Source organism: Panthera leo, chromosome B3 (assembly GCF_018350215.1).
Source record: "Panthera leo isolate Ple1 chromosome B3, P.leo_Ple1_pat1.1, whole genome shotgun sequence".
In the NCBI taxonomy this organism is placed as follows: domain Eukaryota; kingdom Metazoa; phylum Chordata; class Mammalia; order Carnivora; family Felidae; genus Panthera; species Panthera leo.
This window is the reverse complement of record NC_056684.1, coordinates 65299085-65371173: the sequence shown is the minus strand read 5'-3', so window position 1 is coordinate 65371173 and position 72089 is coordinate 65299085. Positions and strand designations below refer to the sequence as shown.

At 37.5% G+C, this 72089-nt stretch overlaps 1 long non-coding RNA gene across 1 annotated transcript; it reads right to left on the bottom strand.

The window, feature by feature from the left end:
• Positions 1–32630: 32630 nt before the first annotated feature.
• Positions 32631–69677, bottom strand: LOC122221216. Its single transcript, XR_006203131.1, has 4 exons — positions 69552–69677; positions 57953–58031; positions 33566–33692; positions 32631–32841 (listed from the first exon to the last, which is right to left on the bottom strand). It is a non-coding gene; the product is annotated as an uncharacterized LOC122221216 (long non-coding RNA).
• Positions 69678–72089: the final 2412 nt, after the last annotated feature.

Below are 72089 nucleotides of genomic sequence, written 5' to 3'. Positions count from 1 at the left end.
CATTAGAGAACTGAGGGAGAATATACAAATGACAGCATTGTCATTCCACTCCTATTGTTTTATAAAGCTCTGAACTGATTAGTAAGAGTTTATTACAGAGGAATAGGACTGTGAATTTCATGCGTTGTGCTAGGTATTTTCATATCTTCCTCTTACATTTTAGAGCCTCGTGGTTTATTTTAAATGTTTTGTTTTTAAAATTCTGCTTGCAGTGCTGAATAAAGTTTTACAGGATGAATAAAAGTGTTAAGAAAAAAATATGCAGATATATGCAAAGTAGCTGACCAGAGTATTTGTAAGTAAAAAGCCATTTTCCTGCCTATTTGTCTGGGATCCTAGTCCTCCTCACTCATTTGCCCAGCAGGGATGTGACTAAAAAGGACCAGGATGCTGCATCAAGGATGGACAAGACCAAGTTTGGGTGAGAGTTCTCTGTCTTTCATGGTGGGTCTTGTATCACTTTCTGAAGTTGGAGGCCAAGTAGGGTTTAGAATCCTTTGTTGCTCTGTACTTATCTGAGTTTACATTTTGTACATTAGAACAGCTGACCAAGATTTGATTGCCTAATACTCCTCTGCCTCCTTTACCCCGTGTTGACACATGTAGTGGATGTGGTTAACTTACCAGATCCTCACTGAGACAGAAGCACTCATTCATTCCCTAGGGATCAGAGTGTTCCTTGCCACTGTTTACAATCAAGCACTTCCTTTGAAATTGTTGCTGGCCCAAGGAGATTATCTTCCCCAAAGTTTCAACCCTTCCCAGGTCCAGCCTGAATCCAATGACAAAACCATGCCTCAACGGGAGAGATTTCTGATGGACCAGCCCAGCTTCAGAAGCTGAGGCCTCTTGTTGTGACTGTATCACAGTTCAACATCTCTACCAAGTCTTACACATACCATAACTGAGAGCATACCCCAATAAACCACCTGTATACAAACCTCAGGCTTAGAGTTTCTTTTTTATAGGAAATCTAACCTATGACAGTTGATACTGGGATGATCCTAGAAGGCAGGCTCTGACATGGGGTTTTGGAGTTGAATTATCTCCTGGCTGGCTGGTAATTAGGACTCCATCACTGGTGGTAGATACGGTATCAATAGCTCTGGTATGTAGCAATGGTGCAACTGTTAAAACTTTTCCTGATGTTGAATTGTGATGGGAGATCCACAGAAGAGAAGGCGTTGCAAAGTGTAACATCTTAGGTGCTTGAGAGTTTCAGAGTAAATAGTAACTAAGGGACTACAGAATTGGATAGCTTTTACTGCAAGCTATCCATGCACTGGAGAAGACATGAAAGGCTGAGTGTGATTAATCACCAAATTAAGGTGAAGTATAAAAGCCAGAGGGCCCCCTTGGCAGCATATAAAGAGACTCCCATCTCCTGCAGCTGGAAAGTGAAAAAGCTGAGGATCTGACTCAGGACTTAACAATGTAAGTAGATCATCTCCAGAGAAGGTTGAATTTTTAACTCCAAGTTGTCTCTGCCAAGGTATGGGTCCTCACTGGGAAGGAGAGGGACGCTGGGTCAATACCCTTCAAAATATTGAATTCCCCAATTTCCCTGACTATCTGAACCTGTAGAAGTGGCCCACTTTTCCCTGTCCAAAGCCAATGCTCTTCCCTTATTTGAAGAAATGCAGGGGCCCCTGACCAGTAAGACAGCAGGTGCCCCTTCCCTTAGAACCTATTTTCACCTCCCCTCCTGGTTACCAAAACAATCATGAGGATTAAGGCACAGCACATTCCAGCTAATGAAGGGTTGGACCAGAGGTGTTGTGAGATCCAGCCTATATGTATATGAGACCCAGGAAAGTAGGTATGGAAACTGCATCCCAAAGATGTTGAATTAAGGGGGCAGAACATAAAGTTGGAAAGAAGAATTTTTTGATAAGGGAACACTGTTTCGTGATAAAGATGTATCCCTCTGTCAAGACTCCAAGAGAAGAAGCTAATATGCTACTATAATGGTACTTTGAAGTTTAAAGGAAGTGAGGGCCCACAGCAAGTGAAGTAAAAAGTGCCATGGATGATGGTAGAAGGGATCAAAAGATCCAGTGAAGTGGGAGTTCTATAGCAGATATATGTAAGGCCAAAACCCACCACCTGAATGTGTTCCAAGGGAAGGCCTAAATAAGGTGTGAGTTGGTGAAGGGGACAAGAGTAACACTAAAATGCTTCATGGCTATCTACTTTAAACCAGGGCTCATGGTAGGATATTCTGTTATAGACATAGTTTTCTTGATAATAATAGGGATAAGATACAGATATAACAGAGGCCAGATAGTGGCATTTTATCAGCAGCAGCAAAGTATGTGCAATTATCAGCAGCAGCAAGGTATGAAAGACAAGTGTGGTGTAGCAGCCAGAGAACCCTCCCTGGCAGAGAGCTACAGAGATGGTAAGAGAATCCGCATCACTAAGGGCAAGATAGGTAGTTAACAAGGGAATTCTCAGTCTATAAAATCAGAGGGATACAGGAGTGGATAACCATAATGATGAGAACAACTCCAATAGTAAGTCATGAGCTCTTGCCGAGTTTCTGGACTGAGCCAGTTTTCAGACCCCAAATTCCTGAGGGAGGACCCTGCAGTACCATAAAAAGTGCATACAGTAATGATTCTCTTATTCCTTCCCAAAGGGACTCCAGGCTCGTTTATTTGAGTAGCTGTTCACTGGAGAAAGCTAATACCCAGATATTTTGAGGGCTGTTGACCCAGACTCAAAGTATCATTTATGGCCCCCTTACCATGAAGGTATCTAAGGCTAGGAAATACGAAAAGTTCTGGCTCAAATACCAGCTCAAAATTGGTGCACTGTGTCCAATTTTCTCAGTTCAGCATACATACTTGCAATAGATATTTCTTCCTTTTTGGTAGAATTCCCACATCTGTTCCTTGATCTGTGAGATTAGAATCATCATAACAGAGAAGGTCAAGTGGAAGCCTTTCAAATGGCCTTTTCTCCCAGACAAATAAAACCAAATAAATACCAAATAAAACAATTATATACCAGAGTGAATGGCAAAAATCAGTGCCACCATGGAAGACCTAAAGGACAAGGGGTGGTGGGCCCTATCATACCCTTATTTAATTCAGCGTTCTAACCACTACAAATACCAGACTGATCCTGGAGGATGACATCGGACTAATGCAAATTCATCCAACTAGAAGTGATTGCAATGCTGTACCAATTGTGGTATCTTTGCTAGATCAGATTTACCTGGCCTCTAGTACAGGGTATGTATCTATTACTCTGGTGAATGTGTTTTAATTCGTATCTGGAAGATGCAATAGAGCAGTTGCATTCCTATGGGCTGGACAGCAATGTACATTTACAATCTTTCCCCAGAGCCACATCGGTCCCATGTCATAATATAGTCCAAAGGGACCTGCACTGTTAGAGAATGATGCAGAGCAACACATTGGCCTACTACATCAATGACATTATATTAATCTAAACCAGATAAACAAGAAATGGCAAGTATGTTGGAAGACTTGCAAAGACACATGTGCTCCAGAGGATGGAAGATAGACAGTTTGTGAAGATTTTGGGGTCTACCATTTCAGAAAAGATTTTAGGGGTCCAATGGTCTAGAGATGTCAGGACATTTCCTTCAAAGCAAATGGAAAATTATATATTGCATATCTCACAATTCCTAGTAGGTCCTTTTGGGTTCTGGAGGCGACATGCTCCATACATGTGGGTACTGCTCTAACCCACTTACCAGCTTACACTGAAGATGTCCAGGTAGGAGTAAGACTCTGAGCAGGAATGGGCTCCACAGCAGGTCTAGGCTGCAGTGCAACTAGCCCTTCTTTTTGGGCTTTATGATATGGCAGACTTTCTGGTATTAGAATTATCAGTGGTGGAAAAAGTTGTGTGGAGTTTAAAGCAAATCACAACAGGAAAATCATAATATCAAACTCATGAGTTCTGAAAGCACTATATGTTCTGCGGCAGAAAATTTCACACCACTTGAAAAATTGCTTTTTGCATTCTACCAGACCTGATACTGACCCTTGGACACCACATGACTAAGTGGCCAGCAATGCCTGCCCATCATGATCTGAGCCCAAAACAATCCAGTGTAAAATGGAAGTACTACATTTTTGGTCAAGAACTGACAGAGCCAAAGTATGACCAAGGGTCTTGAGCAGATGAATCATTCCCATGAATCCACCCACCACTGTTTTATCAGTGCATCTTCCTTAGCTCACATGGAAGCCTATATAGGAATGACGCTTTTCATTAGCTGATCAAGAAGAAAGAGGACCTGTCTGGTTCAGAGCTCAATATGTGAAGGCATGCTAAAAATAGACGGCTGCTGTACTAGAGCCCACTTGGGGGCTGCCCTTAAAGCCTGTAATAAGAGTAAATGTTCCTAATAGACAGAAATTTAAATGGTGTACCTAGTCATTCACTTTGTGTAGAAAGAAGTCCTAGTTTGGAATATATATGGATTCATGGACAGTGGCAAAATGGTTGAATGTTTGGTCAAGGTCCTAAAAGGGGAAGGATTAGAATGGCGGGCTCAAGAAGTTTGGGAGAGGAGGCATTTTATGAACTTATGAATATGGTCACACAGAGTGAAGGTCTTTATATCGCATGTTGATTCTTACCAGAGAGCATCCCCCACGGAGGATGTACGAACTGGCCAAATGGTTGGCATAACAAAGCCAGTGAACATCCACCAACCTCTTTTATTAGTAACCCAAGTGCTGGCACAATGGTTATGTCAAAAGAATAGCCATGGTGTTGGGAATTGGAACTGTGCATGGGCCCAGCAGCATTGTCCGCATTCATCAAAGCTGATATAGGAACTATACTGCCAAATGTCAAATCTGCAAACAACAGAGACCAAAACTAAACCCTCAAAGTAGAACCATTTCTTGAGATTGAGATCAACTATCCACTTGTTAGCAAGTTGATTACAATGGATCTCTTCTACCCTAGAAGAGCAACAATTCATCCTGACTAGAATAAACAGTGTTTCAGATTTGGATACGCTTTTTTTTTTTTTTTTTTTTTTTTTTTTTGTCCACAGGGCCTGTATTAGTTTTCTAAATTGCACTGCAAATTACCACAAATTTCATGGCTTAAAATAACACACATTTATTATCTCAGTTTCTATAGGTAAGAAGTCTGGGAATACATTACTGGGGTTTCCAGCTTCAATGTCATACCAGCAATGCAAATAACCAGGGCTCTGTTCTTCTTGGTGGCTTAATGAGGGAAAGATCCATTTACAATCAGTGCCACTATCTGAAGCTCTACAGAGTACTTACTGTTCTGACACAGGATTCCACATCACACTGTATCAGATCATAATTATGTGCGGTGGACACATAACCATGGGATTCAGTGGTCCTATTCCATACCATCCAGAAAATGCTGGCCCATAAAGCAATGCAACAGCTTTTGGAAGATATGTCTAAGGCATCAGCTTGTAGATGGTACCCTGAGAAGATGAGTCACCATCCTTCATGACACAGTATAAGGCAATTTCCCTAATCAATGGCCATTTTATGATGCAAGGCCAAACAGTAAAACCTGGGATCATGAGTAACTCGTTCTGTGAGTGTTCCACAAGATGAGCAAACATTTCTAATAAATTTTAACTTGATAAATGAGTAATGTCTTGTGATATAAGTAGTATGTGACACTGAAGTCACATGATCACAACTGAGCCAATGGTTCTCTCTCTCACTTTCTTTCTATCTCTTGCTGTGGGATTTGGCAGAAATAAGTGATTTCTCAGAAGGTTGGAAGGTGCCCCAAACTGGCACTATGTATTTTTTGTCACTTCAAAGCACCTATGGACAGTTCTTTGCTTTTCTATACAAGAATAAGCTTAGGAATGCTTTGCTTCATTCTAGGTCAGGCTGCCTGTAGATATAGACCCTTTCCTGTGCTGCCTTATTGCCAGTTACATTAAATATAGTGTATGACAAGAGTTTATTAATACTGTACTGTAGTCGACATCCATGAGAGCATATTCAATGGCCTCCACGCAGAAAAAGATTCCATGGAGCCAACAGATAGCAGTGATTGCATTAGTGACAGTGAAAGTCGTCCTACACAGTAACCTCCTCTCTCTTGTCTCCCTCACACCAGCCATGAAGGTTTTCAAAGGTAAGTGAAGGCTATTTTTCTTTATATTTTATATTTTCTTTATTATTTTATATAATATTACAGTATTTTAATCATTTTTATATGAATATTTTTGGGTTGTGGAAGGAATCATCTGCGTTTCCATTATTTCTTAAGGGAAAACTCACTTTGACATACAAGTGCTTTGGTTACAGGCATGTTTCCAGAATGAATTATGCTTGCAAACCAAGGTTTACTGTATACTCAAAAGATAGAATACCATAGGCCTGGAAACCAAGAATAGAAGTTGGAGTAGTCTTTATATTTTTACCATCAGTGCAGTGACCCACTTTCAAATTTGTGCTTCCTGTCCCCCAAACCCTGCAAGTTTTGAGGTCCTGATTCACAAAAGGCAAATGGTAAAAGTCCCATTAAACTTTAAATTATAATTCCACCTGGTCATTTCACAATCCTTGTGCCAGGAGAACAGAATCAAAACAAGGAGTCACTATCCTGGCACTACCCCTGGCAGGGGTAAGTGGCCCTTATTATTAGGAGGAGGTAAGGCTGCCATTATACAATTACAGGAAATTCCTGAAATTCTCTTACAGGAAACATGCATTCAGCACTCCCTTTGGTACTCTCCTGTCCAATGTTAATGATAAACCTTGACAAGTGCATCAGCCTGGGAAGGGGATAGTGATCAGTGGCTCAAAGATGGGGATCTGCTGTAGGAAAAGAAAACACGAACTCAAAAAGATATCTGCACCCCCAAGTCCACAGCAGCATTATTTACAGTAGGCAAGTCATGGAAGCAACCTAAGTGTCTAGCCACAGATAATGGCTAAAGAAGTTGTGGTATATACCCACAATGCAATACTATTCAGTCATAAAAATGGGGAAATCCTGCCATTTGCAGCAATGAGGAGGGCAACCTTGAGGGCATTATGCTGAGGTAAGTCAGACAGGGAAAGGCAAATACTGCAGAATCTTACTTATATGTGGAATCTAAAAAAGAAAAGAAAACCCCAAACTCATAGAAAAAAGAGATCAGATGTGTGGTTACCAGAGATGGGGGTGAGGAGAGGGAACAGGAGGAAGGTGGTTAAAAGGCGCAAACTTCCAGTTTTAAGATAAATAAGTACTAGGGATGCAACGTACAACATAATGACTACGGCTAAATCTGTAGGATTTATCCTACAGCTGTAGGATATACAGGAAAGGTGTTAAGAGAGCAAATCCTAAGAGTTCTCATCACAAGGAGAATTCTTTTTTCTTTTTTTCCCCATCTCTTTTTATTGTATCTATATAAGAAGATGGATATTAACTAAACTTATTGTGGTTATCATTTCACAATACAGGTTAAGTCAACCTTTAGGCTATATACCAGAAACTCACATGGTGATGAATGTCTATATCTCAATAAAACTGGAAAAAAATTATACGAGCATTCATATGCTAATAAATATATTCATAATTGACAATCATGAGAAGGAATGAATTTATAGCAATAATTGTAATAAATTCGGGGTGCCTGGGTGAGTCAGTTGCTTAAGTATCTGACCTGGTTTCTGCTCAGGTCATGATCTCACGGTTCGTGAGTTCGAGCCCCACATTGGGCTCTGTGCTGGCAGTGTGGGGCCTGCTTGGGATTCTCTCTCTCTCTCTGCCCCTCCCTGACTCGCTCTCTGTTTCTCAAAATAAATAAATAACACTTCAAAAAAATTTTTAAAAATGATAATAAATTCAACATGCAATTTTTCCTGCTTTCCACTCCCCTGACAAATGGGGATCTAAGCTGGGTCACTCTCTCCCCCATCCCCACTGGTAAACCAGCCACTGGTAGGGATGATAACTGCGGGTGAGGCAAGTCTAGAATGGGTAACAAAGGAAGGAGATGGTGAGTATTAATTGTGACCATGAGACTAGCTGTAGAGTAGGCCGTAGCTCATCTCACAAAACTTCCGGAGAACAGTTTCTTTAGGAAAAAAAATGAACTAGAATCCTAGAGGAACTATTGCCAGAGGTGGTAAGCTTAGTGTCCAAAGCAAGTGAATCTGAGTGGTGGAAGAAGTTGACTGTAGTGGATGCTGGTGCGTGCTGCCCAGATTTCTCCTTTAGGACAAAAGACACGCATTCCCTGTCTTCCAGGTGTGGTGCCTGATGACTCACAGCTGATTTCAATCAAGGATTTGTTTTCTTCCAAAGGCAACCACCTTACCCCAGGTACTACTATCTGTCTGGGGGCAGCTCCCATGCAATGGCAAGTCAGGGCAGGGGTACAAGGGCCTGGACCTTTTGACTCAAGCTGGGACATCTTCGAAGGGCTATCCCAGATTCAGAGCTCTAGTGGACCTCTATGATAGTCTAATCAGAATTCACATCTCCCTCTTCTCCCTTCACTCCCTTACAGGTATTGTACAGGAGAGCGATTCCTAATAGACACCTGCCTCTGTTTTGGGTCTGCGTCCAAGGAATATGATCTGCAAAATCATGGGACTCTTCCCAGAGTGAACATTTCAATAGAGTGAAATGGACTGTTTAGTAAAACACACTGCTTAACCATTCACTTCTCTTCACTGGTTAATGTTCTGGGAGGACACCTCTTGGGCATAAACAACTCTACGAGAATACTGTCATAAGTTACCAAAGATATTTGAAGGACCATTCTAAAATGCAGAATATTATTAAATGTTATTCTTTCATTTTGTTTGAGTGAGACAACATGTCAATGCTAAGAAATGTATTCTCTCTGCATGTTAAGGATAATAAAGGAAGCTGGTTTGATCAATATGGTTTTTTGCAAACATGTGTATCACATATATGCTATAAATTAAATTTATCACCTCTATAAAAGGCAATTGAACCAAATTTTGCATAGTTAGCTGTCCATGAAGATAAAAATATACTAAACCACAAGTGGTTAAACACAATAAAAGGGTGCCATCCTGTGTAACATTCAGTAAGACCAACGCAGACAGAACTAATCTGATTTGACACCACTGAGCCTCACTTCACCATCTTGCTCTTGGCAGAATTCCCACTGAAGTTCCTATGTGCTTTGCTAGAGCAAGGACCATAGGATGGAGTTCACGGATTTCCTCCAGTGGAAACGTATAAGTGAGCCTTTATTCCTTTAGGTTTCTTCACATTCTAGCATAAGATTTTCATATGAAGCTTTAGTTAAAAGTAGGCAGAGGCTGGGAGAAAATGGAAGAGGATGAAAAGTATCACACAGACGTCATTCTCTGCTGGTAATCAGTAGGGTTGCATCACCACATTTTTGACATGGTTCTCCAATGTGATAGAGAGAAAGACTATGCAGAAAATTATCACCCGGATTCAGTCAACCTAAAAACATTAGAGAACTGGCTCTTTAACATTCTGATTTCTTAGTGGAGAATAAAATGAAGTGATTTACTCCTCCTAATATTTCTAAAAATATTTTAAATTGGTCATCATACTTAGAACCCTAACACCCTTGCAAAACTACAAAAAAGTTAAGTGTTCATCATTATTACATCTAAGAGCAAGGCCAGCTTTTTATTTGAATACAAAGCCACTTGCAGGATATTTCATCTTTTTTTAAAGGTTTTATTTCCAGCTATAAAAATTATATATGCCCATGGTGTAGATAATTAGGAAAATACAATGCAGCCACTAAATGGATTTTATGATCTTTGAGTTATGTTGGGAAATTCCTGTGTTATAATAGTAACTTGGAAAAAAGGACAGAAAATTGTATATATTATATATACAACATACACTGTAATTTACCTATTTCCCTACTATGACACATATAGGTGCTTTCTAATTATTCATGAATTAAAACACTACTGTGATGAACATTTTTGTGCATAACATTTCCCCACATTTCGGATTACGTTTGAAGGATGTGATGAACAATCAGGTCTAAGGTAAGGGTACTTTAGTGTTTTACCATTTTGATAATTGTTGTTTCACGTATTGTTTCTAGCTGTGTATGAAAGTATTCATTTCATTTTCTACTTGGAACTGAGAGTCTGAGGGGTAAAATATATATGAGTCTAGCTTTATTGGTACTGATTCAAAAGTTTTTCTGAAATAGCAAACTTATGCTTGACAGAATACATCTCAGGGCACCTGAGTGGCTCAGTGCATTAAACATCCAACTCGTGATTTTGGCTCAGGCCATGATCTCATGGTTCATGTGTTTGAGCCCCATGTCGGGTTCTGTGCTGGCAGTGAGGAGCCTGCTTGTGGTTCTCTCTTTCTCTCCCTCTCCATCTGCCCCTCCCCTGCTCTCTCTCTCTCAAAATACAGAAAAACCTTGGTTTGCAAGCATAATTCATTCTGGAAACATGCTTGTAATCCAAAGCACTTGTATACCGAAGGGAATGTCAAGTACCATTGGTTCAGTTGTGATCATGTGACATTCAGTGTCACATACTACTCATATTGCAAGACATTACTCATTTATCAAGTTAAAATTTATTAGAAATGTTTGCTCATCTTGTGGAACACTCGCAGAACAAGTTACTTGCAATCCAAGTTTTACTGTAAATAAACTTTAAAAAAAGAGAATACATCTCTAAACTTCACCTTTTTAAAAAAAATTTTCTTTTTTTAATATATAATGGACATATATCACTAAGTTAAGATGTACAACATGTTAATCTGATACATTTATGTATTTCAATATGATTATCACCATAGCCTTAGCTAACATCTCTGTCATGTCATATAATTATTGTTTCTTTTTTTGGTGAGAACAATTAAGATCTACTCTCTTGGCAACTTTGAAATTTATACTACAGTATTAATGACTATACTCACTGTGCTGTGGATTAGATCTCTAGGACTTATTTATCTACTAGTTGCAAGTTTGTACCCTTAAACAACATCTCCCCAGTTCCTGCCCCAGCTACCAGTACCTGTTAATCCCCATCTATTCTCTGTTTTCATGAGTTCAGCCTTTTTGGATTCCACATGTTAGTCTTTCTCTGACTCATCTCACTTATCATAAAGTTCTCAAGGTCCATTCATGTTATCACAAATGGCAGGATTTCCCTCTTTCTCATGGATGCATAATATTCCATGATATACCAAATTTCTTTATCCATTCATCTGTTGATGGACATTTAAAATATTTCCATATCTTGACTACTGTAAATAATGATGCAATAAGCATGGGAGTGCAGATGTCTCTTTGATATCCCATTTTTCTTTCCTTTTTTGCCTTCCTTTTTATCAGCAGAAATCTGTCTCAATTTTATAGAATATACCATATATATTTTATACCAGTTTGAGAAGATAATCCTTTGTACTACAAATCATGAAATATAATATATTAAAAAGAATACAATGAGGGGTGCCTGTGGAGCTGTCAGTTGAGCGTCTGACTGACCCCTGATTTCAGCTCAGGTTATGATGTCACAGTTCATGGGACCAAGCTCAGCAGTGACTGGTCTCCGCGCTGAAGGCATGGAGTCTGCTTGGGTATATCTCCCTCTCTGCCCCTACCCTGATTGCATGCTCTCTCTCAAAATAAATAAATAAATAACTTAAAAAAGCTAAAAGAGAATAAAATAATAAAAAATAAGGTCTCAAAAAAACACGGTTTGGTTACAAAATCCTCAATTTCTACAAACCACTTACTTCCCTTTAATCAATCAAAATGTACTTTATTTCTAATGGAGGTAATGTAAGGTGGGTGGGGGAATGAAGATAAGAACTGATGATAGAAAGTATGCTTTTAATTTGATACTTCAATTTCAATTTCATATGCTTCAATATGATGGGGAAAAAATAAAGGGAGGCAGAGGAACAGAAAAATAAAGTTCTTTCAGTACTGATCAAGAAGATGTAATTTGCTGTGCTCTTTTTGGTTTACTGTACACAAGCATTAATTCCTTTCTCCTTTTGTCCCCTTGCAAAATATCCTGCTAATTTCTAGATCTGGACAGTCTTCCTCTTACGGAGTATATATCAAGGGACCAAAGCAATCTAGCAAACAAGGATACATATCTTTCCCTATAGAAAGGTATTTACAAGGTCTTCTCTAATTACAAACTCATTTGAACTACCAATCCTCAAGCAAATCAATGCTTTGCTGTACCCTGGCTGTGCTTTCAGCAGATTGTTGGGTTTATGTGTATTTGATTCACACTATATATTGATCCGATAATTCCAACATTTAAATAATAACATGCTGGAATGAAGTGAATACAGAACTTCCAAATTCTACAGATATGATCTCGGTGCAGCATACATTGTGTCATACTCTGCAGTGATTTTTGATGAGGAATTATATTAGTAGGGTTCTAGGTAAAACTGAACAATTGGTCAACTCTTTTTGGCCCCCATATATACCTACAAACTTCTACTCACAGCTCATTTTCAGTTTATAGTCAGTCATTCACTTTTTTTGATAGTCGATCATATATTTTATTTTATCATCTGAACTAGAAAACATTTCTGGGGTTGAAGGGAAGATAGCATAAAATAACTACCACAGATAATTGGCATAACCATGATTATCCAGAGCAAATGGGGATATATTGTTACCCTATTTATAGGTTACAAGGGGAATTATAACCATGGCTGGATACATAATTTGGGGGGTCCAGTGAAAATGAAAATTCAGGATTCCTTGTTCAATACTTATGAAGAATTTCAAAATGGTGACAGCATAGCATTAAACCAAGCCTGTTCTGCATATGGGATCTTTTGTGACTGCCCAGGTGATGTGCATATGAAGCTGGCTCTGATCATCACCAAAGCTAAAATACTTAGGTTCCCAAACTTTTTTCTCCTCACCAAGTAAATGTCAAAACATATCTTTGTCTTGTTCCATTTTTTTTAAATTAAAGGAATGTATGATCACTTTGCTAATTTAAAGTGTATGATTAAAAAATTTAAATAAACTTTATGACATGTAAAGAAAAATGTAGTAGTCTGGGGCTCTCTGTCTAAAATCCTGTCATTCTAACATGACCATAAAGAGTGGAGGACTAAAGAAGAATGAAATTCCAGGAAGTTTATATTTAAGGAACTGAAGGGTTTTAGTGTTTGTGTTCCTCGCTAGCAAGTGTTAACGTTACTGATGTAATTTTTTACTCTATATAAGAGAATCCTCTCTATGTAGACAGAAGGTGTCAGTTTAAGAAAGAAACATAAATATCTGAGTTAAATACCAACTAGGAAAACATACAGTAAAGAATGTTGCACAACCATCTGGAAAATGCAAAGAAAATCACAATTAATGTGCAGAGAAAAGGAGAGGGTAAAAGGGATGAAATAAACCTAGTATTTATCAAGAAGCAGCCATAAACATGGAATTTTGATAAAGTATCTGAGTGACAAGTAGCCATCATCAGGTGCTACTTCTTATGAGAAGGTCACAGAAATTAGGAGAAATCCCCCAGCATCTGAAACCCTGCCTATAAGTAGAATGGCTCCAAACAGGGCACCTGAACTAAAGTCAATAAAAGGGGGGTGCCTGGGTGGCTCAGTCGGTTGGGCGTCCGACTTCGGCTCAGGTCACGATCTCACGGTCCATGAGTTCGAGCCCCGCGTCGGGCTCTGGGCTGATGGCTCAGAGCCTGGAGCATGCTTCCGATTCTGTGTCTCCCTCTCTCTCTGCCCCTCCCCTGTTCATGCTCTGTCTCTCTCTGTCTCAAAAATAAATAAACGTTAAAAAAAATTTTTTTTTTAAAAATAAAGTCAGTAAAAGGAATCTGTATTTACAAACTAGCTCTAAAACAAACAAACATGAAGCCTAGGGAGCATGGATGAAGGAAGACAGAATCATGGCATCTATGATACATTCATGGCTCATATCTCTCAGATTGATATTGATTTTCACACTAGATTATTTCTCACAATGCTATACGCTGGAAGAGAAGCTTTATTCAGAGGTACACAGTTTGCCACCCTCATATAGTATGATTTCTGTGACAGTGGGTAGGCTTGTCAACATCCAAAATTTTAATTCCTACTGTTGGTTAAATCTGGAATTCTGCAATAAAACTAGCTTCCTTAGAGCTAGTCATGTTCTAGACTTGCAGGTGCTGCAGTATTAATATCCAGCTCCAGGAAAGGGAATATCTGTCTTGTTTATCCTTTCTACTAGTCTGATTAAAATCTATTTTTTTATGTTTATTCGCTTAGAGAGCGAGAGAGAGTGAGAGAGAATGAGGGAGAGTGACAGAGAGCGCAAGAGAGAGCACAAGAAAGAAAGCAAGGCAGAGAGCAAGAGCAAGAGAGAGAGCAAGAGAGACAGCGCACACAAGTGGGGGAGTGGCAGAGAGGGAGAGGGAGAGAGAATACCAAGCAGGCTTTGCATCGTCAGCTCAAAGCCCGATCGATGTAGGGCTCAGATTCACGAACCGTGAGATCATGACCTGAGCCAAAGCTGCACGCTTAACTGAGCCACCGAGGCTCTCCAAAATCTAACTTTTTAGTTCAGAACTATAGTTGATTCTTTCTCTAACTTCAGATGTGTGGACACAGAGACACAGGGTATAGATAAAGCTATGCATCCTTAAGGCCTGACAAAAAAGAAAAAGGAGGCTCCTGATCAGAGGTGGATAACCACTTTTTCCACCACTACAGGAAGATTTTGGAGAAAGGGAAGAGGGCTGTCATCCCACAATCCTCAAAAAGATGGATCAGTTTTTGTTAAGCCAGAGAAAGGAGAGCACTTCCTTCAGGAGGGTCAAAGCAGATCATCAGGGACTGCACAGGTTGGGTGTGAGTCCTGTTTCCATGGAGCTTCCTTTATACGGAGTGGCCACATGGGGCAACAGTCAGCAACCCAATCATAACAGCCCACTGGAATATATCAAAGGTTAGTCAGGGATTCAGAAGAAGGGCCAAACCTTATAAAATATATTGCTAATAACCAAACACACACTCATATTTCAAATACTGTTTTGGTACCTACATTCAAACTGCTACATTTAATCAAGTTGTGCCAACCACCTCTGTATCTATAGCCTGCAGATTTCAAACACTTTATGAAGCAGTATGATACCAAAACAACTGGGGTGACAAAGTGATATTTGCTTAGACAGTCCTAGATTCCAGCAAAGGAAGCTTCTGTGGATCGAATTTGAGACTTGCCTAGTGAAAATCCTTTAGACTGCTTCATTTCTTCCTCTCTCTCTCTTTTTTTTTTTATAGTTTACTTACTTTGAGAGACAGAGTGCGCACGTGCACACATGCATGCAAGTGGGGGAGGGACACAGAGAGAGAGCAGAGAGAGAGAATCCTAAGCAGGCTCTTCACTGTCAGCACAGAGCCCCCACATGGGGCTTGATCTCATGAATGGTGAGATCATGACCTGAGCCAAAATCAAGAGTCAGAGGCTCAGGGGAGGCCCAGGCGGCAGAGCCTCCGGGACAGAGAACAATAATCCAGTGAAGAAATAGGCAGAAGACATGAATAGCTACTTCTCTAAAGAAGACATCCAGATGGCCAACAGGCACATGAAAAGATGCTCAACATCACTCCTCATCAGGGAAATACAAATCAAAACCACACTCAGATATCACCTCACGCCAGTCAGAGTGGCTAAAATGAAGAAATCAGGAGACTATAGATGCTGGCGAGGATGTGGAGAAACGGGAACCCTCTTGCACTGTTGGTGGGAATGCAAACTGTTGTAGCTGCTCTGGAAAACAGTGTGGAGGTTCCTCAAAAAATTAAAAATGACCCAGCAATAGCACTGCTGGGAATTTACCCAAGGGATACAGGAGTGCTGATGCATAGGGGCACTTGTACCCCAATGTTTATTGCAGCACTTTCAACAATAGCCAAATTATGGAAAGAGCCTAAAAGTCCATCAACTGATGAATGCATAAAGAAGTTGTGGTTTATATATACAATGGAATACTACCTGGCAATGAGAAGGAATGAAGTATGGCCTTTTGTAGCAACGTGGATGGAATTGGAGGGTATTATGCTAAGTGAAATAAGTCATACAAAGAAAGACAGATACCATATGTTTTCACTCTTATGTGGATCCTGAGAAACTTGACAGAAGACCATGGGAGAGGGGAAGGGGAAAAAAAAGTTAGAGAGGGAGGGAGGCAAACCATAAGAGACTCTTAGACACTGAGAATAAACTGAGGGTTTATGGGGTGTGGGAGGGAGGGGAAAGTGGGTGATGGGCATAGAGGAGGGCACCTATTGGGATGAGCACTGGGTGTTGTATGGAAACCAATTTGACAATAAATTTCATATTAAAAAAAAAGGGTCAGAGACTCAACCAACTGAGCCACCCAGGCACCCTTAGACTATTTCACTTCTGACTTGATCATAGGAGCTCCTTGGAGAAGGTGGGACTTCACAGAGCAAAGCAAGGACAGAGATCCACGTATGGATGTGACCAGGAGCCTTGGAGTCCCATGCAGATAAAGTATGTGTAGATTTCTAAGCTGTTGAGGTTGGAAATTGTGCCATAAATTTTAACTTCTATAAAATAGTTTGCACAGTTTTAAATTGCGTTAATCTCAATAATAAAGATCTGATTTTAAAACATATTCCTGTGAAAAGATCCCCACTCTGCCTTCCTGGTAAGAATCTTTTAAGTTAAGATTCTGTCTCTTATAGAAACATATCGACAAACCTATTGTCAATAAAGATGCAACAATTCACTGATTAAAGGATAAAGTTGTTACCACTGCTTACTCCAATCTTTTGAGCAGTGAGTTACTTCAACTTCAATTCTGGTACTCTTTAACACAAAAATGAAATAAAAACTAAAGGGATGTTAAGTATTTTTTAAAGAGGAATTCACCACAGTAAACCTCATGTGTTACTATTCTAGCATATTATGGCTACTAAATAAATCTTAAATCAACGGAATGCTAAGGATTTGGACATCACTTAGAAACACAGTTTACAGACTTAACACTAAAGCCAAATACAATTTTAAATTGGAATTATTTTTACATATTGAAATGTTCATACAAATAGAGTGTCCTGCTTAAAGATAAGGATTTTTTTTTCTTTTTTGACAGAAGGTCCTATATAAGAAGTTTAATTTATCATAAATTTTCAAGGAAACTTTATCCAGCTAAGAAACTTATATTTGTTAGTGGGAAGGCATCATTCTTTAGATTTCTACTATAGTCCATATATATGAGGTGTTTTTTTGCTTATTTTGTCAGAGGCATTTTAACTTGTAAAAAAAAATACATTATCCTATATCTAAAAAGTAAACACACATTCCAAGCATGTTGGGGCAAGCCACTAACCACTGATTTAAAACAAATCTTCCCATTTGATTTTCAGAGCAAAAATGAAAACTGTCTGTTTTGATTTAAATCTGTCCCAGAGCAGTTTCCATGAGTTAACACAGCTGAATTGTAAACCTAGGAACAAATAAACAAATGAATACTCAAGTGGCTTTGAACAACTGCACCAGTGCTTGGTCTCCAGTGGGTGCATCCCATCCTTCTCCTCAAGCCTGCATTCTAATTAAGAGGTTACAATGGGAAGAAACCTGGGACAATGGCATGGGGAGAGAATGCTAAAATCCTAATGAGAGGAAAAACCCAGGACAATCTGTTTAATAACCTCATAGCCATTGTTCACATCAGAGTGACAAACAGTATAATATGGCAGAGCTCTTGTGTCCTCTGGCTGTTCAGCACTGCCTCCACACTTCTTTACTGTGCCAGAACTACTTAGCTTCTTTTTACAGCCCTCACACACATCAAGTCGACAAGGGACGGAGAAAGCCTGCCATGGCAGCATAGGAAAAAGAGGAGAGTGAGGAGGAATTGGGTCAGACCGGTCAGGGGATGAACATACATCCTGATTGAATGTATAAGGGGTAAGATGCATAAGTGATATAAAGCCAAGATATTTCAGTGTTTAGCAACAATCAATGTCCTGAATTCTCACCAACCACCCCCCTCCCCCCGGCAAAGCCATGCCCTGGCTACAATTATTACTTTTTTAATCTCCTAATTGAATTCAAAGGCTCATTACAATAGTAAGGGCATTTGAATCAATAGGAATATAATGAAAATACATTTTGCTGGAAAGGGACTTCGAGAGATTTTAGGATACATCTTTTGGTGGATGTGAAAGTTTTACTGAGGAATGTTAAAAGGTCCAAAGAGCAGAGTGCTTGGCACTGTCTTATGGAGAGATACATAATGCCAACTCAGCACTCATTCACCACATGGCTCCAAAAGACCAGTGATCAACAATCTACATGCCTTTAGGGTACAGGGGTAATACATAAATGCATATATTTGGCCAGGAATGTGTGAAAGGAATGGTAGGGATTTTTGCTTGTGTCCATGATATTCTAGCTCTTCCACAGAATATAAAAAGTAAATTTAAAAAACATAACACAAACAGAGAACAACCCTTCGAAGGCATCAAAGCATCCAGAAAAAAGGGAAACATTAGATAAGCCATGCCATACCTGCTTTTATTCTATTTCTAAAGATTAGTGTTCAAGTTGTTTAGGGTTAGGGAGTCTAATTCCAAGCATAATGCATAAAGGCTGAACTGAAACTTGCATCAGTTTCAGTGGCCTGGGCAGTTGAAAGTTGGGAGTTTAGGGTTACCAGGGTAGCCAGGATTTGGGGCCAAGATCCTGGATAAAAGGAACTGCAAAGAAGGAAGCCAAATGAACTACATGGAATTTCCCTTTGAGACATATGTAACTCCTAAACTGTACTGAGTGAAGCTAAAGATAAGAGATTAGGAAACTAAGTAGAAAGCCACTGCTAAGAGCTAAATCACCAAGCAAAGACTTAGCAGTCTAAGGATTCTGGAGAGACATAATCTGGTTTCAGGCCAACTATGGAGGACGAGCTGGGACATCCTCAGGGCTTCAGTTGAGACCTCCTGAAGGCCTATGCCATAATGAAAGTAAACAGAAATTATACAGCCTTGAGTGGGTCAGAGTAATCTTTCCATATTCTATCTGCCAGAAGAAAATTAAATTTTTTGTAGAGGATAATAGTATCCAGATTCTTTGTAACTTTTCCCAGATAATGTTTGATATTCAATCAAAATTATCGGGGGGCACCTGGGTGGCTCAGTCAGTTGAGCATCTGACTTTGGCTCAAGTCATGATCTTGCGGTTCATGGGTTTGAGCTCCACGTCGGGCTCTGTGCTGACAGCTCGGAGCCTGGAGCCTGCTTTGGAGTCTGTGTCTCCCTCTCTCTCTGCCCCTCCCTGGCTTATACTCTGTCTCTCTCTCTGTCAAAAATAAATAAACATTAAAAAAATTTTTTTTAAATTATCAGGCATCCTAGGAAATAAGGTCACATGATGAAAAATAAAAAATAAAGACAGACAACAGAACCAGAGAAATAGAACATAAAGAAATTGGAGTTGTCAGATCGAAATTAAAGTAACCATGATTTACATGTTCATGAAAATAAATGAAAGCTGGTAAATTTACCAGAGAATTTGAATTAAAAACAAAAGAGAGAGAGAGAGGTGGGGGTGGGGGGAATCAAGAGGAAATTCTAGTACTGAAAAATACAATAATTAAGATTAGAAACTCAATCCTTGGGTTTAACAGATTATAGCGAGGGAAGAGGAAATTTCAAATAGTAGAAAATACCCAGACTGAAGCATGAAATGCAAGAGGGATAAAAAAATAGAAAAAGTAAGAGACATATGAGATATAGTGAAGAAAGCCCTAATGCATATGTAATTGGAGTCTCAAAATGAGATAAAATATGGAGCAAGATATTTGAACATATATTTGCTCAAATTTTCCAGAAGTGCTGGATCTACTGAGCTATAAATTTAAGAAGTTCTGCAACCCCCCAATAGGATAATACAAAGAAAGTTATATATAGATGCATGATAGTAAAAATGCTGAAAACTAGGAACAAAAATATAATTTTAAAAGCAGGTCCCTCCTCCCAAAGACTCATAACCTTCAAAGAAGCAACAGCTAACTTTTGAAGAGAAATCAAGAAAACCAGAAAAGAAAGTATCTTCAAGGTGCTGAAAGAAAATAATTACCAATCTCAAATGCTATAGCCAGAGAAAAAAATTTTTTTTAATTTTTTAAATGTTTATTTTTGAGAGAGAGACAGATTATGAGCGGGGAGGGGGAAAGAGAGAAGCAGACACAGAATCTGAAGCAGCCTCCAGGCTCTGAGCTGTCAGTACAGAACCTGATGCAGGGTTCAAACCCACTAATGGTGAGATCATGACATGAGCCGAAGTCGGACAATCAACCGAATGAACTACCCAGGCACCCCCAGAGAAAATATTCTTCAAAAATTAAAGCAAAATAAAGATGTTTTCACATAAACAAGAATGGAAATAATTCATAGCCAGGAAGTCTGCACTTAAAAGACATGCTATAGGGGCTTTCTGGGTAAGGAAAAGGATAAGAGACAAATGAATGGAAATGCAAGAAGAAATGAAGATCACCAGAAAAGATAAACAACTGTGTGTATATATATATATATATATATATATATATATATATATATATATATATATATATATATTGACTTTTATAAGCAATAATAATGATGTCTTTAAAATAGTCTTTAAAATCTAGGTAGAGTCATGATAAACAATAGCATAAAAAGGACGGAGAGTCAGTAGAGTTACAGTGTTAATGCAGAATAATGAGAATACTTGAATAACTGAAAGACAGTAAGAAAAAAAAAGATGAGATAATGGAAAATGGATTTGGTAACTTAGTATCAGTAATTACATTAAAAAAACCCAGACTACATACCTTTAATTAGACTACATTAGCTTAAAAAAAGACTATGATTGCCAGGCTAGATCAAACAAATAAAAAACAACTACAACCTGCTACAGAAGGCATATATTAAACCTAAGACCAGAGAAAGGCTAAAAGTAGAAGGAGGGTACCTGGGTGGCTCAGTCGGTTAAGTGTTCGGCTTCGGATCAGGTCATGATCTCACAGTGGCTCAAGTCATGATCTCATGGTCTGTAATCTTGAGCCCTGCATTGGGCTCTGTGCTGACAGCTCAGAGCTTGGAGCCTGCTTTGGATTCTGTTGCTTCTCTCTCTGCCCTGCCCCTGCTCTCTCTCTCTCTCTCTCTCTCTCTCAAAAATAAACATTAAAAAAAATTTTTTTAAAGTAGAAAATGGATTTACCAAGTACTAACCCAAACAAAGTTGATATAGTAGTTCTTCCAAGATCAGATAAAGTAGACCTAGTTAATTTGTGTTATTAATTTCTAGATTTATTGCACTCTAGTCAGAACACATAGTATATAATCCCTGTCCTTTGAAATATATTGAGAATTGCTTTATGATCCAGTATGTTTTTTATGTATATGTGTTTGATAATCTTGTTCAATTCTTCTTTCTTTACAGAGAGATCTATTAAAAGTCCAGCTATAATTATGGATCTTCTGTTTCTCCTTTTGGCTCTATCACACATTTTGCTTTATGTATTTTTGAACTACATTTTAAGCTGCATATACATTTAGGACTATTATATCTTCCAGTTGAATTGACCATTCTATATTATAAAATGTTCTTTATTTCTGGTAAATGTGCTTGCCTTCCACAGAGAAAATTATAAATTATTACTGGGAGAAATTTTCTTTGGATGGGGGATAAATTTTTAAAAAATAAACAAATACATATATTCATAGGTTGGAAAACTACCGAAAAGTTGTCAATCCTTTCCAATGTGTGTGTATGGTTGTGTGTCGTGTGTTTAAAAAAATGCAATCTCAATAAAAATTCTAGGGGTGTGTGAGTTAGCAAAGAAAAAGGCTGATGTTAAAATTTATATAGAAATGCAAAGGGCCAAGGAGAGCAAATAATATTTGAAAAAGAAGATCAAAATTGTTAACTTTACCTACACATATAATCACTTGATAATGACAAGGATATTTCTCTAACACATTAGAAAAAGAGTGTCTTGGGGCGCCTGGGTGGCTTGGTCGGTTAAGCGTCCGACTTCGGCTCAGGTCATGATCTCATGGTCCATGAGTTCAAGCCCCACGTCGGGTTCTGTGCTGAAAGCTCAGAGCCTGGAGCCTGTTTCAGATTTTGTGTCTTCCTCTCTCTCTGCTCCTCCCTTGTTCATGCTCTGTCTCTCTCTGTCTCAAAAATAAATAAACGTTAAAAAAAAAAAAAGAGTGTCTTTACAATTAGTGATACAGGTCTACTGAATGCGCATATCTAAAAAATAACTGTTTCCTTATTTCATATCACACACACACACACACACACACACACACACACACACACACAAAACAATTCCGACAGATTGTGAATGCAACTGTGCAAAGTTAAACAATAAAACTTCTAGAGGATAACATAGAACATGGGTCAGCACATCTAGCCTGCCACCTATTTTTGTAAATAAACTTTTATTTGAATACAGCCATACCCATTCATTTACATATGGTCTCTGACTGCTTTTGTGCTACAACAGAAATATTTACTATTTGGTCCTTTACAGAAATAATGTCAGTCCCGGACATGGAAGAATACAGTCATGTCCTTGCGAGAGATAAAATTTCTTAAATAAAAAAGTACAAATCAAAGAAAATTATTAAATTGTACTTCATTATTACTAAGAATTTTTGTTTACTGGAAGACATTATTAAGGAAGAGTGGGAAGTTTTTGTGACATACTTCCAACTGTGGTACACTGTATTATTTGTTCCCTGTTTCTATCTCTGTTTTCCCTGGTCTCCTTAATCCTCCCTTTTAGGGAGAGGGTACTTCCTTGCCCCAGTGACTTTGGGCTTGATCTTGTGACTTGTTTTGGTCAATGGTGTATAAACGAACATGTTTTTCCTGACTGAATAGTTGCTTTCAGAGGCATTAATAGCTTCTGCCAGCCCCACCTCTTGATCTAACCTTCAATCATAAGAACAGGATATCTCACATAGTAGGTCCAATCACCACTCATTTTTTAGAATGAAAATACAGATGAAGGCAAGCCAAGCTAAGAAAAGTTGAGCCCAGCCTAACCTAGCACAGTCCAGAAGAACTGAAAAAATCTGCAATCAATAGGTAAAGTAAATATGAAATATATATTTGTTGTTCTAAGCCACTGAGATTTTGAGGATGTTTACTGACATAACCTCATGAAAGCTAATCCATGGACAAAGGATATGTATTCAGAAAAAAATCCTGCAAATCAGTGAGAAAAATAAACATCCAATTAAAAAGGTGCAAGGAGAGGGGCGCCTGGGTAACTCAACCAGTTGGACATCCAACTTCAACTCAGGTCATGATCTCACGGTTCATGGGTTCGAGCCCCACATTGGGCTCTGTGCTGACAGCTCAGAGCCTGAAGACTGCTTCAGATTCTCTGTCTCCCTCTCTCTCTGCCCCTCCTCTGCTTGCACTGTCTCTCTCTCTCTCAAAAATAAATAAACATTAAAAAAATTAAAAATGTGCAAGGAGGATGACCAAAATGGCCAATAAGCATATAACAAGTTGCTCAAAATGCAACAAATTCAAATTAAAACTAAGAAGAGATCTCAGTACCTTTCTATTGGAATGCTAAAATGAAAGAACAAAACACCCACAATATTAGGTGTTGACAATGATGTGGAACAAGTCTAACATATGATGCTGGCTGGAGAGTAGTTTGGCATAATCATTTTCAAAAATAACTTAGTAGTATCTACATGAATATATGCACAACCCTACAATCCAACAAATATACTCCTTGATATATACCCAATAGAAATGAGTATAGATGTTTAACAAAAAACATTTATAAGAATATTAATGGTAGCATTATTTGTAATAACCCCAAACTGGAAACAACCCAAATACCCAATCAACAGGAGAATGGATGCTGTGGTATGTTTATTCAAGGAAATAGTACACAGCAAAAAAAAAAAAAAAAAAAAAAAAAAAGAAGAAGAAGAAGAAGAAGAGACCACTGTCAAGCACAGCACATCAACATAGATGGATCTCAGAAATGTAATTCTCAGCAAGACAAGTCAGACGCAAATGAGTATATCCTGTATTTCACATTCTATAATTTGCAACAATAGGCAAACTGAGTTTTGGGGATGGAAGTCAGATTAGTTCTTACCTTTGGAGGCAGTAAGCCCTGGGAGGGAACGTAAAAGAGTTTTCTAGGGTGCTTGTAATATTCTAGATCTTAATCTAGATGATGGTTAGTTACATGGATGTGTTTACCTTGTAAAAATTCCATAAGCTGTACACTTAACATTTGTGCACTTTACTATATGTTATACTTTGATAACATGTTTACTAAAAAGGAACAGTACAGCCTATTAACTGAAAGTTAATGCTCACATTATGCTCACAAAATGTTCACACTCTCTCTCTCTCTCTCTCTCTCTCTCTCTCTCTCTCTCACACACACACACACACTCACACACACACACAAACACTTGAAGGAATTCAATGAAGCAAAACAAAACAAACATATTTTGAGGGATAAAGTCAGCTTACATGTCTTCTGCTTAAGGAAATTTATTTCATCTGTACCAACTAAAACTTGATGATTTTTTTCTTCATGTAAAAACTGTATTAGGCATAAAAGTAAGATAATATATAAATAATTTATAATGCCTTCTATTTTACTTTCAAATCTTACAGTCTAAGAAAAATATTCCATAGTAATAGGTCCCTGGTGATACAACAATTGAGTGTGAACAATTATTCTTGAACTGTGTTTCTATTAAATGCAGAGTTAGAAGATAAAATCCACTCTTAAATATAGAGGGCTAGAAGATTGTCGAGGGCAGGTATCTAATGGCATACACTGCTCTATACCACATTCCTAGAAAATTTGCCTTGTTTGTGGTAATAGTCAATAAATACTTACTGAATTAACATAAAATTAGATAATTTCTGTATTCAACATTAATAATCTAAATAATATAGTTTCACCGTGTCTTTATATCCCTTGCTCAAGGCTCCGGTTCAAGATGGCTACATAAAAGGATTCTAATCTCATCTCCTCCCACAAATGCACTGAACTACAGGTACATATGGAACAATTTCATCTGAAAAAAAAAACAAAAACTGAAAACTGGCATCAGGACCAATGAGCGAAGGCACACACTGAAGCAATTAGGCGAGGCTGGGACACAGTTTCACCATGAACCCCCACCCCCACCCCGTGCAGCGACCCACAGTTGAGAGGGAACCCAAAACCTGAGCTTCTCTTGGAGGAGCAAGGGAGTTGAACCTCAAGAAGTCGCCACAACTTTAAGACCTGCACCTGAGAGACAAGCCCCCAAAACATGTAGTTTGGAAAACCAACGCGGCTCGCTTCCACGAGACCCACAGGCTCTCAGCGTCTGAAAAAGAGCTCTCACTCTCGGACTTACCCGCCTCAGGGCCCAGCACGAAGGGACTCGGGGCTTTGCGTGGGAAAGGCTCACGTTTCTGCTTGTCCTGGAGCCTCGGCCTCAGGGGCAGGCTTCTGAATCCAAACGCCTTTGCGGGCCTGCCAGTTGTCTTCCGTGATGGAGACTGGCGGGCGCCGTCTTCACGCTCTCCCTCTGCCTGGCTCCTAGGGGCCAGTAGGCCCTGAGGGGAAGCTTCTGCACGCCCAAGGGATGCCCGTGATCTGCCGGCTCTGGTGGCCAGGGGCGCTTGTGTTCCTGGGACCCACGGAACTGTAACATTTGGAGAAACCGTTCTCGGCAGACTGCCACCTCCAGGGCGCGCACGGACAACCAAATGACGCGGCCCAGTGTTTCTGTGGAAAAGCCGTATTTGCTTGTCCTGGAGCCTGGGCCCGAAGGCAGGCATCCGATTCGATACACCTCTGGGGGCCGGCCAGGGCGCTCTCCTGGAAGCACACTGGCAGGCGCCATCTTGACACGCTCTCTCTGCCGCGCTTGGGCGGATAGGTGCCGCCATCACGCTCTCCGTCTGCCAGGCTCCTGAGCGCCGGTGTGTCCCGAAGGGGAGCTTTTATACGCGTCACAAGCCCAGTCTTGGTGCGTGCTGCCAAGCGGATGGCCTCTTCATCTGGCGCTGGTGGCCTGGGGGGCTTGCGTTTCTGGGTTCCACAGGACTAACATCCGTAGGAATAGTTTGTGGCAGGCTGCCACCCCCAGACCACTGCTCAAGCGGCCCACTGACATCCCTCCCTCCCGTCTTCCTGTGAAGAAGGTCTATTTGCTTGCCTTGAGCTTGAGCCTGAGGGGCGGGCTTCAGGCCTTCTGATGGAGGAGCTCTCCTGCTCTTGTGTGCTCAGGCAATGTGGACAGGTGCTTAGGGTCTTGGCACCCTCCTCACTAGAGCTCTCTAGTATCTCACACACAGGCACTTACTCATTTGTCTGGAGCCCTGGTATTTGTGACTGCTGCCCAAGGGATACCTGTAAGTCACCTGGTGCTGGTGGCCATGGGAGTTTTTGCTTGCCCATAGGACTGTATATTTTTACACTCTTTAAAAGCTGCTGTCTGAGGGTCTAGCTTCCAATCAGCCTAAATCTAGGTACTGACTGAGATTCTCCCCTTGGCACACTCTCAACTCCTGGGAGTCATTAAAAATAAAATAGGTTACCTGGACAATCACACAATTTTGAGAGATAACCAAGAACCAAGGCAGGATTGAATGAAAAGGTTCATCTCTTACAGGAGGCCCCTCCTTCAAGACTAGGAGAGACAGTTGTTTTATCAAACCCATAGAAAGGAACACAGAGTTAAGCAAATGAAGAAATAGAGGAATAAGTTCTAAACAAAATAAACTAAAACCTTAGAAGAAGGCCCTCACGAAACACAGATAAGTAATTTACCTGATAAAGAGTTCAAAGCAATGGTCATAACAATGATCACTGAACTCAGCAGAAGAATGGATGAAGAGTGAGGACGTCAAAGAAGAGATCGAAAATATAAGAAGTACCAAAGAGCTGAAGAATACAATAAATGAATTGAAAAATATCCCATGCTCTTTAAGTTTCCAGTTACAAGAATGACTTACAAGGTCATTTGCTAGTGAAAAATTGTAATGTTTCTAAACATACTGCCATTTTTTTGGATCTCACATTTTCATTATTGTTTGGTGTCTGAAAAACTTAGCTTAAATCAATCCAACAATATTTTTCTAAGTACCAAAAGTAAGAGTAATTCTGAATAGGGACTGTATGAGACAGGTTTTGTTTTTGTTTTTGTTGTGTGTGTGTGTGTGTGTGTGTGTGTGTGTGTGAACACAACTATTTCATGAAACTAGTAGATATGAAACAGAGAGTCTGTAATAATATGGTATATGAGTACGTGCCAGTATGTCTGGTAAAGGCAGTGAGTGCTGAAGTCAGGCCACAGAATAAAGTCAATGTTTTTGAATTCTTCATCACAGAAAAAGTTGACCTAGAGATGGGCCCTGTGGGTACATGCAACCTGATGTTTATAGCAGCATTACCAACAATAGCCAAACTATGAAAAGAGCCCAAATGTCCATTGACTGAAAAATAGATAAAGATGTAGTACATATATACAATGGAATATTCCTCGTTCACCAAAAAGAATGAAATCTTGCCATTTGCAATGATGTGCATGGAGCTAGAATGTATTATGCCAAGTGAAATAAGTCCATTAGAGAAAGGCAAATACCATATTATTTCGCTCATATGTGGAATTTAAGACAAAAAACAGATGAACTTGGGAAAAAAGAGAGAGAGAGAGAGAAACCATAGGAGATTCTTAATGATAGAGAACAAACTGAAGGTTGATGGAGGGAGGTGGGTGGGGAGATGGGCTAGATGAGTGATGGTTATTAAGGAGGGCACTTGTTATGATGAGCACTGGGTATTGTATGTAAGTGATGAGCCACTGAATTCTACTCCTGAAATCAATATTGCACTGTATGTTAACTACCTAGAATTTAAACAAATTAAAAAAAAAATGAGACGGGTCTTGAATAAATAGTAAAATCTGGACATTCATAGAAAAGGAGCAAAAATGCTGATTTTATTAAGCAATGTCAGACAGCATGTGGAAAAAGTACAAAATGGGAAAGCCTACCGAGATGAGTTTGCTGGTATTAGAAGCATAGTGAAGATTAGAGGGAAAGTGGAACAAGCAAAATGGCACTAGCAAAACGTGCTCCAGCTCCGTGCTTTTCTAGTACAGAGGGCTCATGCACCATCTCATTAAAATTTGGATTGTGATTTAGCAGGCTTGGTGTGGGCCTGAGATACTGCATTTCCAGCAAGCTCCTGGGTGACATCAGTGCTGCTGGTTTGCAGGTTCACTTTGAGTAGCAAGGGTCTAGAATGCATAAAAAGATTTCAAATTTGATATGATGGACAACAAAGTTTGGAAGACCAGAGAGGGGAAAATGCAGGCAGATTATGAAACTAACGAAAACAACAACAACCATAATCACCACTTATCAAATTTTTACATAAATCATCTCCAATTCATTTACTAGTCAGTTAACAGAAGCAACCACAAAGGAGTCAAGAATATCAATGTAAAAAACAGGGTTGAAGAGAGAGAGACAAGGACTTTATTAAGGCAAGATAAGTCAGAGAGGACCAAGAAAGTAATGAAGACGCAACACACAGTGGCATGCTCTGGGGTTTGCTTTGGAATACCGTATCAATATTAAAGTGTGGATGGCACGAGGTTGCCTTGATGGTCTGGAGCGGCTTTCAAGCAATCAAACAGACCTCCACCTGAGTTTGCAATGTCTTCCTTTATATACATTTTTTTTAAAAAACAAAAACATGTTGGATTCATAAAGAAAAGTGCTGAGGTTATGTTCTTCTCTTTTGGTTGTTTGCCTGTCTTAGCCTCCCTTCCCTAGTAACTCGTTTGCTGCTGGTTTGTAATTACCTGGTATAGCAGTCTGAGTTCACATAGGGACCAGAGACTGTAAAGAATATCGTGGGATGTACATTTGTTACCTGCAGACTGAGCACTGGAATTTCAGGCTCTTGCTTTAAAAGGCAGAATACTTTGGAGTTTGTAGATAGTATAAGAAATGTGTAGAAATTTGAATCGTAAAAATGAGGAAAAACCTCTCCTAGGTCTGGTTTTGATGAGTAACTTAGCAGCTCCTAGAAGGTTAAGAGGGTGGAGCTGGCCACCCTACTCTTTATGAAGTCAAGGGAAATGCCGGTAGTAGAGCCATCTCAGGACAGATGGATGACCTCGCTGTCAACGCTATTCAGGGGTCAGTATCCTTGGGGAAGAGGCCCTAAGGCCAGATGCCTGTAGAATATGCTCTCTGCCTCTGCTTAGCTTTCTATTGCCAAAGTATGAATTTTCAATATGTGTTTATACAGCTGCTCAAATCAAGCTTCTAGAAAATAGACACTCTAGGTAGGAAAACTCGCCTTTCAAAATTAGGAAAATATTCAGAAGTTAGCCACAGCATGTATGTTCTGCTTATCTTTAAACACTGTCCATGTCAGATGCCTGAAACTTTCAGATAAAGAGGTATGCAGGACAATGAGAAACGTATTTATCTTTTTATTTGTGTTTAAACAATTAGAAATAATTTTTACCCATTTTTATCACAAAGTTATATTATCACCTTAGAAACTATAAAATACCAATAAGTAGAAGAGGAAGTTACCACCCATAGTACCACAACTTAGTTGACGGTTTGGTGTGTGTTTTTTCCAATCTCTCTTCTGTGCATATTTTATTTGTTGTTTGACATAGTCCATATTAGTTGGAATCCTGCTTTTGAAAGTTAACATTATACCAATTCTTCACGTAACAGAAGAAGCCTTCTAGGGGCTTTTCTGATGTTGAAATTATCAAGCAGTTCATCCTTGGAAGGTTAAGAGGATTAAAATAAATGGATAGTTCTATTAAGTAGAATGCACATCTAGAAAACAGCTTTTTCTTTATTGTTAAGAGTGTGTAAATGTAGTTTAAAAACTTTATAGCATTAATCTCTACTACTAGAAGACCTTTAAAAAGGGGTTGTATTGTGAGGAGGTAAGATTTTTTTTTTCTTACCAATTTTTTTTCTTACAAATTCTGAATATCAGAATTTGTTTAGGAATCCAGCTACAAAATTCCAGTTAATAAAGTTAAGTCCAGGGTTTGGTGCAGATAAAAGGACCTGGGGTGATTTCTTTTTCCTCACTGACTGCCACCATGACCTTAAATTTTCTTTTTTAATTTGAACTATGCCTTATTAAAGTGAACTTTACATAAAATAAAATGCACTCACTTTATACATACAGCTTGATGAATTTTGACAAATTTCTACACTCACATAACCACTACCACAATCAAGATTTAGAACAGAACCATCCCTCCAAAAAGATCTCTTGTGCTGCTTTCCAGCCCTTCTCTTCCCACCCCCAGCCCTAAGGCACCCCCCAGTCTATTTGCTAATCTGTAGATTAGATTTGCCTGTTCCAGAATTTTATATCAATGGAATCATATAGTAAATGTTCCATTGCATTTCATTTCTTTTGCTCAGTAAAATATTTTCGAGATCCATTTGTGTTGCTGTATGTATCAATGTATTCTCTTCTATTTCTAAGTAGTGTTCCCTTGTTTATGGGTGTTTCACAGTTTGTTTATCCATTCACGGGTTTGGGGACATTTAGATTGTTTCCAGAAACATTCATGTATAGCTTTTTGTAAGAATGCAAGCTTCCGTTTCTCTTGGATTTCTCTTAGGAACAGAACTGCTGTGTCTTATGATAAGTATGTTTAGCTTTGTAGGAAACTGCCAAACTATTTTCCAAAGCAGCTGTATTATTTTGCATTTCCAGCAACAATGTATCAGAGTTCCAGTTGTTCTGATTTTTCATCACCACTCAGTGCTGTCAGACACCTTAAGGGAGTGAAGTGACATCTCAATGTAGTTTTAACTTGCATTTCCCTAATGACTGATGATGTTGAGCACCTTCTCATCTTTTGTTTGACCATTTATATATTTTCATTGGGGAAATGTCTTTTCAAATATTTTGCTCATTTTTTAAAAAATAGGCTGTTTGCTCGCCAGAGTTTCTTAAAAATAGCTTTACTGAGGTATAATTCACCTAAATAACTGCCCATATTTAAGTGTATAAATTGGTAAGTTTTGAAATATGTATACAAATGAAACAATCACTACCGTCAAAATAGTGAAAATACCCATCACTCTATTACTTCATGCTTTCTTGCTTCAACTCCATGACCCCACCTCTGCCCCTTAACCACTGGCATCCCCAACCAACCACTGATATGCTTTCTAAATTTCAAGAACTTTTCTTTTTGTTATTTTTGTGGTTGCTTTTGTTTATAATATGTATCTTTAATCACAGCCTACCTTCAAGTGGTATCCTACTACATAGTAGATGAGCTTTTTGATAGTGTACTTCTATTTCTTCTCTCCCTCGACATTATGCTATAACCACAAGTTTTACCTGTATGATGGGTTATAAACTCCACAATATAACGTTATGATTTTTGTTTAAAAATCAATTATATTTTATTTATACCCCTTTGAATTTTTAGTGGGTTTTAAATATTCATCTTTAATTAGTAACTGTCTACCTTCAAATATTCTATTACTTCCTGTGTAGTAAAAGAAACTTACAACTGTATACTCCAAATGCTTCTCGCTCCTATCTTCTGTTCTAATTTTTCATCTCTCATATTTTTGATTTGATGCGTCTTATCATTTTTGGAAAATTCTTGGCCATTGTATGTTCAAATATGTCGTCTAACTTTTTCTTTCTTCTCTAGGATTCAATAATACAAACTTTAGACTGGTCATTCTTGGATACTCTTTCTGTTCTGTTTTGATTTCACTCCTTTTTGTTTGTGTGCTTTGATTTATGAAATTTCTATTGTCCTGTTTTATTTTTTTTTAATGTTTATTTATTTTGAGAGGGAGAGCGTGTGCATGGGTAGGGGAGGGACAGAGAGTGAGGGAGAGGGAGAATCCCAAACAGATTCCACACTGCGAGGCCAGAGCCCAATGCGAGGCCCCATCTCACAAAACATGAGATTATTGATATAAATAACTGCACACCTTTATGGGTATAATTGGTAAGTTTTGAAATATGTATACAAATGAAACTATCACTGCAAAATAGCGAACATATCCATCCCTCTAGTACTTCATGATTTTTTGCCTGAACTCCATGCCCTGAACTAAAATCCAGAGTTAGATGCTTAAATGACTGAGCCACCCAGGCACCCCTCTATTATCCTCTTTTCAAGTTTACTGATTCTTTCCTTAGTTGTGTTGAGTCTACTTATGATCCTGTCAAAGGTATTCATCTTGTTACCATGCTTTTTATTTCTAGTATTTCATATATTTTTCCATCTATTGGCTAAAATTCTCCTAATACATTTTGTCCATCTTTTAAACTAGACCTACTGACATATTAAGAGCACTTATTTTTAATTCCCTTTCTGATAGTTTTGATATCTGCTTCATCTTGGGTCTGGTTATGCTTATTCCTTAGTCTTTTAACAGGAGATTTTTTTTTCTTCTAAATGTTCACATTTATGTACAACAGTAAAGACTGAAGTAAACAGAAGTTATGTCCAGAAATGGGCAAGGTTTTTCTACTAGGTCATAAATGTTGGAGTGTGTATCCAAGTAGTCAGGAGTAAGCGTTTTGTATTTGTGTGTTGTTGCTATGATCACCCTCTGTGCACAACCCATTGCAAATCTTTCTAGAATTACTTTATGTATATGCTATGGCTGGGTTACTGGAGAGTTTTCATAACATCTCTTCTCCATCTTCTGCTCTTGTCCTTCTTTGTGCCTAAGAGGCAGTTTTGTCTCCATTTTCTTGGCTTTCTTACAATGGAAAACTGAGTGCTTCCAACTCAGTGTTTCTTGGCCTAGAGGTCAGAGCAAAAGTGATTCTGTGCATCCTAGCCCAGCTTTAGTTTTAGGCATGCCATCTGTGTTTGGATCTCAGTGGGGAGCTTTCTCAGTGACCCTGCTTCTTCTCCATATGGCAGCCAAATTTTGCCATGGTGGGTGTTATGTGTGAGAATTTCCAGCCTCTCCCCAGCAATCGGGGATCACTCATGGTCTGGGTTTTCTCTCCCTTCTCCAGGAATATAGGAATTTTTCTATGCATCTGTGCCCTAAAAGCAAGAGGTGTTTTTTTTTTCCTTTGTTCTTTTTTTTTTTTTTAAAGCAGTCTCCATTCCCACTGCATGGCCCAACATGAATCTTGAATTCACGACCCTGAGATCAAGACCTGAGCTGAGATCAAGAGTCAGACAGATGCTTAACCAAATGAGCCACCCAGGTTCCCCTGGAAGCACCAGGCTTTCTGCCCTTTGCCCATTGGACTAAGAGTTTTATTCCACAGGGGAGAAGGCTCTGGTGGGGCTTTGGGATTTTTCCATAGCAGTGCCTATACTACTGAGGAAGGATTTCTCTGGTCTCTTGTCCTGCCCAGTCTTTTTCCTTGGTGAGCTGTGAATGTTGGTAGAAAAGAACCTGCAAGAGGAATCCCCTTGAGTCAGCAGTTCTTAGGGATTTTATGTGCTCTTGCTACTTTACAGTGAGCCCTTAAAATTTGTTAAAAATTTTAGATGAAATCTTACTTACATGGTGCTCAGCATCTCTTCCCCACATATTCTCTTAGAACTGAGCCAGAGATCACTTCCTTTCTCTTTGGAGGGGCCTGTCTCTTCTTATATTTCAGGTTACTTGGTTGCTTTGTGATGTTAGCTCTCTGCTGGATACAAGAAAAGTGATTATTTTTTGGCTTATATGGCTTTGTTATTATTGCTGGGTGTGAACGACACTTTCAAAACCCTCTTAATACACTCCCATAGATATATGACTTTAAAATATTAATAAAATATTTTGTGTTTGGGATACACTTGATATATTTTTCCTTTTCCTTTAGAAATAAAATATTTGATATGCGTAGATAGTCCCTGGTTTTATCCTCTGAGCTGCTCTGAAGCTTCTTTTTGAAAAAAAAAAAAAAAAAAAAAGGCTATGACATTCTAAAATATTTACTGTATGCATGATTTGGAAATGAGGAGACTTTTACTAGCCGGTATTCAACTAGCTATGGCAAGCTGGAAACATCTGGGAAATTACTAGAAGAGTAATTTATAGGCACAGAAACAATAGACTTTTGAGCCTACTAGTATTTTTTGCCTGCAAAAGTCTGAGCATTGTAATCCTGCTTTAAAATATAATACAAATTGTGTCTTTGTGAATGCAGTGGCAATGTTATACACACACACACACACACACACACACACACACACATATATATCTTAAGCTACCCTTGAAAACAAAGATGTTTACCAATGACTTTAGTGAGGTAAATCCTATGTAAATAGTTCAAGAAATAAAATTACTATGATGAATGACTTACACTTAAGAAGTAGCCATGGTAGATATGCTATATATTAACTTTTTAGTAAGTGGGATTGCTCTGAACAGTTTAAATTTGTTAGTCCTCTGATGGTGATGTGCTTGGAAAACGATTTTCTCTAATATTAGCAATTTATTCTGTTACATTATATAAGAAGTATTTTTATTATTTTTAACTACAGTAGGCCAACAGGATGTTGTATAAATTATTTAATAAGATTATCTGGCAGATCTTTAGCATAATATGACCAATGTACATTTATCCTCCCTTTGCAGAAAAATAATGGGTTGATTAGTTTTGACAGTTTGACTTCTCATGTGAAGTTTTGAAGATGAAGCATTACATACATTATTTTAATCCTTTTCTAGAAGTTTATCATTGATGTAGAATAATACAATATGATGCAAATCACAGGGGAAATAAGATATGAGTTAATATAAATACATGTGTGATGGAAATATTAACTTCCAGGAATTGAAAGTGTATTCTTATTGGCATGAGAACACTTCATTTTTCCATTTTGTGGCTTTTAAACCATGAGGAACTCATAGTAAGGGAATTACCAATTTAAAAATTGGTTTGTAAAAAATAAAAAATAAAAATTGGTTTGTAGATTTTATTAATCTTGCTCTTTTTGAGGCTGCCATTAATTATTGTTAAATAGTTGAATAAATTGTATTTATCATAAATTAGACTCAAGGCCTAATTATGCATTCCCATGAAGGATGCAATTAAAAATGTGAAAGGAAACAAAAACAACAGCTTAATAAAATCAGCAGAACTAATTTGCATTTCTGAGTGGATAAATAGACATTAGAAAAGGAAAAATTTTCTTTGTGATCAGATCAAAGTGAAAAAAATCAAAATTCCCTTTACAAGTGCAAAAAAATATAATTTTCACTTAGGGCATTTCTGCAGAATTCAGAGTCTATATATCAGAAATGTGTCTATAGCCACAATTCTTCTCTGGGAGTGGGACTGTGATATGATTCAATGGGCAAAATATTTATAGAATAACAAAAATGAAGTTGTCTCCTGTGTATCAAATGTCAGCAGTATCCCCTATCCCCTAATCATTGTGATAACCAAAAACAAGCAAACAAACAAAAAAACCATTCCACAAATTTGCAACGTACCCCTTGGAAGCAATACTGCTCGCTGAGATCCATAGGCTTACCATCACGAGGCCAAAGAACTGGCAATGGCCAATATCTTCACATTTTTGAACTTGAAAAATAGATATACTAGTAGTGACTGACTTAGCAGAACTTGGAAAGCTGACCTGAAGCTGGCAGGCAGGAAAACTGATAAATCATTATATAAACAATAAATATAAAGACACAAGAATTTGTGACCATATGTCAATGTAGGGCTGAAAGCAAGATGATACACACATCTGTTTTAAGACTGGAGGCGCTGACTGAAAAACATAAGTGAGTATCTCCACCTGAACAAGACATCTCATTTCTAACTCTTGATTCCATTTGGTTTCCAAAATCCTAGCAGCCGGTACTGTACCCTCTGGTCAATGACTTACAGGATTCTTCTTAGGGACTCTCAATAGCCTACAAAGAGCTAAAGCTAATGAGGTTTACCTGATAAAGCAAATCAGTCAGATGATGATTCAGTAAAACTCTGCTTCAGTCTTACAAGCAAACCCTATTCTGAAGCTCAGATCTTCAAATCAATTTATACAGCCCCATGCTTCGGGATGAGTGTGAAATCAAGCACCACGAGACATTTGAGGAAAGCCTTCCATGCCAAAGCTGGAGACTCAAATAAACAAACTAAAAAAGCAACCTGGGGGGGGGGGGAAGAGAACTAAACTGGGGTAAGAAGACTCTAAAGAATGATCACTTGTATCCCTTACAAAATAAAATACTTCATTCCTCAAGTACATAACAGGTTGCTATAGAAAGGAAGACCAGAGACAAAAAGAGTTAATGAAAAGTAATAAAGTAAGAAGATAAGTTAAAAAGTTAGAAGGGTTTTTTAGGAAGAGGGAAGATGGCGGCATAGGAGGATGCTGGGCTCACCGCTTCCTGCTGACCACTTAGATTCCACCCACATCTGCCTAAATAACCCAGAAAACCACCACAAGACTAACAGAATGGACTCTCCAGAGCCAAGCGTAGACAAGAGGCCCACGGAAGAGGGTAGGAAGGGCGGAGAGGCGGTGCGCGCTACACGGACTGGCGGGAGGGAGCCAGGGTGTTGGAGGGGCAGCCTGCCCGGCAAGGCAGAGCCCCCGAGTCTGGCTTGCAAAAGTGGAGGGGCCGGTTGGAGTGAGTTCTGACTTAACATCTGGAATATTATAAGTCAACAGCTCTGCTCGGAGAGCAGGGGGGCTAGAGGACAATGGAAGGGAGAGGTGTTGAGCCCCGGAGGACAGAGCTCAGCTCAGCGGGGAACAAAGGTGCTGGGAAGCGCCATCTCCCTCGCTCATCCCCCAGCCAAAATCCCAAAGGGACCCATTTCCCTTCACAGAACTTGCTTGCACAACGCAAAGCTGTGCTTCTGTGGATCCATCCCTGTGACGGGTCTGCCTCCCCCCTGGTGCCAGTGCCGCAGGGCCCCTCCTGAAGCAGACCACCAAAGGCAAAGCGAACTGAGTCTGCCCCTCCCGCCCCTGTGCACCTTGCAGATCCACCCCGGCAAATATGCCAGATCTCATTGAAGCGGCACCACAAGCCTGGCAGTGTGCAAGTAGCCCAGACAGGGGCCACACCACTCCACAGTGAGTCCTGCCCCTGGGAGAGGGGAAGATAAGACACACACCAGTCTGACTGTGGCCCCAGCGGTGGGCTGGGGGCAGACATCCGGTCTGACTGCGGCCGTGCCCACCAATGCAAGTTACTCCAGACAGCACAAAGGAAGAGCCCTGCAGTTCTGCGCCACTCCAGGGACTATCCAAAATGACAAAACGGAAGAATTCTCCTCAAAAGAAACTCCAAGAAGTAGTGACAGCTAATAAATTGATCAAAAACGATTTAAGCAATATAAAAGAAAATGAATTTAAAATAATAGTCATAAAATTAATTGCTGGGCTTGAAAAAAGTATACAGAACAGAGAATCTATTGCTACAGTGATCAAGGGACTAAGAAACAGAGAAGGAGCTAAAAAATGCTGTAAATGAGCTGCAAAATAAAATGGAGGCGATCAAAGCTCAGATTGATGAGGCAGAGGAGAGAATAGGTGAATTAGAAGATAAAATTATGGAAAAAGGAAGCTGAGAAAAAGAGAGATAAAAAAAATCCAGGAGTATGAGGGGAGAATTAGAGAACTAAGTGACACAATTAAATGTAATAATATATGCATAATTGGGATTCCAGAGGAGGAAGAGAGAGAGAAAGGTGCTGAAGTTGTACTTGAAGAAATCATAGCTGAGAACTTCCCTGATCTGGGGAAGGAAAAAGGCATTGAAATCCAAGAGGCACAGAGAACTTCCTTCAGACGTAACTTGAATCAATCTGCACGACATATCATAGTGAAGCAAAGTACAAGGATAAAGAGAAAATTCTGAAAGCAGCTAGGGATAAACATGATATAACATATAAAGGGAGACCGATAAGACTGGTGACAGATCTCTCTACTGAAACTTGGCAGGCCAGAAAGGAATGGCAGGAAATCTTCAATGTGATGAACAGAAAAAAAATATGCAGCCGAGAATCCTTTATCCAGCAAGTCTGTCATTTAGAATAGAAGGAGAGATAAAGGTCTTCCCAAACAAACAAAAACTGAAGGAATTTGTCACCACTAAACCAGCCCTACAAGAGATCCTAAGGGGGATCCCGTGAGACAAAGTACCAGAGACATCACTACAAGCATGAAACCTACAGACATCACAATGACTCTAAACCCATATCTTTCTATAATAACACTGAATGTAAATGAATTAAATGCTCCAACAAAAAGACATAGGGTATCAGAATGGGTAAAAAACCAAGACCCATCTATTTGCTGTCTACAAGAGACTCATTTTAGACCTGAGGACACCTTCAGATTGAAAGTGAGGGGATGGAGAGCTATCTATCATGCTACTGGAAGTCAAAAGAAAGCTGGAGTAGCCATACCTGTATCAGACAAACTAGACTTTAAATTAAAGGCTGTAACAAGAGATGAAGAAGAGCATTATATAATAATTACAGGGTCTATCCATCAGGAAGAGCTAACAATTATAAATGTCTATGCGCCCAATACGGGAGCCCCCAAATATATAAAACAATCACAAACATAAGCAACCTTATTGATAAGAATGTGGTCATTGCAGGGGACTTCAATACTCCACTTACAACATTGGATAGATCATCTAGACACAGGATCAATAAAGAAAAAAAGGCCCTGAATGATACATTGGATCAGATGGACTTGACAGATATATTTAGAACTCTGCATCCCAAAGCAACAGAATATACTTTCTTCTCGAGTGCACATGGAACCTTCTCCAAGATAGATCACCTACTGGGTCACAAAACAGCCCTTCATAAGTGTCCAAGAATTGAGATCATACCATGCATACTTTCGGACCACAATGGTACGAAGCTTGAAATCAACCACAGGAAAAAGTCTGGAAAACCTCCAAAAGCATGGAGGTTAAATAACACCCTACTAAAGAATGAATGGGTCAACCAGGCAATTAGAGAAGAAATTTAAAAATATATGGAAACAAATGAAAATGAAAATACAACAATCCAAATGCTTTGGGATGCAGCGAAGGCAGTCCTGAGAGGAAAATACATTGCAATCCAGGCCTATCTCAAGAAACAAGAAAAATCCCAAATACAAAATCTAACAGCACCTAAAGGAAACAGAAGCAGAACAGCAAAGACACCCCAAACCCAGCAGAAGAAGAGAAATAATAAAGATCAGAGCAGAAATAAACAATATAGAATCTAAAAAAACTATAGACCACATCAATGAAACCAAGAGCTGGTTTTTTGAAAAAATAAACAAAATTGATAAACCTCTAGCCAGGCTTCTCAAAAAGGAAAGGGAGATGACCCAAATAGATAAAATCATGAATGAAAATGGAATTATTACAACCAATCCCTCAGAAATATAAGCAATTATCAGGGAACACTATGCAAAATTATATGCCAACAAACTGGACAACCTGGAAGAAATGGACAAATTCCTAAACACCCACACACTTCCCAAACTCAAACAGGAAGAAACAGAAAGCTTGAAAAGACCCATAACCAGCAAAGAAATTGAATCACTTATCAAAAATCTCCCAACAAATAAGAGTTTCATCCAGGACCAGATGGCTTCCCAGGGGTATTCTACCAGACATTTAAAGCAAAGATAACACCTATCCTTCTCAAGCTATTCCAAAAAATAGAAAGGGAAGGAAAACTTCCAGACTCATTCTATGAAGCCAGCATTACTTTGATTCCCAAACCAGACAGAGACCCAGTAAAAAAAAAACTACAGGCCAATATCCCTGATGAATATGGATGCAAAAATTCTCAAGAAGATACTAGCAAATCGAATTCAACAGCATATAAAAAGAACTATTCACCATGATCAAGTGGGATTCATTCCTGGGCTGCAGGGCTGGTTCAACATTCGCAAATCAATCAATATAATACATCACATTAATAAAAGAAAAGATAAGAACCATATGATCCTGTCAATCGATGCAGAAAAAGCATTTGACAAAATTCAGCATCCTTTCTTAATAAAAACCCTCGAGAAAGTCAGGATAGAAGGAACATACTTAAACATCATAAAAGCCATTTATGAAAAGCTCACAGCTAATATCATCCTCAATGGGGAAAAACTGAGCGCTTTCTCCCTGAGATCAGGAACATGACAGGGATGTCTACTCTTACCGCTGTTGTTTCACATAGTGTTGGAAGAGCTAGCATCAGCAATAAGACAACAAAAGGAAATCAAAGGCATCAAAATTGGCAAAGATGAAGTTAAGCTTTCACTTTTTGCAGATGACATGATATTATACATGGAAAATCCGATAGACTCCACCAAAAGTCTGCTAGAACTGATACATGAACTCAGCAAAGTCGCAGGATACAAAATCAATGTGCAGAAATCAGTTGCATTCTTATACACTAATAATGAAGCAACAGAAAGACAAATAAAGAAACTGATGCCATTCACAATTGCACCAAGAAGCATAAAATGCCTAGGAATAAACCTAACCAAAGATGTAAAAGATCTGTATATTGAAACCTATAGAAAGCTTATGAAGGAAATTGAAAAAGATATAAAGAAATGGAAAAACATTCCGTGCTCATGGATTGGAAGAATAAATATTGTCAAAATGTCAACACTACCCAGAGCTATCTACACATTCAATGCAATCCCAATCAAAATTGCACCAGCATTCTTCTGGAAGCTAGAACAAGCAATCCTAAAATTTGTATGGAACCACAAAAGGCCCCGAATAGCCAAAGTAATTTTGAAGAAGACCAAAGCAGGAGGCATCACAATCCCAGACTTTAGCCTCTACTACAAAGCTGTAATCATGAAGACAGCATGATATTGGCACAAAAACAGACACATAGACCAATGGAATAGAATAGAAACCCCAGAACTAGACCCAAAAAAGTATGGCCAACTCATCTTTGACAAAGCAGAAAAGAATATCCAATGGAAAAAAGACAGTCTCTTTAACAAATGGTGCTGGGAGAACTGGACAGCAATATGCAAAAGGATGAAACTAGACCACTTTCTTACACCATTCACAAAAACAAACTCAAAATGGATAAAGGACCTGAATATGAGACAGGAAACAATCAAAACCCTAGAGGAGAAAGCAGGAAAAAACCTCTCTGACCTCAGCTGCAGCAATTTCTTATTTGACACATCCCCAAAGGCAAGGGAATTAAAAGCAAAAATGAACTGTTGGGACCTCATGAAGATAAAAACCTTCTGCACAGCAAAGGAAACAATCAACAAAACTAAAAGGCAACCAACAGAATGGGAAAAGATATTTGAAAATGACATATCAGACAAAGGGCTAGTATCCAAAATCTATAAAGAGCTCACCAAACTCCACACCCGAAAAACAAATAATCCAGTGAAGAAATGGGCAGAAAACATGAATAGACATTTCTCTAAAGAAGACATCCAGATGGCCAACAGGCACATGAAAAGATGCTCAACGTCGGTCCTCATCTGGGAAATACAAATCAAAACCACACTCAGAATTCACCTTACGCCAGTCAGAGTGGCTAAAATGAACAAATTAGGAGACTATAGATGCTGGCGAGGATGTGGAGAAACCTCAAAAAATTAAAAATAGACCTACCCTATGACCCAGCAATAGCACTGCTGGGTATTTACCCAAGGGATACAGGAGTGCTGATGCATATGGGCACTTGTACCCTAATGTTTATAGCAGCACTTTCAACAATAGCCAAATTATGGAAAGAGTCTAAATGTCCATCAACTGACGAATGTTTAAAGAAATTGTGGTTTATATACACAATGGAATACTACGTGGCAATGAGAAAGAATGAAGTATGGCCTTTTGTAGCAACGTGGATGGAACTGGAGAGTGTGATGCTAAGTGAAATAAGTCATACAGAGAAAGACAGATACCATATGTTTTCACTCTTATGTGGATCCTGAGAAACTTAACAGAAGTTCATGGGGAGGGGAAGAAAAAAAAAAGAGGTTAGAGAGGGAGAGAGCAAAAGCATAAGAGACTCTTAAAAACTGAGAACAAACTGAGGGTTTATGGGGGGTGGGTGATGGGCATTGAGGAGGGTACCTTTTGGGATGAGCACTGGTGTTGTATGGAAACCAATTTGACAATAAATTTCATTAAAAAAAAGTTAGAAGATAAAGTGAAGAAGTCACCAAAAAAGAGACCTAAAATGCAAAGGGAAAAACAATCTCCCTGAAAAGATGAGAGACTTCCATCTCTTCAGCAGTTTCAGGAAGTAAGAAAGAAATGGAGAAACGAAAACAATCCAGTAAACCGTTCAAGAAGACTAGCCTGGGAGCACTGGGGTGGCTTAGCCAGTTAAGTGTCCAACTCTTGGGTTTGGCTCAGGTCATTATCTCACGGTTCGTGAGTTCAAACCCTGCATCGGACTCCGTGCTGACAGTGCAGAGCATGCTTGGGATTCTCTCCCTTTCCTTCTCTCTCTACCCCTTTCTCTCTCTCTCTTTCTTTCAATCTCTCTCTCAAAATAAATAAATAAACTTAAAAATAAAAAAGGAGACTAGCCTGAAAATCCTTTCCTGGATTATTCTGTTGCTCTCCAGGGGAGAGCTGGGTGTCCATGGTTCCCTTTGGGCGCCTTTATTCCAGTGATGTTGCCAAGAACAAGTTAGAGGAAGTCAGTGCAACATCCAGTCCCCATTTACTGGAGAGTTTGACAAAGAGAAGATTGTCCCTTTGAAGCCTGAAGGACCAACCCAGAAGGTTTGCGGCCATTCTGATCTCCTCAGAATCAAGCTCGGTGTGTAACAACCTTCAGGAAACAGTTAGTAAATGGCTACTGACTTGAACTATTCCATGTTAATCCTACACTGTGTCTGCCTGAGAGTGGGTCTCAAGGGGTTGTTGTCTCTGCATAGTCCTTTCTGAGACTATATTGTAAACAGAAAGAGATTTAGATTTAACATACATTTTAGGCATGGTGATAGTATTTTTCTAAATAAAAAAAGAAATTCTTCTACTTGCGGATAATTTTGTTTTCTGAATTGTAAATTTATTGTATGAAAAGTTTTACAAAGGTATACAAATTAAGTGACATTTAATTTGTTAAAAAGAATAAAATTATATTGAATTGGATATGCTCCAGAAATTGTAGGGTACCTGCAGTAGCCTTAGGTTACAAATGCAAATACATTTCATTATAATTTTGTTCTACAATCAGTGCAGCGTACATAAATAAACCGAGTAAAGCTAGATTGTGTGATAAATATCACTTTCAATCAGTGGCACCTGAGGTCCTGTATCCTTTTGGAATCTTTTAGATGGTTGAACTTTTTAGAGATGGCTTCATCGTTTGGCATCCGCCTGTGAAGATTTAGGTCTTAAGTATAAACTTCCATAACATTGGACAAGGACAGTCTACACAGTCTCTTTCAGACACACTGAGAAAGGACCATTTGTAATCATGAATAATGGGGAAAATGATTTCTTTTGGGGGAAATCTGAAAATTGAATACTTGTAAGACTATTGCTCAGAATAAAAGGTTTTCATTTTCTAATCTAATTACAAAAATGTGAATAAATTGGATAACTACAAGGCCACAATCTGTCAATTTAGAGCACTCTGACAGGACTGTATCTCAACTTGGTTTCTGACTTTCCTTTTTCTATTTGAATGTATACATCACAATTAGCCTGGGTCTTTCCCCACATTTATTTATTTATTTTTTTAATATTTAAAATATTTTTTTAACGTTTATTTATTTTTGAGAAGAGAGAGACAGAGCATGAGTGGGGGAGGAGAGAGAAAGAGGGAGACACAGAATCCAAAACGGGTTCCAGGCTCCGAGCTGTCAGCACAGAGCCCGACGCGGGGCTCGAACTCACGGGCCACGAGATCATGACCTGAGCCGAAGCCTGATGCTTAACCGACTGAGCCACCCAGGTGCCCCTCCCCACATTTATTTCATGTGGCAGTGTTTATTTGCGTTCTTGGATGTGAACTAGACTTGGGAAATTGAATCCAGTTTGGGCTATGGAGCCAAGCAGACCATATCTGCCTTGATTTTTGAGATTGTAACTTTTGCCATTTCAGATGATTCTGTAGCTCAGAACACTCGGCAATTTTTCATTCATATGGCATCTTGGAGCTTTGGAAAGGAATCAAATGTTAGTATTTTCCCAATGAAATAGGATTTACTCCATTTTTCCTGCTCTACTTGTAGGTATAACTATAGTTGATTAGGCATGCCAATGCTGTTGTGAATGCAGAATTAGGTACACATTTTTTCAGCAAAAATTTGAGTTTCTGATTGCCATCCAGGTAGCTTTAAGTTTCTTAAAGTGACCCAGACTTCTGGCCTATCATCTCTTCCAAATCTCTCTACTTGTTTCCTGGCTTACCCTTTCATTTTACATTCATTCTCTGTTTCTTTGGTGCTTGGGGAATCCTCCAACAATGGTAGCACCAACTGCTGAAGAGTGAAATGTTCAGTTTAACCATGGGATTTTATTTTGTTTAATACCAAATTACGTACTGAAGATGGTGTGGTAAGTGAAATGTAGTAAGGGTAGAAGAAACTACTATCTTCGCTAATAAACACAACTCATATTTAGGGGCGCCTGGGTGGCTCAGTCATTAAAGTGTCAGACTTCAGCTCAGGTCATGATCTCGTGGTTCATGAGTTCTAGCCCTGCATCAGGCTCTGTGCTGACAGCTCAGAGCCTGGAGCCTGCTTCAGATTCTGTCTCCCTCTCTCCCTGCCCCTCTTCCACTCGTGCTCTGTCTCTCTGTCTCTGTCAAAAATAAATAAAAACATTAAAAAAATTTTTAAACACAACTCGTATTTAAAATTACTTTTAAAACACATGCTTTTCTGCAATCTTATACTGGCTTGCATTCTCTGAAGAGAATCTAATCATCCAATATGATGTATTTCCCTGATTTCTGTGGTAAATAAATACATTTTATTTAAAATGCTACCTAATGTTTCTTATCCACTTAAAATGCCATTTTTTCCCTTTATTTCTCCTCCTGAACTATTTTAAGACCTTACTATATGTAAACAACTAACTGGCACAATTTTTATCCTTGAGGAACTTACAAGGGAGTGTGGGAAAGAGAGATGAATGAAAATAACTACATGACAATACAAATTGCTAACATTTATGGAGATCTTACTATGTCCTGGACATTATATGAGGATCGCAGGGAATTTCATTTAATTCTCTGAATAACATTGCAGGCTAGGTTAATGTTGCTTTCACTATAACAGATGAGGAAATAGGTCCAGAGACTTTGGATTTTTGGCCTAGGTTGAAGAAACTACGTTTTCTGATTTCAAAGCGGAGGGATTTTTACACGATGACTCACAATCTCTCCAAAGACAGAAATGTGGACCCAAGATAATATAAATCCTAAAAGTGATGCAGATCAAATGCACTGGGATGCAGAGAAGGGATATGGCAGGTGGGGAATGTGGGATCAGAATGGATTTGTGGAGTACCTTGGAATTAAACTGAGTCTTGAATGACATCAGGGTGTTGGGATAGGGTGTGTGTGTGTGGGGTGTGTGCGTGTGTGTGTGTGTGTGTGTGTGCGTCTGTGTCTGTGTGCATCTTGATTTATAATTAACCTTCCTTAAAAATGGAAACACATAAGCAATGTGTGACTAACATTTCCAAAGAAAGTATTAACCACCAAATATTTCAGTGTAAAAACAATTCAGTATATTTCACAAACATTTTTTAAAAAGACTTGGAAAAGAGGTCCTTTGAGGTAATAATGAAAGATCTGAAGAGGGAGTCTTTACCTTGGTGAAAAAAGGTTAAGATTTAACATGTCAAGTTTAAATTGTCATCGTAATGGGAAAAGACAGTCTACCTCTCTACTTTTAGCTCTGTACACGTTCAGTAATAAATTTAAAAATGCATACTGGAGCTCAGAAGTTGATGTTAGCAAAAATCAATTTCATTCACTTTATGCAATTTTTTGAAAAATCAAAAAATTTTGGAAAAAAGATCCAGTTTATTTAAGTCCATAAGGCTTCATAAAGATTGGGTTTACTGTTTTGCTTTTGGAGGAAGAAAAGGGAAAGTATCCGGTTATAAGATACATATATAAAATATAATATATATATATAGTGTTAATTATAATAATTATAACAGTATAATAATTTTAATAATAGAAAATTATATAACATAATTATAATATAATGTTAATTATAATAATATAAAATATACCTGAAAATTCATTTAATGATGTACTATAGAAAATAATAAAAAGGTTAATTTACTAACTAGGATATTTGCTTTAAGTAACTCATTAGTGTTGTTTAATGACTTAAAAAGATCAGTACAACACAAAAGTCAAAAAACAGTGAATGATTTATATGTAATTTGGAAGCTTATGAATAATAAGAACTTGAGTAATAACCAGCTGTATCTTTTGCCAGAAGAGTAACCTGTGGTAAATTTTTAGTGTTGTATATTACCAGTATACACGAAATATAATACAATAAAATAGTATAAAGAATTATATGTCCCCATCACCCAGTAATTGTTAACCTCGTTGCCAACCTTGTTTCATTTACCCCACCCCTTTCATTTTTATTTTTGATAGAATCTTTTACAAGAAATTTCAGACATCATGTTATTTCTCTCTAAATACTTAAACATCAGGTTATTTCTCTCTAAATGCTAACAACTGAGACCTTTTATGTAGTCATAATACCATTATATACTTAACAAAGTTAGTTAACTTTTTATCACCTAATACCTAGTCCATATACAAAATTTTCAACTGTTTTAAAAATGTCTTTTTTACAGTTGGTTCATTCAATGAGAGATTCAAACAAGGCCCAAGTAGCACAGTTTATTTGGTTTTGTCTTTTAGTCTATAACAGATCCTCCTCCCTTTTTGATGATATTTCTTTAGAAGAAATAAGGTTATTTGTCCTTTGGAATAGTCCATATTTTGGATGTGGCTGTTTAATCAAATAACTTTTTTTTTTAATGTTCATTTATTTTTGAGAGAAAGAGAGAGAGAGAGAGAGAGAGAGAGAGAGAGAGAGAGAGACCCCTAGTGGGGGAGGGGCACCGAGAGGGAGACAGAGAATCCAAAGTAGGCTCTGCATTGCATTCTCAGTGCAAAGCCTGATGTGGGGCTTGAACTCATGAATCATGAGATCATGACCTAGCTGAAGTGAGATGCTCAACCAACTGAGCCACCCAGGCACCCCTCAAATAACTTCTTTACCTTCTACTTTCCACAAATGGTAGTAATATGTTTAGTTTATATTCAGGATAAGATGACTCATTTTAAAATTTCTTAGAAATGGCTTGCAATTGTCAGTATGTTATAGAATTATTTAGTGTCTCAGGTAAGTGAGTCTATAATTTTTACATACAGTAAAAATGAGGTATGTTTTAATATATAATAAAGTGGACAGATCCCAAGTATTCAAATTGGATGAGTTTTGACAATTCTACACTCTCATTTACCCATTATCCAAAACAAGACGTAGCACATTTTTGCCACCCCAGAAGGTTCCTTTATGCCCTTACCCAGTCATCTTCCCTTCCAGAGGCAACCATTCTCTGATTTTATTCAGCACACATTAGTTTTGCCTGTTCTTGGATTTTATATAAATGGCTTCTTTTTCTCAAGAAAACATTTTTAGGACTCATCCATATTTTCGCAGTAATTCTTACCTTTTTTTTTTTTTTTTTCTGAATAGCATTCAGTTCTATAACTGTGCCTCAATTTTTTATCAATTCTGCTGAGGAACACCTGGATTGTGTACAGTTTTTGGCTACTATGAATATAGCTTCTCTAAAAATTCTTTTCTTTCAGCCTCATTGAAGGATAATTAACAAATGAAATTGTAATATATTTAAAGTGTACAAATGTGATGATTTGATATACATTTATTTACATTGTGAAAGAATGTCCACTGTTGCATTAATTAGCACATTCATCACCTTATTCATTCATTCATTTATTCATTCATTCATTCATTCAGTGAGAACACTTAAGTTCTAGTCTCTTAGCTAATTTTAATTATACAATATAGTAAACATTCTTTTTGTGGGTATGTACTTTCATCTCTCTTGAGTTAAAACCAACGTATGATCTCTAAGATATCCTTCTGGAACTTAATAAAATTTTGCCTACTCTAAGATTGCAAAGATATTCTTCCGGAAAGTTTAAAGTTCTAGCTTTTATGTTTAGGTCGAAAGCCATTTTGAATTAATTTTGGGATATGATGTGAAGGGTCCAGGGTCTTTTTTCTTCCAGATACTTGTACAGTCTTTCCAGCACCATTTGTTGAAAAAATACTGCTTTCCCCAAAGAATCTTGTGCTTTTGTTGAAAAATCAATTCTTGTTTTCATGTAAATCTATTTATATCTCCTTCTAATAATAAACTGTCATGATTAGGTTAGGTTTAGAGCAAGTCTTGAATTCAGAAGGTGGAAATTCTTCAACTTAGTCTTTTCAAGGTTGTTTTAACTAATTTGCATTCCCAAATAAGTTTTAGAATCACTGTGTCAATTCCTTCAAAAAGTGTTGCTGGTACTATGTTACCCTTGTGGGACTATAGATCAATTTGGGGATAATGAATATTTAATAATATGAAGTCTCCCAATCAAGAATATAGTGTCTCTTTCCACTTATTAAGATCTTTAAATTTATTAGCAATGCTTTACAGTTTTTAAGACAGAAATAATACATATATTTGGATAAATTTATTCCAAGGAATTTGATTTTTATGCCTTTATAAATGGTGTATATTTTTTAAAATTTTGGTTTTCATTTTTTTTGGCTAGTATAGAGAAATAAAATTGCTTTTTATATTTCAACCTTATGTCTTGCAATGCATTAAATTTACTCATTAGTTCTAATAGGATCCCCCTCCCTGCCATGAATTTCTTAGGGTTTTCTATGTATTTAACCATATCATCTTGGGGGGAAAAGTATTGTTTTCTTTTTATTATCTTTCTAATATCTATGCCTTTTGTTTATTTTTCCTGTTTTATTGCACTGACTAGAACTTTCAGTAAGAACAATGTTAAAATAGTGAGAATAGACATTGGGGAGAAAGTGGTCAATCTATTGCCATTAAATTTGATGATAAGTATATGTTTTTAATAGATGTCCTTTATTATATTGAGAAAATTCTCTTATTTTTAGTTTTCTGAGAATTTCATCATAAATAAGCATTAAATTTTGTTAAATGCTTTTTATGCACCTAAATGATTTCCCATCTTATTATGTTAATGTGATAAATTCTATTGGTTTTTGAGTATTAAATCAACTTTGCATTCCTGGTATATATGCCATTAATTATGGAATATATCACCCATTTTATATATCACTGGGTTTGGTTTATTAATGTTTCGTTGAGGATTTTTACGTACATCCAAAAGTGATTTTTATCTGCAATTTTATTTCCTTAAATTTTTTTTTTTGTAATTTCCTGGTCAAGTTTGTAATTTGAGCTATTATGGCCCCATAAAATGAGTTGGGAAATGTTTCTTTCCTTCTCCTCTATTTTGTGAATAGTTTTGTGTAAGTTTGGTATTATTTCTTCTGAAATGTTTAGTAGAATTCGCCAGTTAGACCATATAGCCCTCAAATTTGTGTATGTGTGTGTGTGTGTGGTATGTATAAAATTTTAATTCAGATTACTTCTCCTGTTTTATATAGGGCTTTTCAGATTTTCTATTTTTGTGTGTGTCAGTTTTCATAAGTTGTATTTCTCAATGTATTTCCATTTCATCAATATTCAAAATATTGGCATATAATTGCTTAAGTATCCTCTTCTTTTTCTTTTAATGACTATAGACCATGTAGCACTATTGCCTCTTTCATTCTGGACACTAGCAATTTGCGTTTTTACTCTCTCTTTTTTTCTTGGCCAATCTTGCTAGGATTTTATAAAATGTATTAATCTCTTCAAAGAACTGACATTTAAGTTGTTTAGTTGGTGTGTTGTTTTATGTGTCCTATTTCATTAATTTCTGCTTTCTATTTTTTTTTAAATAGAGGGAAGAAAATAAAAGCAGAGATTAATGAAATAGAAAACATAAAACAACACACCAACTAAACAACTTAAATGTTAGTTCAAATTAATTTGCTGTACTTTGCCCACCTTTCTGAAATAAAAGCTGAGATCATTTATTTTAAAGATTTCTTCTTCTTTTTAACATTTCGTCTTTAATCAGGAGTTCAAATCAATAAATTTCTCCCAAGCACTGACTTAGCTGCATCTTACAAATTTTTATCTATTTTATTTTCATAATTATTCAGTTTGAAATACTTTAAATTTTTTTCTAGTGGTTTATTCTTTATCTCATGGGTTATTTAGACATGCGTACATTATTTTCCAAATAAGTTAAGATTTCCTACATATGATTTCTAATTTAATAATGTTGTAGTCAGAGAAATATTCTGTGTGATTTCATTTTCTTGACAGTTTTTAGATTTCTTTTATGACCCTGCATATGATATGTTTTGGTTATCTCATGTGCATTTCCAACAAATTAGTTTCTCAGAGTTGTTGGATGGAATGTTCTATAAATGTTAATTTGTTCAGTTTTGTTGGTCGTATTGTTCAGAATTTCTATATTTTTACTTACTTTTCAATGTAGTTGTTTCTATTGGCCTAGCAATTATTGATAGATGGGTGTTAAAATCTCTAATTATCATTGTGGATTTGTGTACTTATCTTTTTGGTACTGCTCAATTTTTGGTCGATGTATTTTGAAGCTTTATCATTAAGTGCATATGTATCTAAAATTCTTATAGCTTTTTAATGAATTGGCCCTTTTATCATTTGAAAATATTTCTAAACTTGTCAATGTCTATTTTTTCTGATAGCTACAACAGCTTTTTCCACTATTTCAGTGTATATCTGTGCCTTTATTTATTTCCTCATTATATTTAAACTGTGTATCTTAATGATAAGTAGTTGGGCCTTACTTTTTTTTTTTTAATAAAGTTCGTTCTGTTTCTTTTGTTTTTGTTTTTTGAGTTTTTAAATTAATTTTGAGGGAGAGAGAAAGAGAGCACACTTGTGTGTGGATGAGAGCAGAGGAAAAACAGAGAGAGAGAGGGAGGAAGACAATACCAAGCAGCAGAATTCTATTTAATCTCCCTCCTATTCTCTGTGATTTTATGTTTTCTTATGTCTTATCTTAAATACATGGTTATTATTTTTGCTTTAAATTTTCAATAGTCTTAGGTTAAATATAAACACATATGTATATGCACATATTATATTTAAGTATACCGCATATTATAAATATAAGAGAATTTTATATATAAAATATATTTAAATATATACTATATAAAAATATAATATGCATTATATAATGTATTTATATGAAATAATATATAGTAATGGATATAATTAATTATAGATAATAGAGCAATAGATACAAGATTCATTTCCCCTTCTAATATATATTATATATAATAATATATAATATATATTTACACATATATGTAAAAATCTCTTAGATTTACCCACATAGTTACCCTTTTTGGTGATTTTTATTTTTTTTCCTTGTAGGTATAGGCTTCTATTTTGTATCATGTTCTTTAATGCTAAAAGTTTTCCTTTAGCATTTTGCATAGATTGCATTTATCAATATAAAACCTCTTGACCTTGTCTATTTGAAATATCTATTTTGCTTTTATTTCTGAGGAATGTATTTGCTATATACAGCATTCTATTTCGACTTTCAGGACTTCAAAGATGTTATTCCATTGCCTTCTGCCTTTTTTTCCTGATGAGAAGTCAGCCATTATTCTTATTATCTGTTCTCTTGCATATAAGTTGTCTTTTTTTTTTCTGGCTATTTTTAAGATTTTCTCCTTTTAGAGTAGTTTGACTATGTTATGCAGAGAATATATGGGTTGATATATTTCATTAATTTCAAAAAACTAGCAGCCATTATCTCTTTGAAATAATTCTTTGCCCCATTCTCTCTCTCTCTCTCTCTCTCTCTCTCTCTCTGTTCTGTTTCTGGAACTTAAATGACACATACATTAGATGATTTGAAATCATTCAATAAATCTGTGACTCCCTCTTCAGTTTAGATTTTTTTTTATTTTTCTATTTCTGTTTTATTTCTGTTGCTGTTTTCCAATTCAGTGATCTTTTCTTCTGCTGTGTCCGGTATGCTCTTATGTCTAGTAAGTGAATTTTAAACTTCTTATATTGTTCTAGCATTTCTAATTAGATTTTAAAGATAGTTTTATATATCTTCTGAAAATTTCAATCTCTTCCTTCATCAACTTTCACTAGATATTATAACACATTTACCAGAATTATTTTAAAGTTCAGGATAGCTAAAGTCAATATCTGGGTTATCTGTCAGCTTGTTTCTGTCTTTTTCTTATTGGTCTCATTTTTCTACTTCTTCACATTTAAAAATTTTTATCCTATTTTAATCTATGCCAGTCTTTTGTGTCAATAACATTAGAAACTACCAGCAAAGGGCTTTCCCCTTCTTCTGTCAGGTTGCTACGATCAGTGCTGAGTCAGTCTAATCTGCAGTTGAGCTGAACACAGGCTTTGTGATAGATTTAGTTAGATCCAATTTGCCACTGGCTTCAAATACTTAGAAGTAAGGATCAGCGTTTTATTTTCAGTAGGGCTTGCGATATGAGCACTGGTAATTGTCTAGAGATACTTCTGAGTTTAAAAACTCAATTCCTAACTTTTTGAGTTACTGGGAGTCATTTTTGGTCACTGATCAGGGACGTGGTTGTTGAGGTTTGGGGTGGCTGTGGCAATTTCTTAAAGTAACACAACAATGAATTTGCTGCATCAATTGACCCTTTCGTGAATGATTTTCCTGTGATGCTGTTTGATAGCATTTTACACACAGTAGAACTTCTTTCAAAATTAAACTCAATCCTTTCAAAACTTGCCACTCCTTCATAAACAAAGTTTATGTAATATTCTAAGCCTTTTGCTGTCATTTCAATAATCTTCACAGCATCTCCACCAGAAATAGACTTATCTCAAGAAACCACTTTCTTTGCTCATCCATAAGAAGCAACTCCTCATCCATTACAATTTTATCATGAGATTGCAGCCATTCAGTCACATCTTCAGGTTCCACTTCTGATTTTGGTTCTCTTGCTCTTTCCACCATATTTACATGTATTTCCTTCACCAAAGTCTTGAACTCCCCAAAGTCATCCATGACAGTTGGGAATCAACCTCTAAACTCTTGTTCACATTGATATTTTGCCCTCTTCTCATGAATCACAAATGTTCTTAATGGCATCTAGAATGGTGAATACTTTCCAGGAGGTTTTCAATTTACTTTGCCCAATCCATCAGAGGAATCACTATCTATGGCAGATAGATATATGTATGTAGATAAATATATTTCTTAAATAACAAGACTTGAAGATAAAACTTGCTCCTTGATCCATGGGCTGCAGAATGGATATTGTGTTACCAGGCACGAGAACAACATTAATCTCACTGTGCATCTCCATCAGACCTCTTGAATGATCAGGTGCAGTGTCAATGAACAGTGATATTTTGAAAGCAATTTTTTTTTCTTCTGAGCAATTATGCTCAACAGTGGGCTTAAAATATTCAGTAAACCATGTTGTAAACAGATGTGCTGTCATCCAGGCTTTGTTGTTGCATTTATAGAGCACAGGCAGAATAGACATGACATAATCCTTAAGGATTATGAGTTTTGGAATAGTAAATGAACATTGGCTTCAATTTAAAGTCACCAGCTGCATTAGCCTCTAAAGAGAGTCAGCCTGTCCTCTGAAGCTTTGAGGCCAAAATAAGGCTGTTTTGTCTCTATTGAAAAGCTGTTGTTTAGGGTAGCTACTTCCATTAGTGACCTTAGCTAGCTGGCTCTTCTGGATAACTTGCTGCAGCTTCTACATCAGCACTTGCTTCTCTACCTTGCACTTTATGTTACAGAGGTGGCTAACTCAACCTGTGAACCAACCTCTGCTTCCAACTTTTGTTCTGCCACTTCCCTACCTCTCTCAGCCTTCACAGACCTGAAGAGAGTTAGGTCCTTGCTCACGATTAGGCTTTGGCTTAAGGGAATGGCTTGATCTTCTATCCAGACCACTAAAACTCAAGTGAAAATCTGGCCATTTGGAGTACCCAGGCCCACTACAAGCCTGTATTGTTAACTTATCTTTGATTTTATGATGGCTCCAATGGTGATGGTTATCTTTCACAGATTTATTGTGATTATTGGGTTCAACGCCATAGAGAAGTCCTGATTAAGAATAACATGGCGGGGGGGAATGTGGGTGGCTCATCGGTTAAGTGACCAATTTCAGCTCAGGTCATGATTTCATGGTTTGTGGGTTCGAGCCCTGCGCTGGGCTCTGTGCTGACAGCTTGGAGTCCGGAACCTGCTTCAGAGTCTGTGTCTCCCTGTCTGCCCCTTCTCCACTCGTGCTCTCTACCTCTCTCAAAAATAAATAAATGTTAAAAAAATTTTTTTAAAAGAATAGCATGGCAGGAACTCAATAAATAAATTGTTCATTCAACTTCATTTTTTCTTCATTGTATCAAATTAGAAGAATGAGATCAGAAAATTAGAACTGTAAACGTACAATGTCAACAGTGTCAAAGTTGAGAGTTTCCTTTTGAAGCACTTGCCAACTATTGTTTGTGGCCTTTACCTTGATGGAACTGAGGTTTATCTTACAGATGCTCAACCATGTGAAAGTTCCCAGAGTTATATGCTGTATGATCAGCTTCCTGTTGTTTTGTCTACTCTCCTGAAAATTCTTGCATCCTGGTTCAGACCTAACATCCCTACATGGTGGAACTATGTCTAAGGCTACATTTCTCTAACCTCTACTTTTTTCCATGGTAATTGGCCCCAGAAGAAATAAGACCTTGTGTTATCGTCAGAGTAACTTTGCAATGGCTGACAGAGTGATATCAGAACTCCGTAGACAAATCTTCCCTTCGTGGGCAGTTTTACCCCTAATGAGTATCTACTCAGTACAATTAGTCATTTCAGTACCCTATATTTTAGAACTATTCATATGTTGGTTTATAAATAGCTGGCATAGAAAAGTGGTTTTGGTTTAATAATGCCCTCTATTTTTGATGACACTAAGTACCCTGTTATTCCTAGGAAAATAAATAATAATATACCTCTTACAAAATGCTAATCCCAGTCCATTATTATTAGTTCATTCAATGGGATAGGGTTGAGACAATGTGACACTTAAGTAAAAGCATGAGTGGTAATTATACTTTAAGATGTCCCATAATTAAAATAAAACCTTTATAAAAGAGAACATTTTCCATAGTTAGTTTACAACGTCTCTTGCAAGTTTTTCACTATGTCCATTTTTGCATCTCAAGTAATAAAAGCTATGGGACAATACTGTGTATCATCAATGCCTAACCACAATTACTATTGACATGTTGCTTTTACTTTCCTTCTTTATAAAAAAAAGTCCATGTACGGGAGCACAGCACTTGGGGCTACTGATACATCGTGATGGGCGGGCTGCAGAACACAGATATGGCAATCTGCTTGGCTGACTTTTGCTACACACTGGGGATCATGGACTAGGTCTCAGCAGGTTGAGAGCTGTGCATCCATGCACTGCAGAGTGCTCTGATTACAGCAGGTAGGTGGCTTGAGTGACGGAGAACTTCAGAGAGGTGGGAGTCCAACATAAAGTGATGTGTGATTTACTGGAGTTTGTGGGGACACACGCTATAATTGTATGCTTGGTATAATGTCTGATTGTTGTGTCTTTCATACCCTTGGGAGGCCAGTCCCCCATGTAAGTGATAACCCACTGGAGCTTTTGTTGTGAGCGCAATTGAAACATCTAAAATGAATAGCAACTGATTAATTGAAGCCGGTTACATTTTTGGAAAACAAATCAAAGTGATTTGCATGAATCACAATTTGTTACATAATACATTTTGAGGGCACAAATTACCTTTTTAAAGCCTAAGACACATATATACCCACTGGCACGAACAGAAATATAATAAACTGGGCTATAACCACATAATTCACATTGAATACTGGATGCCAAACCTTATGTGAAACAAATGATTTTCCAATAAACTACTCAGGCAGAGCCATATCTGTTCTAAAATTTCAATTGACTATTATTTATACTACCAATAATTCTTCACAATTGTTAACCATGGGACGATGGAACAATTTGTTTTACATATTAGTTTGGGGGGTTTGTGTATTCCCAAGTTGGGAACTGATTTGTAGTCATGTCCCAGAAGATATGGTAAATAAATAGGAAGTCGGAGAGAAGTACTTGGATGGAGGAAACTTCTAGAGTGAAATCATTTCCTTTTTCTAGTTTCGAATAAAAACTGTAGTAAAAATAGTGTTGTCAGCATTAAAGGCAAATATCATCATAATATGTTTTCCTGAATTTAATATTTGCAGTATATTGTAAGAACAGTTGTCTTTAATATCTTTCTTAGACTTATCTGTGTCATTCACATTATTAAAAGCTAGACTATGCAAATATTAATAAAAATAAAAACTGAATTTCAACCCTTATCGGTAACCACTTTTATTTAGCATATATGTGTATGTGTGTATATATGTACACACAGCACACACATATATACACACATACACATATATATGAAATATTCTTAGGAAAATATATAAAATACACAAAAACATATACAAAATGGGACTGTACCATATATGTCACTTTATAATGTGCTTTAAAATTTTTTTTTATTTTAGAGAGAGAGAGAGAGCACACGGAGCAGGGAGAAAGGCAGAGGCAGAGACAGAATCTTAAGTAGTCTCCACACTCAGCACAGAGCTCAACACAGGGCTTGATCCCATGACCCTGGGATCAAGACCTAAGCTGAAATCAAGAGTTAGACACTCAACTGACTGAGCGACCCAGGCACCCCAATCTGCCTTTTTTATACAATAAAGACACCAAACATTTTTCTGTCAATAAATCTATATCTATACCATCATGGAATATAATTTACTTAACCAAACACTTAACATCATAAATTCATTTTACTATAATAAGCAAAATATCAAAGAACATCCAGATACATAAATCTAAATATACTTGTTTGATGATTTTGTTGACATCAATTCCTAGATGTGGAATTATGGAATCAGAATGTTATGTAGATTTTGAATGCTTTGGCTCATATTGTAAAATCACCTCTCAATAAACTTGTATTAGAAGTTGCGGTATACACACACACACACACACACACACACACACACACACACACTGGTATAGTATTCAGCCATAAAAAACAATAAAGTTTTGCCATTTGCAACAACAACATGGATGGAACGAGAGAGTATAATGCTAAGTGAAATAAACCAGAGAAAGACCTATACCATATGATTTCACTCATATGTGGAATTTAAGAAACAAAACAGATGAACATAGAGGGAAAAAAGAGAGAGGCCAACCAAGAAACAGACTCTTAACTATAGAGAACAAACCGAGGGCTGCTGGAGGGGAAATGGGTGAGGGGATGAGTTAAATGGCTGATGGGTATTAAGGAGGGCACTTGTGGTAAGCACTGGGTGTTGTATGTCAGTGATTAATCACTAAACCCTACACCTGGAACTAATATTACACTGTATGTTAACTAACTCAATTTTAAATAAAAACTTGGAAGAAAAAAAAGAAATGATTCTTCGGTTTTCTTGTCTAATGACTCCTAACTACAAATGTAAATATCCTTTAACATACGTAGGTCCCTTTCTTACTTTTCTCCCCCCACCTCTTTTTTTCCTTTCATTTATCCATTTCTGTAGAAAAATGAAGAGCAAAGCATCTTTTTGTTTTTCTTAAGTGCAAAAGCTTCCTTCATTTAACAGAAATTTACTAAATTTAATGATAAATTTAAATAATTTCTAACCTTTGCATTAATCCACCTCCAGAAGAAAGGACCACTCACCTTCAGAATTTTGGGATTCCATGTTGTCATTTCTATGCCTGTCATTTTTCTCCTGTTAGTGTCCATTAAGAACATTTTCCTAGGGAAAGTCAATGGATAGGCTGTAAATGATATTTCATTTTTTTCAGAAGGAAATGCATTTACTGTAAACATCCCAAATCTAGTTTTTGTCTACAGAGGCCACCAATTACTAATAAGTTGAGAATAGAATGATCCATAGTCTTGTCCTCAATTCACTAGTTCTTATTAATTATAGGTGCATCACCAGAACAGCAGCATGTATTCCAAAAGATATTTGTTTGACCATCACTCAAACTTTTAATCTCTATTTTTAAATGCATTTGATCCATTTTTGACAAAGATATATATTTTTAAATTTACTGAATTAAGAGATTTGAAAGGAAACCAAAATATTCCAACAAAAATACTTTTCTTAAGTGAAAGTTAGAATTTGGGGAATTTCTGACTAATAAAAATATTAGAAAGTCAGAGATATCCCCCCTCAAAAGTGGCTACATAATATGAGCTAGAAAAAGCACATTGATAAGTTCCTGTCTTTTTCCTTCTTTCTTGATTATTTTTTAATTTTAATTTTAGTTTCTATACATTATTATAGTTTCAGGTGTACAATATAGTGATTCAAAATTTCCATACAACACTCAGTGCTCATCGCAACAAGTACACTCTTTAATCCCCATCACCTCTTTCATCCATTCCCCCCACCCACCTCTCCTCTGGTAATCATTAGTTTGTCCTGTATAATTAAGAGTCTGTTTCTTGGTTTCTCTCTCTCTCTCTTTTCCCCTTAGCTCATTTGTTTTGTTTCTTAAATTCCACATATTAGTGAAATCATATGGTATTTGCCTTTCTCTGACTGACTTATTTCACTATTATACTCTAGCTCCATCTATGTTGTTGCAAATGACAAGACTTCATTCTTTTTTTTATGGCTGAATACTCTTCCATTGTATATACATACTACATCTTCTTTATCCATTCACCAATCTATGGAGACTTGGGCTGCTTTCATATCCTGGCTAGTGTAAATAACGATGCTATAAATATAAGTGTGCATGTATCCTTTTGAATTAGTGTTTTTGTGTTTTCTTTAGTGATTTTAATACCATGATATTTCATGATAGGCATAGTAGCATCAATGATTTTTTTTGGCATTGATGCTTTTTAATGAGGATCTAAAGGTTTTTATGCATGTAATTCTAATATATAATCATTATCATTGGTAATATTTTTTCTAGCCAAATGTCTTTCCAATGTAATGATGTAAACACCATTAGGTATATGTAATGTGTAAACACATTAGGAAAATAAGTTTCATTGAATTAGGGTAACTCAAGGCAAAATTGTGAACTAAGTGGGATTTATCCTAAGTATTTTCTTTCTTTCTTTAGCTCTTTCTTCTTTCTTTCTTTCTTTTTCTTTCTTTTTCTTTCTTTCTTTCTTTCTTTCTTTCTTTCTTTCCCTCTTTATTTCCTTTTTTTTTTTAAAAAAAAGAGAGAAAGAGAAAGAGAGAATGAGCAGGGGAGGGGCAGAGAAAGAGGGAGAGAGAGAATCTTAAGCAAACTCCATGCCCAGTGTGGATGCTGCCACAGGGCTTGATCTCACCACTGTGAGATCATGAACTGAGCTGAAATCAAGAGTTGGATGCTTAACCAACTGAGCCACCCAGGTGCCCCTATCCTAGGTATTTTCTTAACTCCAATTTTTCTCATTTGAAAAATTGTTGAACGTACATAATATTCTAATCATTGTGAATGGAGTAAAAGAATAAGGTATTTCTCTAATCTTAAACAGTTCTCAGTTACCCAGGAAAAGTGAAAGAAAAGTGGCCTGGGTTAAAGAGACCTCTTTAAGGACAGAACTTGTGCAGAGATGGAATGCAGGGAAGAAAATGAATTTCAAGGATTCTGTTGCAATTCTTTATTCTTTTCACTGAATCTACTAACTCCAGGGACACAAGTCCATGTACGTTCCCCTTTCATGGTGGATGAGGATCAGGACCTTACCATTTTCTTCTCCCTCTTCACAAGAAGTCTCTCCATTGTGGAAGGACACTAACACCTTTGTGTGAATATTTGACATTGGCTTAGAAGATACTGTACACGCTATCTTTCCTCTTCCCAAAGAGGCAGTGCCCAATGGAACAAATCTTTAATGGCAGAATTTCAGGCAACAGCAGCAACAACTTGTTCTGGAGATGTTTTGGGATCTTTCAAACTGCTCAGCATAGACAGCCATTTATTCTGGCCACAAATAAGCCTCACTGTAATTTCTAAATAAAATCATCTTAATAGAAAGCTTTTCTGAAGGAAAAAAAGATAATATCCAATTGTGAGTGATAACTATGCCATGTGCAAGAATTTATTGTAATATTATTTGGAAATCTCAGTACAACTATAGCCCTCCACTAGTTGTTTACCTTGCTAAGTACAGATAAAAACCACTGACTTTGGTGATTCTCTGGGTAATATATATCCTGAGACACACTTGTGACAGTCAAGACAATAGAGTAACGGCTGGAGTGATTTAAGGCTGGAGTTCCTGACCCATGAACTGTGGGCTGGCTGGCATGTGTCTTTCTTAATACACCTATAAGTTAAGATGCTTCCTGTTGTAGGTCATAGGGTCTGGTGCCAACAGATCTCCTGGTCCTGGCTTAGGCTTGTTTTACACATTATTGGGAATTAAACTTGTTGGTACCAGTTCCATCTTTTCCATTAGATGCTCATTAATAAAACTCTAGATGCTCATTATTCATCACATCATAACATACTGGATGACAGTTAATTCACCTAAAGTTTTCACATTTGATAACTTCTTCATTCATGCTAATTCGGTTACTTGGAATTTTCCATCAATCATGGCATCTCATGTTTTGGCTCTTCTGAAAGAACCCATTTGTGAGATATATATTATACCCCAGACATACGCAAGCAAAATTAAGTGTAGCATCTAATTTCAACTATAATTCATGTCTGCTTTGATTAAGTGGAGGGCACAACTTAGCCCCTCGACAGATTCTTTCTCAAAAGAGGAAAATAAGGCTAAGAGGCATTGCCTTTACCTCAGCCCACTTTACTCAAAACTCCATGGATTCATAGCGGCATGGGAAAAGATTTACATTCAAGGAGACTTTGGAGGAATATTTGCTGCAGGGAGCAGTGTGGGGAAAATGCACTGAAGGTTCTGAGCATTTGGGGAACTGAGCTCTGCAATGTTGCTTTAGGTAGCATTACGATTTTGTTCCTTGTGTTCCTCGTCTATAAGCCCCAACAGGTACAACTGATGTTCTCTTTGGATCACTCCAGCTCTTTAATATGATCAAACTCTGTGGGTGGGAATTCTTGAGGTCTGAGGAAATGTGATGTTGATTTTCTCTACCTTGCTACAAATAGTTCCCCTTTCCATTCACCCACACTCTCCCTTTTAGAGAAACGCTTTGCTCTTTTATTCAAAGCAACTGATTTCTCATTCTAACTTTCATCTGAAATTCATGCTCTGTGTCTTTCTTGTGACGTTATTGAAAAAAAAAAACACGGTAGGCTTGAAAAAAGTAAGAATGTTGGTGGTGTACATTTTGCTTTTCTTCTATTTGCTATTATCAGCAATGCTTACAACTTTGATACAGCATATTCCAATAAAAGAGAAACTCAGCAGAGGACATAGGCTCAGGCCGTCTTTGTCCACGACGCATGGTGAGTCATCTTAGCACAATGTGATTGGCTTACAACTACAGCAGTGTCTGCTCACTGGGCCGAATCAGCAGTCATCCGACTGGTTCGGGTATCTTCAAGGTCAAGTAAATAAGCCATTCCTACAGCTCCAAATTTCTCCTTATGCCAACATGCTGCCAGGAGACTAAGTAGGTCACAATCGGACCAGATAATAATTCATTTCAGGTTTCCAGGTTGCTAAGAGCCCCAGCGGCTTTCCTATGTATGGCCCACATTCTCTTCAATCTTGCTCAGCTATTTCCCTTCTGAGGTCTTGCTCTCAGATCTGCATATATTTACATGTTTTAGCCTGTAAGCTTTTTAGCTACAAATTATATAAAATAGAGGTCAGCCTTCTGCCAATATAATTTTTCCCCCCATTTGCTTACTCTAAAAAATAAATAAAAACATGAATGGGAAGAATAAAGAAGTGAAGTCTTTCTATAGAGGTCTTTTAACTCTGACAGTCAAGACCACTGTTGTTTTAATAAATACTACTATCCAGAGTGCTGCATTTTAACTCCGATTTCCAAGGTGCTTTGCTCCGAGCTGATGTTTTACCTACTGTAAATAGAGGGGAAATGGTAGTCCTCAAAAGTTAAAAGACTTATGATCCCTCCCAGTGAGGCCGGATCTTAAGACAATTTATAGACTTGGAAAAAATCTTCCGGACAGTCTTAATTAAGTCACCAATAGTATGTACTGGAATTTGGCCGTTCTCGGCTTAGTTTTGTTCGTAAAGTTGCGATTAGTAAAAAAACATCGGGTCAGGCCTTTCTGCTTTGCAAGGTCATTGTGGTTCTTCACCCTGAAATCATATTTCTAGAATGAGTTTTTCTTTTGAACTTATGTTTACTTTCATATTTTAATCTGTTTCTTAAGGGTTACTGCTATTTAATTTTCAATCTCCTTCAACATTTCTCAAACTTTCCAAGCACTTTTGGTTTTGCTTCCTTTTTAAAGCATACTATCAAAATATTGTTCATGGGTTTGGGAATAAAGAAGAAATACTACTAATTTATAAATTTGGCAATATTCCATCTCTTATACTTATGTGCTGCTGGCCTAAATGACACATTCGTGTACATTAGAAGAAGCTCTTCTTTCCTTAAAACATTTTCTTATTTGTCAGAACATGGGTTCTCATAAGTAAAGGAATCTACAGTGACTATGAATGGTTCTCCCTGGAGGTGGTCAGTGCACAGTCTGTACCGCTGTATGCAGGAGACATGAAGAGTCTTCAACTTTACCTAAACATTGTTGCCCTAGTCATTGCTGTATACTTTCACTGAGGGAATACCATCTTTATAGATAGACTCTGACTGCTGAAACTTGAAGCTGAACTGCAAGTTCAATGGAGATAGTGTTGCACCAATGATTAAAATGGCTGTTAGCTGTGGTAAGAAAAATGGCTCCTTCTCTTAGGATTGTAATGCAAAGCTCCTTTAGCCACAGAACAACACCAGAGGCATGAAACCAATCTTTTCTGAAGAGATTGCCTCCAGAAAAAACAAAACTCTGATGTAAAACAGAGAAGTCTGTAACATAAATCATGCGCTGTAGTGCATGATTATTGGGCACATTATAATCTGCGTATGTACAGTATTTTAAAATACATCTGATGATTAATAAATCATCTACGCATAATGACATATGGATATCAGAAAAATGGTTCTCTGAGTGCTGTTAAAAACTGCAGAGTAGAATATTGGCGTGTTTCCAAGACTCGATTCACATGCTTTTTCCAAAATCTAAACAACAATGGATCAAATGTTTACCTGGATTAATGGTTTAAGGTAATTATTCTATTAATTCTCAGAAGACCATAATGCAAGTTAAAGATTATGATCTACATTTAATGCCATTTTAGCGATAGCCTATTAAATGTTCATCTTTTACTTTCTGAACAAAGTATACAAATGGAACCCCATTGCCTAGACTAGAGGGTAAAGTCCAAACTCTTTTGCAAGGCATGCAACAGAAGTTTCCTGGCCAAGTTTACTGTCTAGGCTTTTGTTGGTGTACATGGATGGGTGAGGGGCTTGGACTCTTTCCTGAGTAGGGGGCTTCAGCGTCTGTCCCATGATGATGGGTGAAAGGACAAAAGGGAGCTAACATTTGTGTCTCAGATGAAGGTGTGCTCCGGGATAGATGCAGTGCTTCAGAACTGGATCTGAAGGGAAATGTCTGCCATGGAGATGAGGTTAAATGAAGAGTGTGGTGCTGGGGGCAGCACCTGAAGAAATTTCTGAAGAATGAAACAGTTTGTGGGTAGCGTGCATTTATGTTTTTGGACCCTTAGCTTTCTTCAGCTCTTTCTTCAATAATTCAAACATTCACTACATTCCAGTTGTAACAATGATTACTGTTCCCTCTACTTTGAAAGTTTTTCCCATACCTTCCACCTTTTGAATATGTTCTTTAAAAACCAACTCAAGCCTCTACTCCTTTTTCTTTCTCTGGACCTCATGCAAACTTTGATAGTAGCATGTATCCTAAGACATTGTGATTATTTATTTGAAGCCTATTTCTTCTTACAGACTATTAGCTCACTGAGGTCAGGGCAATATTTTCTTTAATTTTTCTCTCCATGGATGGAAACTAAGGTACTTTCAGTAGAGTTTGTGGAATAAAGAAAGAAAAATTATTACTGAGATTTATATCCTGCTCTTACACATACAAAATAGTCCCCTTCACATCATCAAGCCCCAGGTATTTATAAGCACTTTTCAGGTGCCAACGACTCATATTTGTAGGTGTTCTGGGGGGGTGGGATTCAATGGCTTGTATATGAGACAAAGGCTTTATTATTGATGAATTTACAATGCAGTTTGAGAATCAAGATATATATATATATATATATATATATATATATATATATATATATATATACTTATGAAATCAGCAGGAAAAATACAAGGTAGAGTAAAACATATGCTGGCTTCTTTGTTACAGACCAAGCTCATCATGAGTAAATACCTCAAATGAGGAATATATGTATGGTTTGAAATAACTCCTTCTAAGAACTCCCTTACTATTAAAGCCTTTCTCGTGGAGTAGACAAAGAAATGAAAGATCCTCGTCATGAAAGAAGAACTTTGTCATGTTAACGCTGGAATGAGGGTTTGAGTACTTGACAAGATGGAAGTTGAAGTCACTTACAACCCTGAGGTTCCTCATCACTATGCAGCAATAACCCCATTGGGATGAATGGAGACATTGCTTCAGGAAGAGGGAGAACACGATAACGTCTGTCTGAGAAAATGTTTCAGTCACCAGGATCTGGAGCTCCTGAAGAACAAGCTACTGGACAGTGGGACTGCCTTCTGATTTCCTCTCCTTTCATTTTGTTTGGGACAGCAGTGTTAGAAAACTTTCTAACTAAGATGAAGTTTTCCAAACATACTCTTTTCTTCTTAATGTTCATGATAGCCTCGGGGCTATTTTCATTCTTCCTCTTCTCAAATGGATTGTGTAAACAAACATTCCACTCGTTCTTACCAGGAAGGCTAAATTGCTAACCAGAAATCCCACAGCCTTCAGCGAGCCGTTGCTAAGCGGTGTCAGTAGGACAGAGAGCTTTAGTCATTATTTTGTAGCTAATGTAAACCCATATGAAAATCAATTTGTTTCTATAACCACCTAGAGATATGCTAACTTAGCCCAATAGTGGGTTTTTGTTTTGTTTTGCTCACGGATACTTTCCAAGAAGGTTAGCCTAAAAGGCCGGGAGTGGGGGTGGGAGAGCATTATGCAGTCATAGCATTGGGATACCTATCATTTTCTTTTGACTTCTATTTCACAGAAATAAGGGCTGAGAAAGCCAGCACATGACGAAAGAGCACTTTCTAAGGCAAACATTTTAGTTCAGCATCATATGGCATCACTCAGATCCAATGCCATTTGCTGAAATGGTGTGTGTACTTACAGTTCTTCCTAAGTATGGTAATTAAAGAGGGAAGAGCCATTTACTTCTTTCCTTTGATTTTTAAAGTTGAATTTTTATTGTGTGAGTAGAAAAATGAGAAAATATATGAGCAAAAATTTTTTTTCCCCTTCTTTCCTTTTGTACTCTCTCCAGTATTTAGCCCAGCCATTTACTTCATTTCCAGATTATCAGCACATATAAACCCATTAAGGAAATATGCCTGAAGCAAACACATACCATACAGACTTAAACAAAGATGCAAATGCAGTTTAGAGACTTGGTTAGCTAATAAATTACAACCTGTTTTGACAAAGAAATTTATGGTTTTGTTAAAATACCCTTATATATATCCTTATATACACTCTGACTCTTGTTGATGGATATTTCTCCAGAATGTCATTTTCTGTCAAAGCTCTCTTTAGCCAGTAATTATTGCTGACAACAATCTAGGCCCTGGCACTGTTTGCGGTCACCTCTGGCTGCTAAGAGGAGCAATCTAGACCCCAGCGCACTACAGTTAAATTAAATTATCATAGAGATGCAATATATGCTGCCACACCACCCTAGCCATGCACCCCGAATTGAAAAAAGATTGATAGACTACAGGAATGAATCAACAAATAACTACGTGGGTGGTACCCTAAGATATTTACTTCTGCAAACATTGATATAGATAAATGGAATGTGGCTTAAAGATCGTGTTCTCCTGAAAAAGAAAGGGTAGTTTGTTTGTTTTCCACTATAACTATCAGCTCTCAAGTGATAGTGACAATGTGTTCATGTTTCCCATATATGGGTCCATATATTTGGTGTAAGACTCCCCTCCATGTAACTAACATTAAGTCCTATGTAACGTTGTATGTCAACTATCCTTCAATAATAACTAAAAAATCATCATAGGATAAGGTCATAGGCTCTGTGTGTTTGAGACTGACTGTCTCACTTTGGGAAAATGCTGCAGAAATGACCTATTGGGAAGGTGACCAAATAATACAAGCCTTTGCTTTACCCTGGAATATGGATCTGCATCTATGCAAAAGAAAGGACACAGTTGTAAAATACACTGGGATGTGTCTGTAATTATAGCCACTATTTAATGTAATGAATTGTAAGAACTAATTCCATGATGGCACTGATACTTTAGTGTTGGGTAGATAAAACATAAAAATAACTTTAGTTTGGGAGACCAAAAACCAAATTAAAGAAGCTGCTTAGTTATTTAACATTTAAGTCTTCACAGGCATATATAGTTTTCATGCAAGACTCAAAAGCAAAGGGGTGTATAAGAAACAATCATTTCTTTTAAGAAGACCCAGAAGATGAGACTGGCAAATGAAGCAATCAGAGAAAAATATAAAACAGGAAACTTTAGCCATATAAATCTCTGAAATATATGGACAACTATTTTGTGTTTATATTTGAGATTATTTATAAGTCCTCAGATGATAAGGACATTTTAAGACACAGTAGAGTATGATATACATACTGTTTTCAAGAAATTCATCCAGATGGTAAAAGATGACAGGTAATGATAATCATAAAACTGGACAGCAAAAGTTCTTAAAAGTTTGGATAAATGAATTAAATCACACCATCCTGAAATAGGTGTGTATCTTGTAGAGGCAGTAAGAGAAGTATATATGTAAAGAGAATAAAGTGAGACATGAATAGATTTTCATTATGTGTTAGTCTTAACAGTGTGTTTCTCTATCTTTTCTGTTAATTTTTTTTTTAACGTTTATTTATTTTTGAGACAGAGAGAGACAGAGCATGAACGGGGGAGGGTCAGAGAGAGGGAGACACAGAATCTGAAACAGGGTCCAGGCTCTGAGCTGTCAGCACAGAGCCCGACACGGGGCTCGAACTCACGGACCGCGAGGTCATGACCTGAGCCGAAGTCGGACGCTTAACCGACTGAGCCACCCAGGCGCCCCCTCTATCTTTTCTGTTAAAAAATATAAGATCTGATATGATGATAAATTATAAAATGCTATGTATCGCCTCATCTCTATTTACATCCCTATTAGCATATAAATTTTTTGCTGTGGACAAATAAATCAAATATTAACAGCAGATTTGTGTCAAAACAGCTTTATAAAAAGGGTGCTGGTACTTTTGGCTAATAAAAATAGCCACAGTTAACATAACCTCCAAAAGATATGACATCTTCATGCTCAACAATATCAGTTATTAATCACTTTTATCATTGGGAAAGAAAATCTTTTCAAGTGGAAAAATATATTGGAATAGAGTAGATTCGATATGAATGCCCTAAATTACTGGTACCCGACTCGTATACTTAATACAATTGAACTAAAAAGGGCTTCACCATTATCCAATCTAATTCCTTCATCTTACAGTTAAGAAAAATGAAGCCCATTCATTCACTCAACAAATATTTATTGAGCGTCCACCAAGTGCTAGTCATGTTCTGGGTGTTGGGGGATGGAGCTACGAACAAGATGCACGAGGGCCTTTCTCCAAGGAGTATGCAGGGCTGATTGGAAAGTCTTCTTTGAGGATATAGTATTTAAGCTGATAGATGAATGATAAGAAGAAGCCAGTTGGCAAAGATGGAGAAGAGCATTCTAGGCAGAGGTACTAATTAATGAAAAGTTGTAGTGCATTAATAAGCCATGAAGGAATGACAAACAGGGGAGGGGGAAAAAAGCTCACTGTGGCTTGTGCATAATGAAAAGAGGACCATAAAAGAAGTGAGAGAGATAGGCAGGGACAGGCATCATGCGAGCTTTGCAAGCCAGTGTAGAAAATTTGGATTTTTTTTTCTGATGCTAACTATTGGAAGGTTTTTAAATGGGAGGGTGATGTGGTATGATTATACAGTGAAAGGATAGGATGATTGTGGTGTGGAGAATGTATGAAGGAAGAAAAGAACAGAAGAAAAGTGACCGGATAGAATGCCACGGCAAGGCAGGCATGGTGGTTTAGGCAATGCTGGTAATAATGGAGAAAGAATTGTTTACGTGTGAAATTTGTTTTGGAGCAGAGTCATCAAGGCTAGATGAAAAATTGGATGCTGAGGGTAAACAAAATGTAGAAATCAAGGATGACACCTAGAATTTTAGCCTGAGTTGCTGAGGAGATGGTGGTGTTACTTATTGAATTGGGAAAGACAGAGGGAAGAGAGTCTTGGGCTTACTTTTGGTTCGGGGGTCATGGGTTTGATATGGCTAATAGACACCCATGTGGAAATGTCAGATAGGCAGTAAGATGTTAAAAGTCTAGCTTATGGATGCTGTTTAAATCCATGTGACTGAGTGAATTCAACAAGCAGAAAGCATGTGCATACACAGAAGAAGTGAGGGCCTAAGGTATGGTAGAGGATGAATACATAGATAGTAAAGCGGTCTGAAAAGGAGAATTAGTGTCCCACTGGGAAAAGTAGGAGATCATGATATTATGGAAGCCAGAAAAAAATGTTTCAAGAAGATGGATATTATTACTATGATAAATACTGCAGATAATCAGGTAACATATGACCAGAAAGGTAAGAATTGTCTTTGGCTACAAAGACAAATGTTGGTTTGTCCAAGACCACCCAGACAGAAAGTGCACAAAATTATTTGTGGTTTTCTGTTCCCCTCCACAAAAAGTAGAAGGCTGTGTCTTAACATTTGAGGACTTCTACATGTTAGCTGTATATTACGACTGTCCCCATATCATTGGGATATTGAATGAATAAGGTTTTATATTAGCTTACCTTTGATACTTTTATCAATTGAAGTTTTACATTGCACACCCTCACAATTCAATATATGTTTCCTTCAAAGTATGAAAAGAACCCAAATGCCCACATGCTTTAAAGATGGGAATAATTGAAGCAAAGTAACAGTGGTAAGAATCTTCCATTGGTAGTTGTTATATACTAAGTAACTAATGAGATCTCAAAATATAAATTATGATTCAGGGATTCTATTACCTCCTTTGGATTCAGGCAGAACAATTCTCTCAAAAAAACATGTACTTCTGGAGCTCTCAGAGATAAGTTGGGTATCTTTCGAAGGCAAAGAGGAGGCACACATGGGCTTGTTGTTTCCTGGAAGACTGCCAGAATCACTGAAGCCTAAAGAAGAGAGAATCTTACCTGAAATTTTCCTGTTCTATGCTAGTCAAAAATGATGAAAAACTGTCAGTGCTAAAAACATCAAAATGATTCAGAAAATCTCCATGTTAATTGTTATACTAAGGACAAGAGTAAAGTGAATATACTGTAGTTACTTTGTCAAAAATGCAGCGTCAGCCGGAGATCTGAAAACACATCCGATTCTGGTGACACCTAGGAGAACCATCGCATATGCTTTAGGCTCCAAAACCTTAATATCTGTAATCTGATTTATGATAAATTTAGTTTTCTTGCAAAGACTTTTAAATTACTTATTTATTTTTAAAATATTGTATTCACTGCAGGTGTACAACATTGTGATCCAACAATCATCTGCATTAACAAGCACTCACCACGAGAAGTGTATTTAGTTTCAGATAGAACTAAGTAGCTCTCGGTCCCCATGGAAGTTTCTTCATTACTTTATCCTTAAAATGGTTTACGATCCTTCAAATGGATTTAGATGAGGTTACGTATGTAAAGGTCTTTCCCCAACATCTGGTATACAGTAAATGTGAAATAAATGGTAACTATTATTTTTAAACTTTTTATATTCTTATGGGAAGGCAGTCTCACTCAAGGTAAATTTCACATCACTAGAGAACAGGCGTAAACACAGATGGTCATTACCTCTGATGTTGTAGAGAGGAGTTCATGCACTGGGTGGATGGTTTCTAAATCCCCTCCATTCAAATGTACAGTGATGTTATGACTTTGTCTTCTACTCAGTATCACCACCACTGTCCTATGAACTTGAGGAGAAGACAGAAAATTGAAGGCATGATGTGAAAACAATTCCTGAATCTCCCTTATTTAATAAAGTGTGGGTTTGAAAACAGGAACAAAGTAACAGGTCCCATGTGCAGTGTCATTATCTACATACTCATAGAAGTCCCTCGCTAGTTATTTTCTTCTATGTGTTTTCAAACTTTTCTTCCTGGGCAACACTCTGTGATTATGATCCAGATACCAGATGTTTGAATCCGTGTTTCCTGTCTCCATTTTACATCTGGACAGACAGAGGGATGAGTCCATGGGCTGACACAGAGGGAGAAGGGCAGATGAGGGAAAAGGAGAGATGTAGTAAGTAAGAGCCGGAAGAGAAAAAATGGAAGTGAGGTCAAACTCGTGAAATAAGCTACTTCCAGAATTAGAATTAGCATGCATGGAGCTCTAGTTCCATAGCTCCAAACTACCCTGGCTACTTTCTACATTTCAAAATACTAATTTACATTTCTCAAATTTAATTTACATTTGCATGACATTTAATGGGCGACTTGTACCAAATGACCATTTGACTGTGCAAGCACATAGGACTCATTCATACGTATATTGAGGTACAATTTCAAAGTTTTGAATAACACAAAGGATTTTCTGGAGGGTTGCCTACGGAGGTGAGAATAACAGACAGAGAACTAGCTTCGCCCTGGCAGGAAAGCAGCGATTCTAACCCAGTTGGTAAATGGCAAAATTGTAGCCTTCTGGGGGAGACCTGTTACAATATGCAGGTTCTCATCACCCTCATTTAGAAGCCTCTTGCTGCTGATGAATCAATAGGTACATGACAGAGAATGAGGCCCTGTGATGGGGAAAAAGGGTAATAATTTTTTCATATTTGTTTTGCAAGAGATAAAATGAAAGCCTGGAAAATGAGGGATTTGTGATCACTGAAGGCTAAAGTTGTTTGTTATCCTGAGATTAGACAGACATTTAAATATTAGCTTTCATACTCAGTATACCCAGATCCTTGAACTGGAAACCCTGGTTATATTTAGAGAGGAAGGGGTAATTTTCTCAGCATCTTTCACTGAATTGTTTGGAACAATAACAGAATGAGCCCCACTTTTGCCAGGTAGATGACTATTTATTTGGCTTTGTATGCTGGTAAAACAAATGTAGGTGATTTAGAATACCAGCAGCCATCTGATCAGAACAATGTGGACCATGCACCAACCAGATTCTTTCCAGAAGGAATTTGGGGCAAATCTAATAAAATACCTATAATTCAGGGTCAACAGCCTTTTTTGGGTTCTTCCTCCTCCCTTTCATCTTTGAGAAAAGAATGATGTACAGGCTGTATGATAGGTACAAAGAGATACAAAGCGGGATGTTGTGATTGAAATGGTAAACTATATTATAATAACTTGCAATAATGCATTATGCAGATTTGAAAAAATATATGTAATTTAAACCAAACATGTATGGTCAGAAATTGTATTGCTTGATAAAAACAGACTTTTCCCTTAAGTAATGAGTCTAGAGGATGTATTTACAGGGCTATCAAAACAATCAGCAACATCATAAGGCATAACATTTGTTTGCCTTCTCAGGAAAGTAACTGTGCAGGCTTATGGA